At 39.4% G+C, this 72089-nt stretch overlaps 3 protein-coding genes across 6 annotated transcripts in view; 2 read left to right on the forward strand and 1 right to left on the reverse strand.

Moving 5' to 3' along the window:
- Window positions 1-10882, reverse strand: part of BTG4 (BTG anti-proliferation factor 4) — a 16862-nt gene extending 5980 nt beyond the window's left edge. The window contains exons 1-2 of the mRNA XM_036862608.1: window positions 10710-10882; window positions 10112-10249 (exon numbers count right to left, since the gene is read on the reverse strand). Of these exons, the coding sequence (XP_036718503.1) occupies window positions 10112-10249; window positions 10710-10882 (311 nt within the window). The remainder of the gene's footprint in view (window positions 1-10111; window positions 10250-10709) is intronic.
- Window positions 10883-27007: 16125 nt separating this feature from the next.
- Window positions 27008-58437, forward strand: HOATZ (HOATZ cilia and flagella associated protein). Its single transcript, XM_036861807.1, has 6 exons — window positions 27008-27245; window positions 27749-27787; window positions 28277-28347; window positions 55336-55395; window positions 55997-56049; window positions 58238-58437. The coding sequence occupies exons 1-6, from the start codon at window positions 27020-27022 to the stop codon at window positions 58293-58295; spliced, it is 507 nt and encodes a 168-aa protein (XP_036717702.1). The 5' UTR covers window positions 27008-27019; the 3' UTR covers window positions 58296-58437.
- Window positions 58438-63049: 4612 nt separating this feature from the next.
- The window catches only part of LAYN (layilin), a 21911-nt gene continuing 12871 nt past the window's right edge, over window positions 63050-72089 (forward strand). The window contains exons 1-3 of one of the 4 annotated variants that reach the window (XM_036862251.1): window positions 63050-63325; window positions 63966-63989; window positions 66290-66587. In XM_036862251.1, the coding sequence (XP_036718146.1) occupies window positions 63241-63325; window positions 63966-63989; window positions 66290-66587 (407 nt within the window). In that variant the 5' untranslated portion in view covers window positions 63050-63240. Of the gene's footprint in view, window positions 63326-63965; window positions 63990-66289; window positions 66588-68487; window positions 68716-72089 lie in introns of those variants that run through there. The other 3 variants (XM_036862252.1, XM_036862253.1, XM_036862254.1) reach the window with 3 other exon arrangements.

The raw sequence follows: 72089 nt of genomic DNA on the forward strand, positions 1-72089 counted from the left end.
AAAACTGCAAAAAAAACCCCACAAACATGTAAAGGCTAAACAATATAAACTAAACAACCAATGGATCATTGAAGAAATCAAAGAGGAAATCAAAAAATACCTGGAGACAAATGAAAACAAAAACACAATGATCTAAAAATCTATGGGATGCAGCAAAAGTAGTTCTAAGAGGGAAGTTTATAGTGATACAAGCCTACCTTGGGAAACAAAAGTCTCAAACAGACTAACCTTACACCTAAAGAAACTAGAAGAAGACAAATAAAGTCCAAAGTTGGTAGAAGGAAAGAAATTATAAATATCAGAGCAGAAATGAAATAGAGACAAAAAACAAACAAACAAAAAAAGATCAATGAAACTAAGAGGTGGTTCTTGAAAAGATAAACAAAATTGATAAACCTTTAGCCAGACTCATCAAGAGAAAAAGAAGGGCCCAAATCAATAAAATCAGAAATAAAAAAGAAGTTACAAACAAAAAAAAAAATCACAAGATATTACTATGAATAACCATATGCAAATAAAATGGACAACCTAGAAGAAATGGACAAATTCCTAGAACTGTACAATCTCCCAAGACTGAACCAGGCTGAAATAGAAAACATGAACAGACCAATTATCAGTAAAGAAATTGAATTAATAATGGAAAAAAAAAAAAAACTCCCAACAAACAAAATTCCAGGACCAGACAGCTTTACAGGTGAGTTCTAGCAAACATTCAGAGAAGAGTGAACACCTATCCTCCTCAAACTCTTCCAAAAAATTGCAGAGGAAGGAACACTTCCAAACTCATTCTATGAGGCCACAACACCCTGATACCAAAACCAGACAAAGATATCACAGAAAAAAATTACAGGTCAGTATTGTTGATGAACATAGATGCAAAAATCCTCAACAAAATATTAGCGAATCAAATCCAACAATACATTAAAAGGATCATACACCATGTCAAGTGGGATTTATCCCAGGAATGCAAGGATGGTTCAATAACAGCAAATCAATGCAATACATCACATTAACAAGTTGAATAAAAGATCCTATTATCATCTCAATAGATGCACAAAAATCTTTTGACACTATTCAACATTCATTTATAATAAAAACTCTCCACAAAGTGGGTATAGAGAGAACATCTCTCAACATAACAAAGGCCATATATGGTAAGTCCACAGCTAACATCATACTCATGATAAAAAGCTGACAGCATTTCCTCTAAGATCAGAACAAGACAAAGATACCGACTCTCACCTCTTTTATTCAACATAGTATTCAAAACTCTAGACACAGCAATCTGACAAGAAAAGAAAAAGAATCCAAATTGGAAAGGAAGAAGTAAAACTGTCACTGTTTGGAGATGACATGATAGTATACATAGAAAATCCTAAAGACACCACCAGAAAACAATTTGGTAAAATTGCAGAATACAAAATTAGTATACAGAAATTTGTTGCAGAAATCTGTTACATTTCTACACACTAACAATGAACTATCAGAAAGAAATTAAGAAAACAATCTCATTTACCATCACATCAAAAAGAATAAAATACCTAAGAATAAATCTAACTAAGGAGGTAAAAAGACCTGTACTCAGAAATTTATAAAACACTGATGAAAGAAACTGAAGACAAAAAGAGATGGAAAGACATACCATGTTCATGGATTGGAAGAATTAATATTGTTAAAATAACCATACTACCCAAGGCGATCTACAGATTCAGTGCTATCCCTATCAAAATTCTAATGGCGGGCTTCCCTGGTGGTGCAGTGGTTGAGAATCTGCCTGCCAATGCAGGGGACACGGGTTCGAGCCCTGGTCTGGGAAGATCCCACATGCCACGGAGCAACTGGGCCCGTGAGCCACAATTACTGAGCCTGCACGTCTGGAGCCTGTGCTCCGCAACAAGAGAGGCCGCGATGGTGAGAGGCCCGCGCACTGCGATGAAGAGTGGTCCCCACTTGCCGCAACTAGAGAAAGCCCTCGCACAGAAGCGAAGACTCAACACAGTCATAAATAAATAAATAAATAAATGAAAGAACGTGAATTTCTAAAAAAAAAAAAAAAAAAATACTAATGGCATTTTTCACAGAACTATAGCAAATAATTCTAAGATTTGTATGAAAACACAAAAGACCCCAAATAGCCAAAGCAATCTTGAGAAAGAACAGAGCTGGAGGTATCAAGCTCCCACACTTCAGCCTATACTACAAAACTCTGGTAATCAAAACAATATGATACTGGCACAAAAATAGACACATATATCAGTGGAAGAGAATAGAGAGCCCAGAAATAAACCCATGCACCTATGGTTAATTAATCTATAACAGAGAGGCAAGAATATACAATGGGGAAAAGACATTCTCTTCAATAAGTGGTGCTGGGACAACAGGGCAGCTACAAGTAGAGAATGAAATTAGAACAGTTTCTTACACCATATAAAGAATAAACTCAAAATGGATTAAAGACCTATATGTTAGACTGCAAATGATATAAACTCCTAGAGGAAAACATAGGCAGAACCATGATATAAATTGTAGTAATATTTTTTTTTTGGATCTGTCTCCTAAGGCAAAGAAAACAAAAACGAAAATAAACAAATGGGACCTAATGAAACTTCAAAGCTTTTGCACAACAAAGGAAACCATCAAGAAAGCAAAAAGATAACCTACTGAATAGAAGAAAATATTTACAAGTAACATAACTGACAAGGGATTAATATCCACAATATATAGACGGCTCATACAACTCAATATGAAAAAAACAACAACAAACAAACAACCCAGTCAAAAAATGGACAGATCGGATTGGTTCAAGATGGCGGAGTAGAAGGACGTGCTCTCACTCCCTCTTGCGAGAGCACCGGAATCACAACTAACTGCTGAACAATCATCAAAAGGAAGACACTGGAACTCACCAAAAAAGATACCCCACATCCAAAGACAAAGGAGGAGCCACAATGATATGGTAGGAGGGGCGCAATCACAATAAAATTAAATCCCATAACTACTGGGTGGGTGACTCACAAACTGAAGAACACTTATACTACAGAATTCCACCTACTAGAGTGAAGGCTGTGAGCCCAATGTCAGGCTTCCCAACCTGGGCGTCCAGCAACGGGAGGAGGAATTCCTAGAGAATCAGATTTTGAAGGCTAGCGGGATTTCATTGCAGGACTTCGACAGGACTGGGGGAAACAGAGACTTCACTCTTGGAGGGCACACAGAAAGTAGTGTGCGCATCGGGACCCAGGAGAAGGAGCAGTGACCCCATAGGAGACTGAACAAGACCTACCTGCTAGTGTTGGAGGGTCTCCTGCAGAGGCGGGGGGTGGCTGTGTCTCACCGTGAGGACAAGGACATTGGCAGCAGAAGTTCTAGGAATTACTCCTTGTTGTGAGCCCTCCCAGAGTCTTCTATTAGCCTCACCAAAGAGCCCAGGTAGGCTCCAGTGCTGGGTCACCTCAGGCCAAACACCCAACAGGGAGGAAACCCAGCCCCACCCATCAGCAGACAAGCAGATTAAAGTTTTACTGAGCTCTGCCCACCAGAGCAACAGCCAGCTCTACCCACCACCAGTCCCTCCCATCAGGAAACTTGCACAAGCCTCTTAGATAGCCTCATCCACCAGAGGGCAGACAGCAGAAGCAAGAAGAACTACAATCCTGCAGCCTGTGGAACAAAAACCACATTCACAGAAAGATAGACAAGATGAAAAGCCAGAGGGCTATGTACCAGATGAAGGAACAAGATAAAACCCCAGAAAAACAACTCAATGAAGTGGAGATAGGCAACATTCCAGAAAAAGAATTCAGAATAATGATAGTGAAGATGATCCAGGACCTTGGAAAAAGAGTGGAGGCAAAGATTGAGAAGATGCAAGAAATGTTTAACAAAGACCTAGAAGAATTAAAGAACACACACACACAGAGGACCAATACAATAAGTGAAAAGAAAAATACACTAGAAGGAATCAATAGGAGAATAACTGAGGCAGAAGAACAGATAAGTGACCTGGAAGACAGAATGGTGAAATTCACTGCTGCAGAACAAAATAAAGAAAAAAGAATGAAAAGAAATGAAGACAGCCTAAGAGACCTCTGGGACAACATTAAACACAAAACATTTGCATTATAGGGATCCCAGAAGGAGAAGAGAGAGAGAGAAAGGATCCTAGAAAATATCTGAAGAGATTATAGTCGAAAACTTCCCTAACATGGGAAAGGAAATAATCACCCAAGTCCAGGAAGCGCAGAGACTCCCATACAGGATAAACCCAAGGAGAAACACACTGAGATACAACATAACCAAACTGGCAAAAATTAAAGACACAGAAAAATTATTGAAAGCAGCAAGGGAAAAAGGGCAAATAACATACAAGGGAACTCCCATAAAGTTAACAGCTGATTTCTCAGCAGAAACTCTACAAGCCAGAAGGGAGTGGCAAGACATATTTAAAGTGATGAAAGGGAAAAACCTACAACCAAGATTACTCTACCCAGCAAAGATCTCATTCAGATTTGATGGAGAAATCAAAAGCTTTACAGACAAGCAAAAGCTAAGAGAATTCAGCACAACCAAACCAGCTTTACAACAAAAGCTAAAGGAACTTCTCTAAGTGGGAAACACAAGAGAAGAAAAGGAACTACAAAAGCAAACACAAAACAATTAAGAAAATGGTCATAGGAACATACATATCGATAATTACCTTAAATGTGAATGGATTAAATGCTCCAACCAAAAGAAACAGGACCACTGAATGGATACAAAAACAAGACCCATATATATGCTGTCTACAAGAGACCCACTTCAGACCTAGGGACACATACAGACTGAAAGTGAGGGGATGGAAAAAGATATTCCATGCAAATGGAAATCAAAAGAAAGCTGGAGTAGCAATACTCATATCAGATAAAATAGACTTTAAAATAAAGAATGTTACAAGAGACAAGGAAGGACACTACAAATGATCAAGGGATCAATCCAAGAAGAAGATATAACAATTATAAATATATGTTCACCCAACATAGGAGCACCTCAATACATAAGGCAACTGCTAACAGCTCTAAAAGAGGAAATCGACAGTAACACAATAACAGTGGGGGACTTTAACACCTCACTTACACCAACGGACAGATCATCCAAACAGAAAATTAATAAGGAAACACAAGCTTTAAAAGACACAATAGACCAGATAGATTTAATTGATATTTATAGGACATTCCATCCAAACAACAGCAGATTACACTTTCTTCTCAAGTGTACATGGAACATTCTCCAGGATAGATCACATCTTGGGTCACAAATCAAGCCTCAGTATATTTAAGAAAATTGAAATCACATCAAGCATCTTTTCTGATCACAACGCTATGAGATTAGAAATCAATTACAGGGAAAAAACATAAAACACACACACACGGAGGCTAAACACTACGTTACTAAATAGCCAAGAGATCACTGAAGAAATCAAAGATGAAATCAAAAACTACCTAGAGACAAATGACAGTGAAAACACGATGATCCAAAACCTATGGGATGCAGTAAAAGCAATTCTAAGAGGGAAGTTTATAGCAATACAATTCTACCTCAAGAAACAACAAACATCTCAAATACACAATCTAACGATACACCTAAAGGAACAAAGAAAAGGAGAAACTAAGGAAAGAAGAACAAAAAACCTAAAGTTAGTAGAAGGAAAGAAATCATAAATATCAGAGCAGAAAAAAACGAAAAAGAGACAAAGAAAACAATAGCAAAGATCAATAAAACTAAAAGCTGTTTCTTTGAGAAGACATAAAAGATTGATAAACCATTAGCCAGACTCGTCAATAAAAAGAGGGAGAGGACTCAAATCAATAAAATTAGAAATGAAAAAGGAGAAGTTACAACAGACACCGCAGAAATACAAAGCATCCTAAGAGACTACTACAAGCAACTCTATGCCAATAAAATGGACAACCTGGAAGAAATGGACAAATTCTTACAAAGGTATAACCTTCCAAGACTGAACCAGGAAGAAATAGAAAATATGAACAGACAAATCACAAGTAATGAAATTGAAACTGTGATTAAAAATCTCCCAACAAACAAAAGTACACGACCAGATGGCTTTACAGGTGAATTCTATCAAACATTTAGAGAAGAGTTAACACCCATCCTTCTCAAACTCTTCCAAAAATTGCAGAGGAAGGAACACTCCCAAACTCATTCTGTGAGGCCACCATCACCCTGATACCAAGACCAGACAGGGATACTACAAAAAAAAGAAAGTTACAGACCAATATCACTGATGAATACAGATGCACAAATCCTCAACAAAATACTAGCAAACAGAATCCAACAACACATTAAAAGGATCATACACCATGATCAAGTGGGATTTATCCCAGGGATGCAAGGATTCTTCAATATATGCAAATCAATCAATGTGATACACCATATTAAAAAACTGAAGAAGAAAAACCATATGATCATCTCTATAGATGCAGAAAAAGCTTTTGACAAAATTCAACACCCATTTATGATAAAATCTATCCAAAAAGTGGGCATAGAGGGAACCTACCTCAACATAATAAAAGCCATATATGACAAACCCACAGCAAGCATCATTTTCAATGGTGAAAAACTGAAAGCATTTCTTCTAAAATCAGGAACAAGACAAGGAGGTCCACTCTCACCACTATTATTCAACATAAAGTCCTAGCCACGGCAATCAGAGAAGAAAAAGAAATAAAAGGAATACAAATTGGAAAAGAAGTAAAACTGTCACTGTTTGCAGATGACATGATACTATACATAGAGAATCCTAAAAATGTCACCAGAAAACTACTAGAGCTAATCAATGAATTTGGTGAAGTTGAAGGATACAAAATTAATGCACAGAAATCTCTTGCATTCCTATACACTAATGATGAAAAATCTGAAAGAGAAATTAAGGAAGCACTCCTATTTACCATTGCAACAAAAAGAATAAAATACCTAGGAATAAACCTACCTAGGGAGACAAAAGACCTGTATGCAGAAAACTATGACACTGATGAAAGAAATTAAAGATGATACCAAGAGATGGAGAGATATACCATGTTCTTGGATTGGAAGAATCAATATTGTGGAAATGACTCTACTACCCAAAGCAATCTACAGATTCAATGCAATCCCTATCAAATTACCAATGACATTTTTTATAGAACTAGAACAAAAAAATCTTAAAATTTGTATGGAGACACAAAAGACCCCAAATAGCCAAAGCAGTCTTGAGGGAAAAAAACGGAGCTGGAGGAATCAGACTCCCTGACTTCAGACTATACTAGAAGCTACAGTAATCAAGACAATATGGTACTGGCACAAAAACAGAAACATAGATCAATGGAACAAGATAGAAAGCCCAGAGATAAACCCACGCACTTATGGTCAACTAATCTATGACAAAGGAGGCAAGGATATACAATGCAGAAAAGACAGACTCTTCAATAAGTGGTGCTGGGAAAACTGGACAGCTACATGTAAAAGAATGAAATTAGAACAGTCCCTAACACCAAACACAAAAATAAACTCAAGATGGATTAGAGACCTAAATGTAAGATGGGATACTATAAAACTCTTAGAGGAAAACATAGGAAGAACACTCTTTGACATAAATCACAGCAAGATCTTTTTTGATCCACCTCCTAGAGTAATGGAAATAAAAACAAAAATAAACAAATGGGACCTAATGAAACTTCAAAGCTTTTGCACAGCAAAGGAAACCACAAACAAGGCGAAAAGACAACCCTCAGAATGGGAGAAAATATTTGCAAATGAATCAATGGACAAAGGATTAATCTCCAAAATATATAAACAGCTCATGCAGCTCAATATTAAAGAAACAAACAACCCAATCCAAAAATGGACAGAAGACCTAAATAGACATTTCTCCAAAGAAGACATACAGATGGGCAAGAAGCACATGAAAAGCTGCTCAACATCACTAATCATTAGAGAAATGCAAATCAAAACTACAATGAGGTGTCACCTCACACTGGTCAGAATGGCCATCATCAGAAAATCTACAAACTACAAATGCTGGAAAGGGTGTGGAGAAAAGGGAACCCTCTTGCACTGTGGGTGGGAATGTAAATTGATACAGTCACTATGGAGAACAGTATAGAGGTTCCTTAAAACACTAAAAATAGAATTACCAAATGACCCAGCAATCCCACTACTGGGCATATACCCAGAGAAAACCATAATTCAAAATGACACATGCACCCCAATATTCATTGCACCACTATTTACAATAACCAGGACATGGAAGCAACCTATATGTCCATCGACACATGAATGGATAAAGAAGTTGTGGTAAATATATACAGTGAAATATTACTCAGCCATAAAAAGGAACGAAATTGAGTCATTTGCAGAAACGTGGATGGATCTAGAGACTGTCATACAGAGTGAAGTAAGTCAGAAAGAGAAAAACAAATATCGTATATTAACGCATATATGTGGAACCTAGAAAAATGGTACAGATGAACCGGTTTGCAGGGCAGAAAGTGAGACACAGATGTAGAGAACAAACATATGGACACCAAGGGGGGAAAGTGGTGGGGGGTGGTGGTGGTGTGATGAATTGGGAGATTGGGATTGACATATATACACTAATAAGTATAAAATGGGTAACTAATAAGAACCTGCTGTACAAAAAAATAAATAAAATAAAATTCAAAAAAAAAATGTGCAGAAATCCTGAATAGACATTTTTCCAAAGAAATGGACATACAAATGGCTAACAGGCACATAAAGAGATGCTCAACATCTTACATTATTAGTGAAATGCAAATCAAAACAATGAGACATCACCTCACACCTGTCAGAATGGCTATCATCAAAATGTCTACAAATAACAAATGTTGGCAAGAACATGGAGAAAATGGAACCCTTGTACACTATCGGTGGGAATGTAAATTGGTGCAGCCACTATGGAAAACAGTATGGAGGTTCCTCAAACTAAAAGTAGGATTACCATATGATCCAGCAATATATATCCTGGGTATATATCCAGAAAAAAAACACTCCTGGGTACATATCCAGAAAATTCAAAACATTGCATGCACCCCAATATTCAGAGCAGCACTATTTACAATAGCCAAGACATGGTAGCAACCCAAGTGTCCATCAACAGATGAATGGATAAAGAAGATGTGGCATATATATATACAACTGAGTACTACTCAGCCATAAAAAAGAATGAAATTCTGCCATTTGCAGCAACATGAATGGACCTAGAGAATATTATGCTTAGTGAACTAAGTCAGACAGAGAAAGTCAAATACTGTATGATATCATTTATATGTGGGATCTAAAAAATAAAACATATGTATATAGCAAAACAGAAACAGACTCAGCAGACATAGAGAACAAACTAGTGGTTACCAGCAGGGCAAAGGGAAGTGGGGAGGGGAAAGATAGGGGTAGGTACAAACTACTATGTATAAAATAAATAAGCTACAAGGATACAGTACTGCACAGGGAATATAGCCAATGTTTTATAATAAATTTAAATGGGGTATAATCTGTAAAAACTTTGAATTACTATGTTGTATATCTGAAACTAATATAATTTTGTAAATCAACTATACTTCAATTAAAAAAAAAACAAATTGAAATGGTTTGACAGCAAAGCACATTGAGAGACATTATGACCTTCAGCTACTAATACTGTCATAATTGGCAGGGGTCAAGGAGTCTATAAAAGCTTTCTAGGAATTAACTAAGATAAAGTCAGACTACTTTCTTTCGATTCAACTGATGGACTGAATTGCTGATGGTAAATAACTCCTCTTCCCCCTTGATACTGCCTCTAATACTTGGACATTATAATCTACAGTTGGCAATATGATGCAGTGATTAAAGTCAAATTTCAAATACTATGCAAAAATCTTTGTGCTTCCCACTCCATCCACCCTAATTGGGAAGTCTGTTTTGTCTGATATAGTTTGCATCTAGTCTTAGTCACCCTGTGCCCTCCCTGCTAATCCAGGGCTTTGGAGTATCACCTTTCACAAAGGTGCATAGAGCTGACTAAATATCCTAAGGTTTCCAAGGGTCACAGAGCACACAGACTAACTCCAATGAGATTACTCACCTACAGCACACTTCAAAGGGATCTACCCATATGGTCATCTCCTTTGGAAGTCCCAGGTGAGAAAAATCCACATTACTTTCAGCACAAGCCCTTTCTAGAATAGGATCTTTATTCTGATTATTGTTTATCCTGATACACCTTTAAAAACAAGGAAAGGGAAACAAAGACGTGGTGACAGGTACTTTAGCTGGAGAATCATGTTGTAGGCAAGAAACTCCAATACACACAGCTCCCACCTCACTCCCATCTTTCCTCAACTCCTCGGCAACCCTCCAGTTTTACAGCAAGAGTAAAATACCGACTTTTTACACAGCAACTCAGAACATGGATTCCATTACTAAGTCACACCAAAGGTTCACTGTATAGCCTTCAGGGTAAACACAAGTTAGAAATTGTTTAATCCACCTCACATAAAGAGGTTTGCCCTATAGTTTTTGACTTGTACTGTCATCTACCACATCTCCTTTTTTCAAGTCCAAGTTCAAACAAATAAATTTGAGCCCATAAAATTTTAATTACTTAAAGGTTGCCAACAAAATCATTGCAGGTGGTCACTGCGTACTTATTACTTCCCTTTGCCATGCATATCAACTCTCACCTGAAGGCTTGCCCTTTAGAAGGGTGATCAGCGTGCCAGTGACTTTTGTATGTTTCAAACAAGATCATCATCAACTTTTCTGCAAAGTCTTCTATCTGTTGTTTACTCAATTTATCATGTTTTTTTGCTAATCTTGTGACAAAGAAGACTGTTGTTGCTATTTCATCTCTCATGATTCAAGAAGAGTCGACGAGTAGGTCTGCAGCCATTAAAAGGAGGCAAGAAGAAATAAAACAGAAACAAGGGTCTAACTTATTATCAACATGTAATTGCCATTTGGAAACTTTATATACCTTAAATTTAAAACAGAAGTCACTTGTTAGTCCTTAATGAACTAAAAAAAAGCACATCAATACTATCAATCAACAAAACAGCCAAGAACACCAATTCCTCAACTAACCTTTAATGATTTTCAAATCATTTGAATGATTTTCAAAGAAAAAAAATCTTTTAAATACTGTGATACACTTAAACAAATGAATCACTCTGCAAATTAAATGCTTTTAAAAGTCTGGACATGGGACAGTAAATTACACCACGTACCAGTGTTGAAAACCTATTTACAGAGAGCAAAAACATTTCAGGATACAGTAGTTCCTAAAATGCGGCTCTCAGGTTGCACACTTTAAGTAAAAGTTAAGATTAATCAAATATGTATTAAACTTGCCAGCAAAAGCTCTTTAGCCCAACAGAAAGTGGGCCAGAGTTAGAAGACACTCTCACCACACTTGTTTTGTCAGTTTTAGGCTGCAGTTTATATAAACCTGGGCCCCAAAACCTGATAGGTGTTAGCTTTACACAGGTGCTGTCCTTTAGGATAATTGACAGCTTTTTCCAAGTCCCCATCAGATTGCTCCTTGGCATATGCAGAGTGCGTTCCTTACTTAAAGTGTTTAAAGATCTTCAAACTGGATTTCTATCTTCTATTTTGCTCTTAAAGTCTTATCTTTTATGACATTGATTAAGAATCAAGCCTTCTCCTTCCATATCCTAAGAGCCTACATTCCAATATTTTTGTCTCTCATAACCATCAACATATTAAAGAAGTTTGTCTTGGATCTATTCTGAAACTAAAGACAACTCTCTTTGAATAGTCATTATATCGACTACACACATTTTTCACTAAAATGCTTATTTGTAAAATAAATGAACAAGACCTCAAAGTTTATCTAGTCTCACTAGCTCTCACAGCGTAGGTCGCTGATCACCTGATTTGGACCCACTGAGCTGCTTGTTAAAAATGCAGATTCCAGGACCTTATCCCAGATCCACTGAATCAATACTTCTGAAGGCAAACCTGGAAATCAGTATTTAACAAGTTCCCTCTGGTGATTCTTAGGCTTACTAAATTTAAGAACCACTACACCTGGCATATGTCTTTAACACCCATCATAAGTGGTCATTCAGGTTCTCTGTCACTGAAAAAGAATTCATTCTCTTACAAGGAAGCCCATTTCTTTTCTAAAAAGTTCCAAATGCCAGGAGGTCCTTCCTCCCCTTGAGAAACTACATCCAACTCTTTGATTCTCTATATTTGCAGCCTAATTTTTTCCCTCTGGAACCATACAGATTGTATCTAATCCTCCACCACATGAAGACGCTTCAAATACTAGCTATTGAGACTCCTCTTTGGGGGCGGTAGTTAACTATTCTTAGCTTTTCGACAGTTCTTCCCATAAACATGTTACTCAGACATTTCGCCATGCTCAGCGCTCACATCTGGATGAGTTTCAGGTGCATCAGTAATCTTCTTTCAAAGTGTAAAGCCCAGAAGCCCAATGTTCCAGGTGTGCTCTGCCATGACAGAATAGAATGGGACTGTTAACCTCCCTTGCTCTGAATACTGTATTTCTAGAACACAGCCTCAGGTGGCATTCGCCTTGGTGGTAGTGGCATCATACCTCTGCTTCACGCTGAACTAGCACTTAGTCTTTTTCGCTAATGCTATTGTTTTGTCACATCTTTCCTTCCTGCACAACATAATGCTTAAGAATATGGGCTTTGAGAAGACCTGAATAGACATTCTTCCAAAGAGGGAACGCAGATGGCCAACAGGCACATGAGAAGATACTCAGCATCACTAATCATCAGGGAAATGCAAACCAAAACCACAATGAGATATCACCTCACACCTGTCAGAATGGCTATCATCAAAAAGAACACAGGTAACAAATGTTGGTGAGGATATAGAGAAAAGGCAATCCTTGTACACTGTTGGTGGGAATGTAAATTGGTGCAGCCACTGTGGAAAATTGTATGGACGTTCCTCAAAAAACTAAAAATAGAACTACCATATGACCCAGCAATTCCACTCCTTCTGGGTATACACCAAAAAATACCAAAAACATTAATTTGAAAAGAAAACATGCACCCCAGTGTTCATAGCAGCATTATTTACAATTGCCAAGATATGGAAGCAACCTATGTGTCCATCAGCAGATGAATGGATAAAGAAGATGTGGCATACACACACACACACACACACACACACACACACACACACACAATGGAATACTACTCAGCCATAAAAAAGAACAAAATTTTGCCATTTGCAGCAACATGGATAGACTTGGAGGGCATTATGCTAAGTGAAACAAATCAGAGAAAGTCAAATACTGTCTGATATCACTTATATGTGGAATCTAAAAAGATACAAAAACTAGTGAATATAACAAAAAAAGAAGCAGACTCACAGATACAGAGAACAAACTAGTGATTATCAGTGAGGTGGGGGGAAGGGGCAATATAGGGGTTGGGGAGTGGGGGCCACAAACTATTGGGTGTAAAATACAGACAATACTTTGTAACAACTGTAAATGGAAAGTAACCTTTAAAAATATATAAAAATTTTTTAACTTTTTTAAAAATAAATTAAACATTTTTTAAATATATGGGCTTTGGAGTCAGACAGGACTACGTATAAATGGCAACTTTACAACTCACTATCCATGTAACCTTGGGCAACTTGCTTAACTTCTTGAACTTTCATTTGCCTGTCTGTGAAATTGGGAGGGATGACCTCATAGGGTTGTTAGCGAGCTACAATCAATAATGTTTTGTATTAAAGCACCTAGTGGAGGGTATGTAGCAGTTGTTACAGGAAGGCAGTACAGCAGAGTAGTAAACAAATCAGCTATAAGATCAAGCGTCATGGGATTGACTCCCAGTCCTCTAGCTTACTAGAAACTTGGAGAGGCTTCTCAACTGCTCTAATCTTCAAAATACCATCTGTAAAAAGGTGGATAAGACGTGTACTTAAGGTCTTGGAATCAGACTGCCAGATTTGGATCCTAACTGAATTTACTGGATATACTAAGTACTCAAAAGTACCTTTCTTATTAATATATGTTAGTTTATATTTATCATTTTATTATGTCTTTTCTAATGCTTTTGTGGATTAAACGGAGTAAAAGATAAGTACATATTCAGCTGTACCTGTCATATGTCATTGTGTTAAATTTAGACCATTAGGGAATCGAGATTATTTGTCACTCTGATTTTGTCATCCACTAAATTCTCTATCTTTTTGGCTACATGTTATCTATAAATTTGACAAGAATATGTCCTCCTACAAGTAATAAATAAACAAGCTGAATAGTATTAAGATCAAGAAGAGTGATTTGACAGAATCCTAGGAGATCCCGCTTCAAAATGGTGTTCCTTCACTAGTCATTTTCACTTCAACAAATTAATTCTATCGTAAAATGAATTTCACTCAAAACTTCAAAATGAATAGAAAGTAAAATTAATTTTAGGATCTACTATGCTTATATTTTACTAGCAAGACAAAAATTATATCTAGTGACAACTACACAAAGAAAAGAAATATTTCAAGTGATTCTAGAACACATTGGAATATATTCTAGAGAAAACTATGAAGATATGTTTTTAAAATGTCATTCTGTACCATGTTTACAGTAATATTAGTATTACAATTTGAAGCTATATATATATAGATATATACATATATAAAGAGAGAATAGAATAGGGTAATATACATATTTACTTCCATATTGTCATGTACTAAGATTTTCAATGTAAGGAAAAAAGAATAAAAGTACAAACTCAAAGAAATTAAGTAAAAATCCTATAATGTTAAATTTGAAATGGCAATATTAATATGAACTTGTGATTTTTTTAACATACTAAAATATGTATTTTAGTTCTGTCCACTAAAAAGGCCTAGAATCAATAAATAATGCTAACACTCATTTTGTGGCCTCTAATTACAATTTCCCACTTTAAAAAAAAATTCTTGGAGAAATGGTCGATTCCAGTTCTCATTCAGGTAATATATTAGGTGAGCCTACAATGTATTACACCAGAAAGCAAGAAAGCTATAAAAAACCAATGGGTCATGTCAAAAGATACAAAAGCCTACATGAAGAGCTCCCATTGGCCAACGATAAGTCATTCCCCTCTTCAGCGTCAATACAATCATCCCCCAACTACTGGAACTATCAGATGATGATGGCTCAAAGCTCTATCTCTCATTGGGAATTACTCTCAGAAACTACCTCATGGTATAGTTATCCCTTGCCCAAGGGGTGGCCCACAACCATTGACTGTCTAGTGTAGGGGTACAAAAGCCTGGCCCCCAAGTTCAATTTGCAACAACTCTGAAGGGCCATCCCATCTCCAGAGCTCCCCATAAGATAGGCAGAGGCCTCTACTACAACCAAATCACTGGTCCACCTCTCCCTCTGCCCGATCCTATCTTTCTCACTCCCTTATGCGTGTATTTCTCAAGAAAACTCCCCAATAAACTTTCTGCATGCAACTCCCCATCTCAGAGGCTGTTCCTAAGGAGCCTAGTCTAAGACAGTTTGTAACAGGAATGTGTAAGGAAGCAGAGTCTAAAATGGGATTTGGGAAGTGGATTACGCACCTGCTGGCTGAAATAAAAACCTCATGGCTGGTGGTACTAGAATATGGATAGAATATGGATATAGATGGCTCCTGGCATGCCGGAGTGCTGTGATTGTTACAAACTTCATCAGTGATGAACTGAGATGGAACACATATTAGGAGGTGCACTGGCTAGTGTAATATCTTTGATGATTAAGATGTATGAGAAATGGTAATATAAGGACCGTAGAAACAGATGGGTGAGCACCTTCATGTCTAGTAATGGCACGATTTAATAAGGCTAGTTCAATTCAATTCAGTAAGTATTTAAGTGTCTACTATAAGTGCAGAACACATAAGATAATGGTGAGACTAGGACCTTAATGCCCTTTTACTTCAACAGTATCTTACTTATTTCAGCTTCCCATGATATATTTCTCATTCTCCTCACTCAGTGGCAGGAGTTCCCAAACTGCTGTACTTGGAATCACCTTAATATCTTTTTTAAATGCCTGGCTCCTACCCCCTGGACATTCTGATTTAATTGGGATGGAGTGCAACGTGGGCATCAGGATTTTTTAAAGATCTCCAAGTGATTCTAATGAGCAGCAAAGGTGGAATATCGTTAAGATAGATATCTCCTAGCTATCAAGGAGATTTTAATTTTATTTTACACTTTTGATTGCTTAGTAATGCCTTAAGCTTAAGAAAAATTGTTATGACAAATTTGCATCATTTATTCTCATCTTTTCTAGACTTTGCTGAGATAACTTTTCCAAAGAATTTTTTTTTAACTTATGTTAGCGGTGACAAAATTGAAAATCAGGACAACTACTCGTATATTGCTGAAATAAAATCTGCTTCAGAACCAAAGGCAACATATGTTATTAGCACATACTCAAATATTTTTTTTTTTTAATTAATTAATTTATTTATTTATTTATGGCTGTGTTAGGTCTTCGTTTCTGTGCGAGGGCTTTCTCTAGTTGTGGCAAGCGGGGGCCGCTCTTCATCGCGGTGCGCGGGCCTCTCACTATCGCGGCCTCTCTTGTTGCGGAGCACAGGCTCCAGACGCGCAGGCTCAGCAATTGTGGCTCACGGGCCCAGTTGCTCCGTGGCATGTGGGATCTTCCCAGACCAGGGTGCGAACCCGTGTCCCCTGCATTGGCAGGCAGACTCTCAACCACTGCGCCACCAGGGAAGCCCCATACTCAAATATTTCCTTTTCAAATGGTTTGTGTTTGCATTTACAACATTAAAATGGTGTTTAATAATTCTTACACTATTTCACCTTCCCGATGACATGCCATTCTATTGCACTCTGAGTTGGTGAAACACATTAGTTGATGAGGCTTTGAACCCTTTCCTAGCATTATTTTCTGCAGCAGGTCCAGACAGGCCTTGGAAATTGTGAATAGAACAGTAGAATAACAGTGTACTTAGATTTCAGGAAAGAACAATCAAACAGAAACTATACGTCATGCAAGACTTCCTTCAGTTACTTGTTTATGATGATCTTAAACACCTTATTAAAATCATCTCCTAAACATTAATGACAATTATACCTTCTGTTATAATTAACATTTACTCAGTGTATTCGGTGACTATCTACTACATATTAGACACTGCTACGTGCTGTGGGCTTAAAAAAATTTTCAACTTTCCTTTCAAGAGGTTTATGATCTAGAGAAAGAGCTCAGATACGTACACAAGACCATTTGGATACAGAGCTTGAGAAATGGGATACTCCAAAATTACTTCAAGTTTCAAGCATTAGTAACCAAGACAATAATGTTATCATTGAAATAAATGAGCTCAGCAGAAGAACCCGTATAAAAAGAACAATGGTTGGTTCAGATTGAGGTCTACTGGGTTTTTTATGGCAATTTAATACCCATATAGTAATGTCCACTGAAAGGAAACTAGAATTTAGCAGACAGTTCAGCCTGGGCGAGCCTAATCCAACTTCATATTTAAGTAGAACAGAAAATGGGTGTTGAGTTTTGAAGACAAAAAAATCAGCTCTCCCACTGTTTTTAAGTAATGTCCAGAATTCCCACTATCAGACATTTATTCCCTGATTAAGACATTGTCTCTCCAGGATTTCCTTTTGGAAAATGTCAGATGGGTTATCCATAGTAGAACAAAAGAATTGTGTTCTGGCTGGAGAGGTTTGGAAGAGTAGAGAAAGCCTGGGGGAGGCACCACACAAAATGGGGGGTACATGAGACTCCTGGTCACTCAGAATGAGGATGAAGAACAGAAGGAAACAGAGCATCACAGACATACTTTACCTTCTCATTAAGCCTGAAACAGAGATTCAAATGGTTTAAAACATGAAAATAACCAAAATGACCTTGTAGAAGTAGCAGTTTCCAGAATCACATTTCTTCATTTTAACATGAGGGAATTCAACTTGATCACTAAGGTATCTTCAAGCCTCAAGGTTCTCCAATAAAGATTTACCTTGAAAATTTGACACTACATTTGTCTTCTTAATTTTAGCTAACCTTCAGCTATAAAATGAAACTATTTATGATAGAAGTTTTCAAATAGGCAAGATAATTTTAAAATATCTAAATTGAACATTAAACTGACTGGACTTTTGATGTCATAGCCAGCCTTAAAATCAGACCTATTTGATTTCATTAGCTTCCCTTCCTTAAATTGCAAATTACATCCACCCATTTGCAAATGCACATCATTGCTAGTGAGGGGGAAAAGATAGCTGTTTTAGCAAAAATCCCACTTCTGACAGAAAGTATATATTTTTTGATAACAGCAACTAAGCAGCACCATTTTATAAAGCAATGAACTAGTCTAAAACCCACACATGAACTCACTCCCATTATATTCAAAACACATACAAAGGAAGTCACATTAATTGTTGAAACAAAATTGCATATGCCAAAATGTTACCTAATAAAATTCTGTAGTCATGTAATATTAATTTGAACCCAAAAGAAATTAAGTTTAGAATTGCCTAATCTACTAAGTGAAACTCATTTACTGATAAACTAAATGAATCAAACTATAGAATGCTTCTTTTTGATAAGGTTACCTACAAGTGTTTTATTTACCACAAGCCTTTTTCCTACTTTATTTGTATTTTCCATGTGCATTATTGAGCACACACAATGGTTAAGTGGCATTGTCCTAGAGGGCACAAAAATGTATGTATCATGCATCAAGTTGGAAACCAAGTTAGCCCACTAAAAATAATTCAGGGTGTAAGAAAATGTATATACAACATTCTGTGCTAATATAATAAATGTGTGTTATATATACCTAATAGTATATATAGTATAATAGTACACTATAGTATACTATATATAATATATATAATATACTATTATATATATAGTATACTAATATACTAATATATTATATACTAATTTAATATATTAGTATACTAATACTATTAGCATACTAATATACTAATATATACTGATTAATATATAATTATATACTAATTATATACTATAATATACTAATATATACTAATATATATAGTATACTAATATACTATTATATATATAATAGTATACTATAGTATACTATAACAGTTATTCTACTGTTCTATTCACAATTTCCAAGGCCTGCCTGGACCTGTTGCAGTATAGTATTAGAATAATATAGTATTCTAATAGTATAATAAAATGCTGATTTCAAAATGCAATTTGGGTATTAAATAATAATATTATCTTACTAATGGAAGACATAAATTGTAGAGTGAATATATTAAGTACAAAGAGAAAAGGGAAATATCAAAATGAACTAAGGTCACCAAGGAAGATTTTACCCAGGAAGTAGGATTTTAAACAAGCAGTAGATGAGCTAAGAGGGGAAGGACAATATGAACCTTACTAAATGTAAGCATGATGAAATCCTTGAGATATATTCTATGCTTGTAGAGGAAATAAAGGTAACAAATGAGAGTTATGTAATTACTAAAAACTAAAGAATATAAATTCTGCCTAGAAAAAAGACTTAAGTACCAAACGGGGAGATTAGAAACAAAAACAAGAATAAGTAGTCATAGAGTGATGTTTAAGAGAATCACACTTTAAAGTATTTTCGTTCCTGTAAATGAATTAACAAGATAGTCAATTTCCTCCTTTTGGTTTCATAGAGTTCTTAAGGAGAGTAGACTTTCTTCAACTGTGTACTCAGTCTACTTGTTGGCCATACTGAATCCCTAGAGTTGTCGAATTATCTCTATAAACCTTGAAAATCTACCTGAGGTTTTTCAGAGAGGCGACAGAGGTTAATCAGTGGTGAGAAGCAGCCAGGAAAGTTAACCTGTTTAGTAATAGCCCAGAGAAGTTCATTGCCCCTCGACTGTCTCACTGAATCAAGCCCTAAAGCAAACCTTCGGAGGAGCCAGTGCGGTCATCCTCTGCCCTCTGGCTAATTCCACTGACCAAACTTTACGATGTGGTGGTGCGGAGGCAGCAGTTTCCCTTGAATTCATACGTGTCTATGACCCTGTTTAAAACAACTTGGATTCCGTGAGTCCTCTCTTCTGCTTCTCCTTGTGGATTAACCCTTCTCAAGGTTTACTTCCATCTGCCAGCCCCTAAATAGGAAATGGATGCTCTCAAAGTTGGTCCTGAGCATTCCGCTTTCCTTGTTCTATTCTCTATTCAAGAAAAATACATTGCTGATAATCACCTACTTTGTCCTGAGTGAATCACAGCATGTGCTAGAGGCTCAATGAAAAATAAGAAAATGTACCTCTCTTGGAGATCTCATTTATCTTTGTAACTTCAACTATTACAACGATTACAGCTTCAGAAAACTATTAAAACTCTCCTTTCAGTTCTGGTCTCTTTCCAGAGTTCCAGCTCCAAATATCTAACTTCACCACAATGTCCTTCCATTACCTAAACACACCTAAACCTAAATACATCATAATTCTCCTCTCACTATATTTGCCTGCCAACATCTCTACTTGTCACTGAAACCTGGAGGTTAATCTTGTTCTCTTCTTCACTCTAACCAGTCACCAGGTCCTGTGAAGTTCCCTTCACAAAGTCTCTTTCATTCAGACCATACTTTCTGCGTGACTCCATACCTGGGCTATTAAAATAATCTCCTAAATGGACTCTAAGCCTCCTCTGTCTCTCCCTCTTCTAACCTACGCCACTCTATTAATCTCCATAAAACAACATGTCATATGAGTCACAACCCCTCAGACAGAAGAATGAGATTAAAATTCCCTGGCCTAACACCTAAAGTGCTCCAGGATCTATCTCCTACTTACCTGACTCTCAAATCTTATTTCCCCAGTGGGGACACATTCATTGCTCTCCTATTAGCCATGTGTATTACAATCTCCATGAATTTGCTTGTGTTTTTTCTTCATAAGTTGCTCCTGCTACCAAGAGCACCCTCTCTATCTTTTCCCTTTATCTATGTCCTACTTTTCCTTCCAGACCTGGCTCGAGCCCGTAGTTTCCACATAACCTTCTCTGTGTCCCAATCCTTGGTGTTTTCCTTTTTTCCTTTTCCTAAATGTTGGCAATAATGAAGCTCACATTAGTATTCAGGAGTCTTGAAGCACCTATTAATCTAACCATCTCGGTACTTAAAATAATTATATAAGTATATAAATAATATACAACTTATATTGTATATAGTAATAAAATTAATATACTATAACTATCTTAATTATCTATGTATAGAAATTGTCTTCCTCTTTAACTAGACCATAGATCCCTAGACTATGTTCTCTAAAGATGACAAATATGCAATAACTTTGCTCCTGCTGCTAGGTCATAACTAAGTGCTCAAGCAACTCTAATTATAAAGCTTATTTTTCAGATTGTTTCTGATTTACAAAAAGATAAATTAATTTAACATTTTCATATGGAAAGCAACAGTATTGATTAATCAATAAGTAGAAACGAAGCTGATTAAGAATCTGGTGCACTCTTACTAATGAGAGTACAATGAAATGGAATCAGAAGTAAAATTAGAAAAATTGCTGGCAGTTCATTTTAGCTTGAGAGAAAATCTCCTCTCATAATTAAACAGATTCGTTGATTTTTAGTTCTTCAAAGGCACCAAGTTGACCTCAATCTAGTCTTGCTTCAACACATAAATTAGTTCCTATTTATAGTATCATGAATGTTAATAAGGTAATCTGACATTTATTGATCTACATAAAAATCAAAACATGGTTTTATATTTCCTAAGAAAAAATATACACTTAAAAAATAGGTTTAAAAAGAAGCTTCTAAACTCCAATAATTTCTCCTCAGTCTGATTCTTCACTTCTTCCTCCCTGACAAAAGCTGTGGAAGTTACAAAATGTTCAGGGGGTATGTTTGTGTGTGTTGTAAGCAGAGAATAAGTTGTCTCCATCTTTTGTAATTCCCAACTCACATCACTCTAGTTCTTTTTAGGAGTGATAAATTTAGCCAATATAAATTTGCCAAAGCTAAAGCAGAACGTATTTGTTTTCTACATTCTTCTTGGTTTCCTCCTAACAACCAATCTCACCTCCTTCCCTTAGTGCAGCTTCCCCACCTTCCTAATCACCAAATGCCCAGAAATTAAATACAACAGTAAACAAGTCCCCTGAAAGGTACCTTCCTGGTGTTGTCTAAAACAAATGCACTCTTCTGTTTGGGCATTTAAAACACCACAAGCATTCTTACTTAGATTAAATCATGGGTCTCCCTGGTCTCCAGGCATGTCTAGACATGAACCATAAAGGGAATGAGATCCTTGGAGTTTCTCTAGTAACTGCAGGCCAAATCAACAGCAACCCTAAGAACAAGCATTCTTTTTTTTTTTAAACAGAATTAGGCCACACACATTTCATCTCGTTATTTTAATTTTTTAGTTGTGCTACCTACAAAATAAACTGCATTTTAAAAATCTTATTTCAGTAGGCATCGCATATTGATGACTTTTATATAAGTTTTCTTTATTTTTTATCACCTTTGAAGATAAGTTTTAAAAATCTAAATTTCAAGGCATCTACTGCAACCATTGCCTTGGATGGCAGCAATTCAGCTCAGGTAAGACATGTAAGACGCAACTAATAATCATAAAACATCAATCAAAAAAGAGGTATTAAATACTGTATTGGGTAAAAATGACTAACAATTTGAAAGAACAGAATTGCTTTTGTAACTATGTCCTAACCAAGGCTTGTAAGTCTGCATATTATTAATGGAATGGAGGCTATTTTGCTCCTGATTTTATTTATATATGTATATTTAACTAGAAAATACAAAATTGGTTCTCAGTTATCTCTAGAGACCTCAGAGGTTAATTAGCTCTGATTACAGCATGTTGCCTGATATGGCTTCGTATATTATACATGTTAAAGGCATGTGAGGGGTTTACATAATGTATTCAACAACATTGTGCCTCTCCCAAAGATACAATGAATACAAATTACAGTTAGCTGTAAATGACCTGCCTTTTGCAATTTAACTTTACAAGTTAATTTTTACAATTAACGTTTTCTGTACTGTACATTTTATACTTCACTTTGGTTTCTTACTCTTCTCTTTGGTGTACACAGAAGAAATGATTCATTTAACAAACAATGGGCTGTCTTTCATATTCAAATATAATGCTAAAACTCACTCAAATTCATCCTTGAGAAGTTCTTCTGGTGTTTTAACAGTGTGAGCTTAGAATGTGTGTTGAATGATCTAGATCACCTGGGCCTATCCACATTGAGTGGCATCTATGAGACCACTTGCTGGGTTTAGGGAACCAATCTATAACTGGGGAGTTTTACTTTGTGGGCAATAATTTAGAACTAAGGTTTTGGGGTCAACAACAAGTAATCCATCCTGGGTGCATGAAGACCAAAGGGCAGTCAGGGGGCTACTTCCAATTGACTTCTACAAATTGGGTAATCAGAGAATATTCTTTATTCTCTCCTGATTCATGCACTGAAGGAAACAAGGGGAAAGAGTAACTAAAGGAAAGAATTATTAGTAGACGTCTCCCAGAAATCCTAATTATCCTCTTTGCCCAATCTACTCCAAATGCACACATAAACACATCTACATCATCCAATGTGGAATTGTGAGAATAAGAAAATGTAACCGGTCACAAGACATTGTTTCTCTCTCCTCCACAGCCCTCACCCTGAATGTCCAAATTTAGTCTTGCTTCAAGGACCTACTCTAGTGCCACCTCCTCCATGAAACTTCCCTGACCAATTACAGTTCTCCTACATGCCCCACCCTGCCCCCTTTATTTCTACCCACCTTAGTAATTTACTATATACTGTCTTGAATGGCAAATAATGTACGTTCACCTTGTGTTACCATCCAGATTGTACATAGGGAGGGTGGAATGAATGACCTTAGGTCCTGAACATATAGCAGGTATTTAAATAATTATGTGCTGGAAGTAGGGCTCATTTTTGCCTAAAGCTGACCTACAGAGTACAAAACTGTGGCCTTGATCTCAAGTGGACCAAACTCTGATCTAACTAATGAGCTGGCTGTCTCACTCTTTTACTAGAAGATCCAGAACCCACCCTATTGCATGGCCCTCCGAGAGTGTAAGAGAGAACCCACGGGGAACACAAGGGTACAGATGGGACCTCAAAGGCTGTCCTCCTGCACATTACAGGCTACCCAGGCCAACCGCCCATTAGAAAATTCTAGGCTACAATTTGGTACTCGGCAAGGTGTTTTCCCTGACGCGGATGGGTTTGAAAACTGGGAGGGCCTGTGGGACTTCTTGGAGAGGGGGGGAAGGGAGGAGCTCAGGGAACTTCTCAAGACCAGTGTCTGTCTCCGGGGCCGCTTCCCCACAGGGGCCCGCCCTCCGCCCCTTCTCGCGGCTTCCTCCCCTCCCCCATGCAGCCCCTCCCCCATCCCACCCCGTCTCGCGCCCGCCCCGCCCCTTCCACCCGCGGGGTTCCAAGGGCGGTTAGCCCGCCACGGCCACGGTTACTCGGCCACTCGGAGCGGCGGGGCGCACGGGGTTGAGAGAGCCGGCTCTAGAGTTGGGCCCAGAACTGAAGAGAAGTTTTCTGGGGCTGGCCGGACCCGGGTGAGGGAGGTGGGAGCCGGCCTGAGAAAACGAAGGGGAGGGGAAGGGAAGGGAACCTGAGCGGGAGGGCCCTGGGAGGTGCGGGAGACGGCGGCAGGGAAGGCGGGGCGCAGGGATTCGGTGGCCCCGGTGAAGCCAGCTGGCTGGGCGCTCCCGGGAGTCACCTGGGCCTGGGGGGCCCGAACCTGGGGGTGCAGGTCCCCGCTGGAGCGCCGCCCGCTGGCAGTGCCAAGGGTGCGCAGCGAGTCCGGCGGGGGCCAGCGCAGCCAGCGGGCCGGGCGAGAGTGCCCGGGAGGCTTCGGAGGCGTCCTCCGAGGACCCGCGTCCTGGGCCTCGCGCCTAGGCACTGTCGGGCGTCGCCCCCGGTGAAATGCGGGGTCGCGGCGGGCCCGATCCCGCGGCCCGCCCGCTCGGGGATACCGCGTCGGCGCTGCGAACCGTCCGGGAGCTGCAGCCCGCGGGCGCCCGGTGCTCGGTTTGTAGGCAGTGTTAATTAGCTGATTGTACTCTGATGCTTACAATCACTAATTCCACTGCCATCAAAACAAGACACAGCATCACCCGCCGCCCCGCCAGGAGGAAGACGCCACCCTCGGCGGCAAACCGCCGACCCCAAGCGTTTGAGAAGAGCCCGCTGAGCTTCGAGATTTGATGCGTCAGCGTTTAGCGCTGCTGACGGAGCACGTTGTCAACATGCTAGTAACCCCTGCAGACTCCTGCGAGCTGCTGCTTCTAAATATGGTTAAACTGTTAGCAACCTCTAGGAGTTAAAGTAAGATTGTACAATACCATGTAAGCAAAGCGAAATCCGTGGTGTTGAATGGCTTTAAGACATTTAAACTGCTGGGTGGGGCCCCCTATGTAACGCTTAATGCTGTTTGTTGTGATTCATTGTGCCTAGTTTTCATTATTTAGTAGGGTATTCACCAACCCACCAGGTAAAGTGAGCTACAGCTGAAACAATGATTTGCCTGTCACAACGTATGGGGCACCAACCTGAGATGCAGTTTATGATGAAAGCCTTTTTTTTTTTCTGTGAGTCTAGTTACTAGGCAGTGTAGTTAGCTGATTGCTAATAGTACCAATCACTAACCACACGGCCAGGTAAAAAGATTTGGGAATTCATCTAAATGAGCTGCCTGTGCATATCACTGTTCTGGGGGTGGGGGGGATTTGGGGGATTGGAATTTGCTAACATTACCCATTGCCTATTTTTCAATAGGTCAGCCAAGAGAGATATCAACATTTTGGCTGCTAAATATACAACATATGTAATATATGTATATCTTTATATACAATTTTTCAATATTGCTTCAGGCTCTGAACCAAAAAATTTTCGGATATGTTGGGGAATAGGATTTTTCTCCTTAGCTGACTGTCATTGTATAGATTTGTAATTATCAATTTTTGAGCTATCTTTCTGTGGGACTGTATTAATATCTTGAAAGCATAAAGTGCCATAAGGTCACTATGGAAACCATAAGGCCATAAGGAAACTAAATTGTGGTTATTACCAATGTGTCCATTTCCTTTCCTAAATTGGTTTTATGATGTCCATTTCAATTCCTGCCACAGTAATTACAACTTTCCTATCGCTGAAATGGTTAAATTGTTCCTAGATTAACCAGATCTCCCGGGAAAGCTATGCACATACACTTATTAATATTTTTATAAGAATTCATTAACCAAAATTTTTATAGTGTTTTTCATGAAGGGACTGGGTCCACTCATCCGATATATTTACAACTGTTGCAGTCTAAGCAGCTTTTAGTGGGACTGATGTTACAATCTAAATCGACCTTCTTTTCGTAAGATTGGTCTTAAAGGATGCAGGGGAGAAAGTGTATAAAACATTATATACAGAGGTGCCTATCAGCCCAGTTCACACCTCTAGCTTCCATAGGCTAGGTTGTTAGCTGCCTTACTGAATTCACCAACCACTGCAGGCCCAGAACTTCCCCATAGAGGGTGCTGAGCTACAGCAATCTGGTGTGGAAAGGGGATTGGGACGGTGGAGCTAAGGGAAGCTTTATTTAGATATAGTTGGGGGGAAAGGAAGCTGGTCGCGGGGGGGCGGGGGGGGGCGGGGGGTGGAGGTGGTGGGGTGGAGGCTAACTCAGAATAAAAGAGAGCTGAAGTGCTCCCCCACTGACTCCAACAGGACAAGACGCCCCAAAGTTGATGTTTTGACTCTCCTATCTCGACACGAAGGCTTGGACTGGTCCCGAAGTCTGCGATCACTGCAGAAGTGGGATTCAGGTGGCGCACAAGCGCGCGCGCTAGACCCCAGCTTCTATCGAGGAAACTAAGGGCTTCCGGCCGTGGTTGTGGCCAACTTAGCGGGTTTCCGGTGGAGGGGGGGCAGGCGGGGCGGGGTGGCTGGGAGAAGGGCAAGGGAGCTTGGAGAAGCGTCCTGAGTTGCCATGGAAACGAGGCCCAGCAACGGTCTTAGCAGCCGAAGGGAGTCGTGTGAAACTCACCCGCAGGGATTACTGGTGTTCACCGGCTCTTCGGATCACGATGCCAACTTGGCCAAGCAGTTCTGGATCGGGGCGTCAATGTATCCCCCTAACGAATCTCAGTTGGTGCTGTCCAGAGGTAGCAGTCAGCGTCTGCCGGTGGCGCGGCCCTCGAGGAGCAGTGCGCTTGGTGAGTAGCTGCCTCCTGTCAGCGATTTCTGCCTCCTCCGTAACCACGGGGCAGACACCAGAGCCCCTCCCAGGAGAAACTGCCGAACCTAATTCTAAAATAAGAATCTTTCATTCAGATGTCTAAAACCCTGAAAAAACAGTTCTAAAATCTTCCCAGCAATCCTTCCACCCCAAAATGATCAGTGGTATCTTTGTTACATCTAAAAGTCCATCTGAAAATATCCCTTGGTTATGACATCTATTTGCCTAAACGGTGTAGAATAATCTCGGCAAATGTTATATGTTGGCTGAAAGGATATGAAGGATGGTTTTTCACATAATAGAGTTCAAAAGTGAAAGCCCTAGAGAAGGTTGAAGGCAGAGTCAACATTAGGAACCAAGTTCCCTGACCTGTAAGGCCTAAGATGGGAAACTATTATGCAATTTTTACAGGTATAGAAAAATTAAATACCTTTAATGCTGTGGTTTTTCCAATGACTACTTCCCTTTTGTATTTTTTAGAGAAAAGTTACTTCCAGCCTTTTTTCCTTGAGAAAAGCAGTAAGTACCAAGTTTTATGCCTTTCAATATCCTGATTCCTAGACTCTTAAAAAATATATATATATAGGTAATAAGTGTAAAGATACAACTTCTTCCTTTGGCATAACTTTCTGAATTGCATACCAAGACCCTGCCTCAGGGACCACCCCATTTATCCAGAGGAAAATGCCTAAATTCCTATAACACATTGAATAGGAATGTAGAAATTGTAATCTATGATACTGCAAGTAAGTTCTGTTTAGAGACCTTTTCTTGTCTCTGGACTTGGGCTACTCCTCTTCTAAAGAGATTAGAGGTTCCCTGCAGCCAGAGCTAATTAATTCAGTCTCCAGTTATTTATGAATCTGGTTCATAAAGTTTCAAGACAGTACATATTTGTGTTTACCTTCCTACTTTATGTATTACCTTTTAAACTTTAATTTTTTATCAACATGATTGTAAAATCATGATAAAATTATTTCAGATTGTATTTGATTCTATTTTCTTTAGAGAGAAGAGATGTCATTGCTGAAACCCTAAAGATTCAGGAATCTGAGGAGAAAAAAAAGTATCTCCAAAAGGTAGGCCAATATTTCAGAAAGTCATCTGATTTGCATTAAAATTTCATTATTATTTTCTAAATCATCCCAATTATTCTTTTTCTAACATATGCATATAAAAATTTTCTGCTTCTAGTATATCAGCTTGAGCAATAGGAAGACCTTTATTAGAATTTTAATTTAAGATTAAGAAATTCTATTAAACTTTGGCTATTCTCAGTCTCTGCAAAAGCCCAAGGATGTGTAAGAACAATGAAATCAGAGGGAAGTGGGGAAAGATGGATTCACACACTTTCCACCCAATAAGGCCCCAAACCATATACAGTGTTGTAAGAACAGAAATATTGTAAGAACAGGAAAAACTGAATAGAATTGCCTATCTTAATAGGTCAAAATTAAGTGATCAGAGGAATGAGTCCGTCATCTAGAACCATTTTGCCTAAAGGCTGCAATTAAACACATTGGTGTTGTCAAATCAACTGAACATGTCTCTTCTTGGCAACATCCCTTGTTTGCTTTTCTTTTGCAGACACAGCCTCTAACTCAACAATTAGTACAGTGATTTATAGAAACATTTTATGTGGTTAATGGATAAATTCCATTCCTCTAACTGTTCCTGTACTTTAAAAGCAGATAGAGGATTCGTCTGGCCTAATGTCTTTAATCAACAGATGTATTGGCAAAGTCCAAAAGACTTAGCGGGAATTCTACATAAATTACAGAACAATGCATGTGAGTTTGCTGATCACATTAGTTTCCTTTGTGGACTCTTGGTGATTCCTCCAAACAAATTAAGTGATTAGAAATAGTCAGCATTTTATTCTCTCTTGAGGATATTAGATAATGTATATTTATATCAGGACTTAATAGTGGGAAGGGAACCTAATTTTCAGTGAAGCAAAGATCATTAAAAGTTGACTTCTTCAGCGTGTTTTAATTTCATTTTTGGAAGGGATTAGTAATAAAAGATTAAAGACAAACTATTATCAACTTCTTTCATCTTTTGTCAAACAATTAAGACAATATGATGAGTTACAAGTAGATGTTCTGCTAATGGTAGTCTTAGAACTGATTTCCTTGCCTCAGGTTCTTCTATTATTAATTACTTAATTAATTCCCAGATATCTTTTGAGATCCTGCCATGTGCCAAGTACTGTACTAGATGCTGGGAATACAAAGACAAGATGTGTTCCCTGATCTCAAGGAGTTTATAATCTGGTGGGGGAGAATGCCAATTAAAGGCAGGAATTATGATACATTTTCATGATAGATGTATGCACTTAATACTATGGGAACACATTGAAGGACATCAAAGTCAAGCTTAAGGAATCAAGAAATCTTCCCAAAGGAACTGAGCTTCAAAGAATCTATAGAGTTGACCAAACAAAGAATATCCTCCATGCTGCACTAGTTATCTTCCTAAAACCCAAATCCTATTATGCTGCTTTCTTACTGTATTAGTCTGCTAGGGCTGCCATAACAAAATACCACAGACCACGTGGCTTAAATAACAGAATTTTATTCTCTCACAGTTCTGGAGGCTGGAAATCTGAGATCAAGGTGCCTCCAGAGTTGGTTTCTGATGAAGCCTCCTTTCCGGGCTTCTAGATGGCCATCTTCTCACTGTGTCCTCACATGGCAGAGGGAGAAAGCTCTAGTGTCTCTTCCCCATCTTGTAAGGACACCAGTCTTATTGTATTAGGGCCCCTAATGACCTCATTTAACTTTACCTCCCTAAAGGATCTGTTTCCAAATAGAGTTACACGGAGGGTTAGGGCTTCAACATAGGAATTGCAGGAGTGGGGGTGGAAATGACACAATTCAGTCCATACACCTACTTTTGTTTTTTTTCCCCTGGCTCTCCATTTCTGCAGGATGGAGACCAGACTCTCCAGCATGATATTCAAGTTCTTTTCCAGTCTGACTATAACCTGACTGGCTTCTACCACTCTCCTTCCTCCTTCCCCTATACCCCACCCTACCCCCAATGCAGCCTACTCTGTACAGTTGGTTCTCACCACTAGGCTTGGGGACACTGTGTACCCCTCCCCATACGTGCTACCGAAATGGTAAATGGGTAAAACATATTTTTTCTAAACCTAAGCATGCACATTATACTGTGATATCTGCCACATTGTACATTAAGTCAAGTGGGTCCTGCAATGCAGTATAAAGAAGATTCTATGATGTTGAGAGTACAAGACAAGAGGCCCAACCAAGCAGCAAGCCAGCAGGATAGAAAGAGAATATTACTGAAACTGTGCCTTGCGAGTATATAGGAGAGCTGAATCAGTTTGGTACGATACAGTTCTAGTCAAACAATGCCATGGTGAAAAAAGCAAGAGAATTGTGTAATAACTGAAGGCTCTTACAGATATCCTCAGATACTGTTGTGATGTGGTACTCATAACACCCAATTTAGTGAGTGTCTACCATGTGCTATATATATTAAACTAAGCACTGTACATGCATCAACTCATATTCTCCTTAAAATAGCCTCATGAGGATTATTCCCATTTAATCAAACAAGGCTTAAATGATTTTCCAAAGTTCCCACAACTGGTAAGTGGCCGAGCCTAGATTCAAAGCCTGTCTCCTAACTCCAAAGCCTGTGAGACTCATTGTGTTGTAATGATTGCTGGCCAGGGCATTGTTCAGCTATGCTGCCAAATATTCTAAAATTCAAAACTGTGGTATGAATACAAGTGTGAGAAACAGTGACTATACGCTGTTTCTTCAACCTACAATGCACTTTCGTGTCTCTACCTGAAATGCTCTCCCCCATTTACCTTCAAGGCCCAGCTCAAATGCAACTTCTCTGTGAAGCTTTCCCAGAGGTGACTTAGAGACAACAGAATGAATAGCTCCCTTCTCTGTGCTGTCAGAGCAAGTCACGATCTGTGTTATAGGTAATTGTGTTATAGGTATGTTTCTGTCCTTCCTGCTAAATTCCAGGCACCATAGGGTTTGGAAGTCTGACTCGGCCACTTACTATATGAGTGACCTTGAGCAGCCTATTTAACCCCTGTGAGGCTCAGCTTCCTCAGGTAGAGAAGGAGGAATGATAAAAATATTCCCCTCATCGAGTTGGTATAAGATATGTAAAGCGCCGGGCCATTGTTTTCTCTCAACAAATGTTAACTCTCTTTTCCTCCCTGAGGGCAGAGGTCATTTCTTATTTACTTAACTCTTGTGCTTTTCCGGCTATTGAAACTCAGTAAATATCGATATTTGTTGACTGAATAAATAAATTCATAAGTGAATTAATCAGTGAACATATGCTGTATACAGTGATAACACCATTTTGGTTAGCCTTTTGTACATATACACATCTGGCAAATTTTTTTAGGCTGACAATTTTTGCAAGGATATGCCCCAAAGCTAGTCTGTTTGCAAGTCTGCTTTAGGAGCAATTTAGCATATCCCCTCGCATCTCGGTTTTGCTTTTACCTCGTGGGTCTATATATGATGGGAGGAAATGTGACTCCCTGTAATCACTAAAACATAGAATCTATTTTTGGATACTGCTGTTTTTCTAAGTCTGTAGTACTCTCTCTGCATTGCTGCCACCACCATTCTAGAATTCTTACCTTAATGGCACAACATAAATGGGGAGGTGGGAGGTTCTAGGTAACTAATAAAACATTTACAATGATCTATTCAATTTGAGAATCTTCTACATATTTTGAATATATACATTTGTATAAGTAAATGCCTGGTATAATTTTCATTATAAAAAGGAAAAAAATATTTCCCATCAAGTCTCTTAAATGTTTTTTCTTCCACTTTCTCCTTAAAATTAATGAAAATCTAAAAATTTATCTCTGTCTCTCCTAAAACTACTTTTATAGCTTTTTCTCCCCAACTGATATTGATTTTTCAGTTGCTAAACTTTTAAAACTTTAATGTTATCCTCCATTTTGGAATATTTTCCAGGTATACCTTATAAATGCTTTTGGTTAGTGGACAAAATGCTATTAATCACAAGTACTATTTCTGCAATGGATATCCACGGCAGAAAATCAAGAACAATTTGAGTCTGTCAAGATTAAATGGCTTACTCTGTCCATAAAGGAAACCGTATAGCACTCAACTGGACCATTATTCTTCCTTTGAGAGTTCTAAAGTAGTTTGAAAACATTATAAGAAATGAATAGTCAGCTAATTCTTTGAAATCATAAAATTAATTTGCTTTTTAGTTTTGCCACCTTTAAGAAAGCTCTTTAGCTGATTATCTCTTTATGAAAAGAATTATAAATAATTCATTTGCTGGGAGGAGGAAGAAAAGATCAGAGCAGTACTTTAAGGCATGTATATAGATGACGTATTTAGAAATGTCCATCTGGAATCAGAGTTTTAACGTGAGTGAATATAAACTAAAGGTTTTCACAAGGAAAATATGCAATCTGCAGAACAACAATAAATATATACTCTGTATTGGGAATGGGGTTTTAAATCTGTTCAGTCACACAACCTTTACAACCAATACTGACCATAGTGTAAGCCTTCCTCAAAAGTCAATTTGCTATATGGTGCTTCAGTGAACCAGAAGCAAATCATGCTATGATGAGAACATTCTTAGAAAAAGAGTCTAAGAAGTTTCACAAAGGTGTATTTTTAGACACCGAATCATGAAAGTGGAAAACTTTAACATTATCCTCCATTATCTTACACTTTCAAAGGGATACTCAGAATCATTATAAGTCAATTTTGTAGAGCCAAACCAAAGACACAATAAACTTCCTCAGTGTCATTGCCCAGGATGCTCAGATAAAAGAAAATCCTCTCTGTTGTCAAATTGCCCAGGAATGGCTTCCCAGACAAACCAAATTTTTCTCAGTCACAGTGTTATCTGGCTTTGTTTTAATTTTGCTTTCCTGCCCTCATGTAATAATAACAAAGTTCCTTTTCCTCCATAAAATAAATACCATTAGGAAGTGGTGGATTTCTCCTTCACCAACAAAAGATACTTATTTAAATTCTTGTTGTTCCTAATTTGTCAAAGAATTCAAGAGGCAGAATCATAAAAACAGACTGTGCATTCACAGTAACAAGCAAATATTTTGGTAGTAAATGATAATTAAAAGATTGCATAAATATGAATCACTCTTTTAAATCCTCTATTGTACCACTTTGTTTTCAAACGTTATTCAATCTGGGGAAACATTTTCAGTTGACAGATGAGGTTCCCCTCTTAATCTTCTTTAGCAACATCTGAGAAAAGATACTCAGGGTAAGAAATGAGATTTGAGATCAAATAGCTGAATTCATTGCCCCAGGCAGACCCAGCCCCAGAGTTGGATAGGGTCATGCCCCAAATGCATCGCATCCTCTTTTTTCCAAAGATCTGTATACTTTCTCTTCTGTATACATTCACTCTAAGAACAAAATAAAAGCATTTTAAGCCCCGCGGTACAATTAGGCAAGGACCCATACTATCTATCTCCTGGTAAAACATGATTAAATGAAACTACTGAACACAGAATGAAGCAAAAAAGGATGGTGTATTTTTTTAAATAAAGGCAGAACTATCAATTTGATTCCAGCTACATGAAGCCTTATTGTTCAAATTTTTAAACACCTTATAAGCAGTAGGGTGAATCAAATAGAATTTATTGAAGAACTGGGTAATTCTGTGGATCAGGTAACTCAGAAAATACAACATACCTGAAATCAAATCCATAATCTGCCTTTTCCCTTTGCCTCTATCAACGGCAAGATGAAAAGATATGCAGGTAAGTTATATTGGAGCCAGATAAGAAAATTTAAAATTTTCTGTGTCTATATTTACTTCACCATTTAATCACTTTCTATGCTAAGGTATTTTAGTCACAATAGGTGTGGTCAAGCATACCCTCAGAGCCTGAGGTGATACAGCCGTTTGTCTATTTGGCTCCTGAGATTTTGCAGTTCCCCAAGCCACTGTGTTGGAAATATAGTCAATCCTCATTATTCACAATTCTGTATATGCAAATTAACTTACTAGCAACAGTTTATTTGTAACCCCAAAATCAATACCTGTAGCACTTTCATGGTCATTGGAGGACATTCACAGAGCAGAGAAAAATTTGATTTGCCCAACACACATGTTCCTAGCTGAGGCTGAACAAGGCAATGTTCTGCCTTCTTGTTTCAGCTCATACCGTGAACAGGTTTCCTTTTTGCAGTTTATTAAGTGCCACGTTCTTTGCTTTTTTTTTTTTTTTTTTTTTTTTTGATGATTTCGCTGTTTTAAATAGCCTCCAAGTGCTGAAGTACTGTCTAGTGTTCTTAAGTGCAAGAAGGTTGTGATATGCCTTATGGAGAAAATACATGCATTAGATAAGCTTTATTCAGACATGAGTTATAAGTGCTGTTGGCTATGAGTTCAATGTTGATGAATCAGCAAGGTATTTTAAATAAGGTGTCTATAAAGAGAAATATACATAAAACCAGGCTATATATTGATCCATTGGTGAAATGTTGTGATCAAAGACAGGCAGGAACCTAGGAGACATGATCACCTCGGTGACATTGAGTCTACAGTTTCTTCCGCTTGGAAATGCTTTTCTCCCGTTTCTCCCTTTAGCTAATGCCTACTTGTATTTAAAAACAATTCAAAAATAGTCACATTCAAGTCTTTCCTCACCCTTATATATTCCCCAGGCTGATAACAAATGCCCCTTGTTTTGTGCTTCCCTAGTACCCTGTGCATTCCCCAGTCGTAATCACTGACATATCGTACTGTAGTGTAGTTGAGGTATGTACTGTGGTGTAGTTGAGGTATTTCTCCTACAGGCTCTAAGTTTCTTAAGGAAAAGGATCATGACTTCTTCGACTTTATAATCACAAGACCTGACAAATATCAGATGATCTCCTAACCTACCAAATAAATGCTTATGAGTGAATAAATAGATGATGTAACTTGTCTGGACCAGAATCCTGCATGATAGTCCAGTTCCTTGAGCTGGATGGCATATGAGGTACTCATTAATAGGACGGTCCAAAATAGGATTCACCAAGACTCAGAGGCCTCACAGACTCAGAGGGAACGAACAGACATGTAGTCAGTTGTGAAAAGGATGTGCAAGCAACAGACAAGAGTGGAAATACAGTCTGTAGGCCACAGAAGAAAGCCACAGTCAATGAGCATTATCAGTTCTCTGAAGGAAGCGATACCAGAAAAAAGCAATAAATGGAAATTTAAGATCATGGTGCCAAGGTTCAACAGCATATAAAAGAAATCTTGACGTGGGAATTAGAATTCAGCATCAGGAGTAGAAAATAAGTCAAGGCCACTGTCCCAGAGTGTCGGGGATGCTAGACAAAGAAACAAGACATGGACTTGAACACATGGGACAAGACAATATTCTATACAGTAGAACTTTGGTACAGAGATAGGCTTGGTTTTAAAATTAAAAAAAAAAAAAAAAAAAAAAACAAATTCCTAGAAGCATGTACCTTTCCCCCAAACTCCAATCACCTTCCTAAACATTTATGTCATTCTCTACTGCCATACCCAGAAAACTACTTCAGAGCCATCAATATATGAGACAATTCACCTAACCATAGTAATTTTTTCTTGGCCAAGCCAAAAGATACTGTTCAAAAATCAATTTACTAATAATTGATTCTATTGTTGAGATAAACTCTGTTAAATGACTATTTAAGGAAGAAAAAGGCATATTTTCATTGTAACACTAATTCAGTAATTTATTTGAAAAAACTTAGAAGTTATTTAAGATATTTTATCTGAACTTTGAAACTTTTATTTTAAAGGATAAATTTTTAGAGCACTGAATAAGTAAAAACAGAAAGAAAAAAGATAGTTCTTAATTGTGGTTATAAAGTTTTATATATTACGTTTGCATTCTCTGGGGTTTATGGCCATAAATGTTCCCAATAGATATAATGTAGATGTTGGAGTAGGTATAGACATTAGTCTCTATGTGTGAAGTTGAATTGGACATTGTATGGGTCTCAATGCATACAGGTGAGGGCCCTGCACTGAAGTGTAGGGTCACAAGTCCAAACTGAACTTTACAGAATGTTTGCCCAAAGCAGTTGAAAAGTTTGTAGCCTTAAAAAAAGAAGAGATGTAGGCAAGGAAAGGGCCAAAGCTGAAGAGGCAATGTCAAGCTCAGGCAAGAAGAGCCAAGCAAAGACATCAACAATAGGATAAGACCCCAAGCCAAAAGTTAGGAGAATCTGATTTGGGAAAATTGTGCAAGATTCACTCAACAAATATTTATTGAGTGAACATTAAAATTCAAATCTCACTTATTGCTTTTTTAAAGAATAAGTGCCTTTTAAAGCAACATTAAAGCAGTTTTTCACTTTGCTGTACACCTGGCATTGTGCTGGGCACTGGAGAACAATGATGAACAACAACAAAAAACAAGATACAAACTCTGTCCTTATCTGAAACTTGCAATTTAATTAAGGAGAGAGATATTTATGAAGAATTTTACATGATATTAGAGGCACATTTAATAGGGCAGTATTGATCCAATCAAAAGAGTCAGGGAGAATTTCTGCAAAGATTAAGCTGAGATTCGAAGGAAGAGTGGGCATTAATTAGGCCAGAAGGAGGAGTGGAGGGAGCATTACGAGAGCATTCCGGACAGTAGAAACAGCATAGCGCGTGTCCGAAGCTGAATGGCCAGTGTGGTGATGGGAAGGTTAGGCCATAGTACATAAACAATAAGAAACCATTGAAGGGTTTTAAGCTGGGGGATGATAATATCAGATTTGTTTGAAAAAATTCAAGAGAATGAATTAAAAGTAGCTAGAGCAGAAGTAGGGAAACCAGAGTGAAGGCCATTGCAATCATCCAGTTGGGAGGTGATGGTAGTTTGGATTAGGAAAAAGTAGATAGATTTAAGAGATATTTAGGAAGTAAAATAAGTAGGACTTCAGTTGTGTATTGGATATGGATGGTGAGGCATAGCAAGGTATCAAAGATAACTCATAGTTTTCTGGCTTGCACAACAGGATGGATGGTGCCATTCTCTGAAACAAGGAACGTTAAATAAAGGTCAGGTGTTGGGGGTTTTGGGGGAAGTGGGAAGGGGTTAGAAGTTCAGTTTTAGACTCATGGAGTGTGAGGTGCCTTTGAGATAAGCAATGATAAGCCTATTCGAGCTGTCAAATAGGCCTGTGGGCTAAATATATGGGCTAGAGAAGTATGGGCCAGAGATGAGATAGAGTCATCTGGATGGAGAATCCCCCACCCTCTCCTTCTTACAACCTAATGGGCAGGACAGGAGAGACATACCTAAAAGATGAGGTCAGTCCCATTCACCCATTCATCATATGTGTGTAACCATCAACATGATGAAAACATTAAAGACTCAGCAGTTACTTGTTTGCTAAGGACAAGTCTTGGTAATTATCGTAGAGCAAATCATCAATAGTATATAATTCAATCATATATAGAAGTATCTTTAATATATCTATACTTTATTGAATTTAAAGGTGTAATAATTCATTTTATGCTCATATTGTTCTCAACATTAAAATTCAAATCTCACTTATTGCTTTTTTAAAAAATAAGTGCCTTTTAAAGCAACATTAAAGTAGTTTTTCACTTTGCTGTACACCTGAAACTAACACAACATTGTAAATCAACTATACTCCAATAAAAATTTTAAAAAATTAAAAACAAGCTGGGAAATTTAAAAAATAAATAAAGCAGTTTTAAAAAATCATTTATGCTTATACTTTCATGCATTTGTTTTGTGTGACTTTTAAAATAAGAGCTATGCGGGACTTCCCTGGTGGTCCGGTGGTTAAGAATCCACCTTCCAATGCAGGGAACGCAGGTTCCATCCCTGGTCAGGGAACTAAGATCCCACATGCCACGGGGCAACTAAGCCTGTGTGCCACAACTACAGAGCCCACGCGCTGTGGAGCCCACACGCCACAACTACAGAGTTCATGCACCGCAACTACTGAGACTGCACGCTTTGGAGCCCGTGCACCACGACTGGAGACAAGCCAGCGTGCCGTAATGAAGACCCGACGCAGCCAAACAAATAAATAAATAAATAAATAAATAAATATTTTAAAAAAAGAAGACTATTAAAAAAAATAAAATAAGAGCTATGCTCTTCAGGTAATTACTATTGGCTTTCCATTAAAATATATGTAACAGAATTAAGAAAAAATATGTAACAGAACCAAGAAAATACACATTTTTTTCTTCTTCAAAACAGATAAATTCATGTTTTATCAAAACCTACATTTAAGAAAAATTGTTGACTCCCTTTTATGTAATGACTGATATGTTTCTCTCATTTTAGTAAGCCACTATTTTTCAAATGAAAATTATATATGCCCAAGCTGGGAATTGAGCCAGGATCAGGCAGTTTTCAGGAGGTATGAAAATGTGCTTAGACATGCATTTTTTTCTGCAAGTCAGCATTCTCCCTCCTCCCGATTAATAATCTTCTAACGTCTACCATCCACTCCCATAGATGAGTGCCTTTAGATCTACCTTCTAAATATCAGATTAGAGCTGGAGAAAGCCTTTTCGCTGATTAGTCAGGCTATCTTTTTTTTTTTTTTTTGGCTTTTAATTTATTTATTTATTTATTTATTTATTTATTTATAGGTGTGTTGGGTCTTCATTTCTGTGCGAGGGCTTTCTCTAGTTGTGGCGAGCGGGGGCCACTCTTCATCGGGGTGCGCGGGCCTCTCACTGTCGCTTGTTGCGGAGCACAGGCTCCAGACGCGCAGGCTCAGTAGTTGTGGCTCACGGGCCCAGTTGCTCCGCGGCATGTGGGATCTTCCCAGACCAGGGCTCGAACCCGTGTCCCCTGCATTGGCAGGCAGATTCTCAACCACTGCACCACCAGGGAAGCCCAGTAAGGCTATCTTTTAAAGTACATGGTAGGTCATTTGCGGGCCAACAGTTCTGTATCTTATTATTATAGTAGATATAAATTTACTATATGGAAGTTGTAGAATCTACATAGCAGATTTCAATTAATAGACACAGGGAATGGTAGTAAATTCATAGAGTAAATTCACAGTTGAAGCATTCTGCTATCAAAATCAACAGGCCAAGAGGCACATACTGCCTTTTGGAATCAAGCCCAAATGTGAGACATAGTTTCACCTTAAGCCAATAGTAATGCTAACCTTCCTCAACTGCATTTTGTAACAGAACAGGAATAGAAGCTACTGAAGATTAAGACTGTGTAGAATAAGAACTAAGACTCCCTTGTGACTCCATCGGGCGTTTAACTTGCAATTATTGGCATAGAGATAAAAATTAAATTCTGGAGCCTCAAGAAAAACATCAGATAATGTTCTCTAATCTCTGTAAAACCACAGAACCTTGGTTCTGCTTAGGTAATATTCTAAAATTGGAACGTACTGTAATTCTCATTTTATACTTAACTTATAATCAAAAGTCATCATAAATATTTAGCATACATTAAATAAGATCTTAGAAAGTTCATCAGTTTATAGGTACCACTATAGTTTAACTATTCTTTACCCTTTAACCACTTTTTGCAAAGTGCTACATGATCCCATAAAATAAGTAAATTAACTTTGATCAAGCAGACTTCATTCTGGATTAGCTCCCCCTGCTGTGTATTCCCATAGCACACATTTTCCACTAGAATATAAATTTTTCTGTGAGAGCAGAGACTGTCTTCTTCACCATGGTTAATCCTAATTAATTCTTCATTTCCAGAATCAAGATTGAATAAAGAAACCATTCTGTTACTGTGTGTGTATGTGTGTGTAAGTGTGCCACAATCTCTAGTATGTGTTTTAAGTAGTGTAGCAAAAGAAGCATGGAGTCAAACAGAACTGAGAATGAGTTTGAATCCTTGGCTCTGCCAGTTACTAGTTACCTAATTAATGTTAAGTGACCCTGAGAAAAGTTGTTAATTTTTATGTTGGTTGAGTTCCTTCTATTTGTAAAGAGACAATAATATCATCTACCTCAGGATTAAAGGAATTACACAAAGCCTGACATCCAGCAGGTACCCAATGAAAGTTTGTTTTTAACTTCTCTGCTTTCCCTCTTTTTTTAACCCATAATTGAAAAATAAAATTTTAGGAAGTACAAAATAAGCTTTAGTATTAAATGAAATGGTTTGACCAAAGTGGTAAATCTCAAAGGATGATGAGTAGATTATGAAAGACATGGTCACCCAGGTATCGACATCCTGATTAAAAGACACAATCAAGATTGGCTTGCTCATACTGTAAAGAGACTCTCACATATTTTTCTTAATCCTATCTTCATCATCTGCAAAAAGAAAAATTACCACTGAAGATATATTTTGAAATTTCAACTATGGAGCAAAATGTGTAGGCAAAGTTTATTTAACCATTGCAGGTAAATAAAATATAATTAAATTTTCTCATAATGCCTCTCTCTACAAGTATAGATTAAGAGGTAAATGTCATGATAATTCTGCAGGTCTGGATCAGTGGTTCTCAATTAGAACCCTGTCAAAAATCAAGGGAGAAAAGAATATTACTATATTCCACTATATACACACCCTTTGCAACAGTTCTTGGAAACCTAGAAAAAGACGCTGGTATAGAAGCTAACTTAGAAGCCAAGGTTATTAGAAGTGGTGGATAGTACAGCAAATAGACCCAACTCAATCCAAGGCAAGCCCAACCCATGAGCTAAATATTGACTAAAATTAGTTGAAATGAAAAATATGGCGCTAATCTGCATAAGTACTATAGGTTTGGTTTGTTTATTTTGTTTTCGTGTTTGAGTAAATAGGGTTTTTTTTCCCTTGCAATAGTTGGTAAGTTACTAGGAAATCATCCATTTCATCTACATTTTCAAATTTATTCGTGTAAAGGATTCATAGTTTTTTTTTTTTTAAACCAAATGTCTTCGATGTATTTTTTTTTTTTTATTCACACACACACACACACTGTATTTTATTTTTACAAGACATAAATAGACTGACACCAAGCATTGTACATGGATGACCACAGCAAAAGCAACAATGGTTGCAATTACCAAACATGAAACACACTCATACTATGTCATAATATTGACATTCAGTCCAGTAATCCTCCACTGTAACAGCTCCTTTACTTTGCAGTGAAAATTGATTTGTATATTCTTTGCCTCTGAGTCCTTGTGGGATTTTTTTTTTTTTTTTTAAATTCAGACAGAAAGTCACAAAAATTATACTCATCCTCATCAGTTCACTCAGTCCCATGTAATTAATTTTTTTTTCATCTTGATCTTTTGTTAGCACTTTTATGAGTTCATCAGTTTTTCATTAGAGTTCTGAAAATGCTTATTCATTCAGTTCAGCAGTACAGTCAGTTACCAGAAACCTGTACTTGTCAGAGTCTTTTCCATGAATTTCTTGAAGATGAAACCCTTTTATAGGAACATATTTGCAAAATCATCAGAGTACACCCAGAACTGTCTGTAAATGACAAAAGACTTAAAAATGACCACGGTTAAAGATTTGATGAAAGTTCATAATAATGCAGTTGACAAGAAAATTAGTTATTTCTGAGATATACATTTTAAAGTAATAACTAGGATTATTACTTATAACATTATACCAGAACATATAAGATTTTTAGAAATTTCATGTAATGTCTGAAACATTTATATTAACATATTTCCATACATATTTCCATACAAATACAAATATAAGATTTTTAGAAATTTCATGTAATGTCTGAAACATTTATATTAACATATTTCCATACATATTTCCATACAAATACAAATATAAGATTTTTAGAAATTTCATGTAATGTCTGAAACATTTATATTAACATATTTCCATACAAATAACCCAATGAAAGTTTAGTATTAGTTGTTTTGTTTGTTTTTTTATACTGCAGGTTCTTATTAGGCATCAGTTTTATACACATCAGTGTATACATGTCAATCCCAATTGCCCAATTCAGCACACCACCATCCCCACCTCACCGCAGTTTTCCCCCCTTGGTGTCCATATGACCATTCTCTACATTTGTGTCTCAACTTCTGCCCTGCAAACTGGCTCATCTGTACCATTTTTCTAGGTTCCGCATACATGCATTAATATACGATATTTGTTTTTCTCTTTCTGACTTACTTCACTCTGTATGACATTCTCTAGATCCATCCATGTCTCAACAAATGACTCAATTTCGTTCCTTTTTATGGCTGAGTAATATTCCATTGTATATATGTACCACATCTTCTTTATCCATTCGTCTGTTGATGGGCATGTAGGTTGCTTCCATGACCTGGCTATTGTAAATAGTGCTGCAATGAACATTCGGGTGCATGTGTCTTTTTGAATTACGGTTTTCTCTGGGTATATGCCCAGTAGTGGGATTGCTGGGTCATATGGTAATTCTATTTTTAGTTTTTTAAGGAGCCTCCATATTGTTCTCCATAGTGGCTGTATCAATTTACATTCCCACCAACAGTGCAAGAGGGTTCCCTTTTCTCCACACCCTCTCCAGCATTTGTTGTTTGTAGATTTTCTGATGATGCCCATTCTAACAGGAGTGAGGTGATACCTCATTGTAGTTTTGATTTGCATTTCTCTAATAATTAGTGATGTTGAGCATCTTTTCATGTGCTTCGTGGCCGTCTGTATGTCTTCTTTGGAGAAATGTCTATTTAGGTCTTCTGCCCATTTTTGGATTGGGGTGTTTGTTTCTTTGATATTGAGCTGAATGAGCTGTTTATATATTTTGGAGATTAATCCTTTGTCCGTTGATTCATTTGCAAATATTTTCTCCCATTCTGAGGGTTGTCTTTTCGTCTTGTTTATGGTTTCCTTTGCTGTGCAAAAGCTTTGAAGTTTCATTAGGTCCCATTTGTTTATTTTTGTTTTTATTTCCATTACTCTAGGAGGTGGATCAAAAAAGATCTTGCTGTGAATTATGTCAAAGAGTGTTCTTCCTATGTTTTCCTCTAAGAGTTTTATAGTGTCCAGTCTTATATTTAGGTCTGTAATCCATTTTGAGTTTATTTTTGTGTATGGTGTTAGGGAGTATTCTAATTTCATTCTTTTACATGTAGCTGTCCAGTTTTCCCAGCACCACTTATTGAAGAGACTGTCTTTTCTCCATTGTATATCTTTGCCTCCTTTGTCATAGATTAGTTGACCATAGGTGCGTGGGTTAATCTCTGGGCTTTCTATCTTGTTCCATTGATCTATGTTTCTGTTTTTGTGCCAGTACCATACTGTCTTGATTACTGTAGCTTTGTAGTATAGTCCGAAGTCAGGGAGTCTGATTCCTCCAGCTCCATTTTTTTCCCTCAAGACTGCTTTGGCTATTCGGGGTCTTTTGTGTCTCCATACAAATTTTAAGATGATTTGTTCTAGCTCCGTAAAAAATGCCATTGGTAATTTGATAGGGATTGCATTGAATCTGTAGATTGCTTTGGGTAGTATACTCATTTTCACAATGTTGATTCTTCCAATCCAAGAACATGGTATATCTCTCCATCTGTTGGTATCATCTTTAATTTCTTTCATCAGTGTCTTATAGTTTTCTGCATACAGGTCTTTCGTCTCCCTAGGTAGGTTTATTCCTAGGTATTTTATTCTTTTTGTTGCAATGGTAAATGGGAGTGTTTCCATAATTTCTCTTTCAGATTTTTCATCATTAGTGTATAGGAATGCAAGAGATTTCTGTGCATTAATTTTGTATCCTGCAACTTTACCATATTCATTAATTAGCTCTAGCAGTTTTCTGGTGGCAGTTTTAGGATTCTCTATGTATAGTATCATGTCATCTGCAAACAGTGACAGTTTTACTTCTTCTTTTCAAATTTGTATTCCTTTTATTTCTTTTTCTTCTCTGATTGCCGTGGCTAGGACTTCCAGAACTATGTTGAATAATAGTGGTGAGAGTGGACATCCTTGTCTCGTTCCTGATCTTAGAGGAAATGCTTTCAGTTTTTCACCATTGAGAATGATGTTTGCTGTGGGTTTGTCATATATGGCCTTTATTATGTTGAGGTAGGTTCCCTCTATGCCCACTTTCTGGAGAGTTTTTATCAGAAATGGGTGTTGAATTTTGTCAAAAGCTTTTTCTGCATCTATTGAGATGATCATATGGTTTTTATTCTTCAATTTGTTAATATGGTGTATCACATTGATTGATTTGCGTATATTGAAGAATCCTTGCATCCCTGGGATAAATCCCACTTGATCGTGGTGTATGATCCTTTTAATGTGTTGCTGGATTCTGTTTGCTAGTATTTTGTTGAGGATTTTTGCATCTATATTCATCAGTGATATTGGTCTGTAATTTTCTTTTTTTGTAGTGTCTTTGTCTGGTTTTGGTATCAGGGTGATGGTGGCCTCATAGAATGAGTTTGGGAGTGTTCCTTCCTCTGCAATTTTTTGGAAGAGTTTGAGAAGGATGGGTGTTAGCTCTTCTCTAAATGTTTGATAGAATTCACCTGTGAAGCCATCTGGTCCTGGACTTTTGTTTGTTGGAAGATTTTTAATCACAGTTTCAATTTCATTACTTGTGATTGGTCTGTTCATATTTTCTGTTTCTTCCTGATTCAGTCTTGGAAGGTTATACCTTTCTAAGAATTTGTCCATTTCTTCCAGGTTGTCCATTTTATTGGCATAAAGTTGCTTGTAGTAGTCTCTTAGGATGCTTTGTATTTCTGCGGTGTCTGTTGTAACTTCTCCTTTTTCATTTCTGATTTTATTGATTTGAGTCCTCTCCCTCTTTTTCTTGATGAGTCTGGCTAATGGCTTATCAATTTTGTTTATCTTCTCAAAGAACCAACTTTTAGTTTTATTGATCTTTGCTATTGTTTTCTTTGTTTCTATTTCATTTATTTCTGCTCTGATCTTTATGATTTCTTTCCTTCTGCTAACTTTGGGTTTTGTTTGTTCTTCTTTCTCTAGTTTCTTTAGGTGTAAGGTTAGATTGTTTACTTGAGATTTTTCTTGTTTCTTTAGGTAGGCTTGTATAGCTATAAACTTCCCTCTTAGAACCGCTTTTGCTGCATCCCATAGGTTTTGGGTCGTCGTGTTTTCATTGTCATTTGTCTCTAGGTATTTTTTGATTTCCTCTTTGATTTCTTCAGTGATCTCTTGGTTATTTAGTAACGTATTGTTTAGCCTCCATGTGTTTGTCCTTTTTACGTTTTTTTCCCTGTAATTCATTTCTAATCTCATAGCGTTGTGGTCAGAAAAGATGCTTGATATGATTTCAATTTTCTTAAATTTACTGAGGCTTGATTTGTGACCCAAGATGTGATCTATCCTGGAGAATGTTCCGTGCGCACTTGAGAAGAACGTGTAATCTGCTGTTTTTGGATGGAATGTCCTATATATATCAATTAAATCTATCTGGTCTATTGTGTCATTTAAAGCTTCTGTTTCCTTATTTATTTTCATTTTGGATGATCTGTCCATTGGTGTAAGTGAGGTGTTAAAGTCCCCCACTATTATTGTGTTACTGTCGATTTCCTCTTTTATAGCTGTTAGCAGTTGCGTTATGTATTGAGGTGCTCCTATGTTGGGTGCATATATATTTATAATTGTTATATCTTCTTCTTGGATTGATCCCTGGATCATTATGTAGTGTCCTTCCTTGTCTCTTGTAACATTCTTTATTTTAAAGTCTATTTTATCTGATATGAGTATAGCTACTCCAGCTTTCTTTTGATTTCCATTTGCATGGAATATCTTTTTCCATCCCCTCACTTTCAGTCTGTATGTGTCTCTAGGTCTGAAGTGAGTCTCTTGTAGACAGCATATATATGGGTCTTGTTTTTGTATCCATTCAGCCAGTCTATGTCTTTTGGTTGGGGCATTTAATCCATTCACGTTTAAGGTAATTATCGATATGTATGTTCCTATGACCATTTTCTTAATTGTTTTGGGTTTGTTTTTGTAGGTCCCTTTCTTCTCTTGTGTTTCCCACTTAGAGAAGTTCCTTTAGCATTTGTTGTAGAGCTGGTTTGGTGGTGCTGAATTCTCTTAGCTTTCGCTTGTCTGCAAAGCTTTTGATTTCTCCATCAAATCTAAATGAGATCCTTGCCGGGTAGAGTAATCTTGGTTGTAGGTTCTTCCCTTTCATCACTTTAAGTATATCATGCCACTCCCTTCTGGCTTGCAGAGTTTCTGCTGAGAAATCAGCTGTTAACCTTATGGGAGTTCCCTTGTATGTTATTTGTCGTTTTTCCCTTGCTGCTTTCAATAATTTTTCTTTGTCTTTAATTTTTGCCACTTTGATTACTATGTGTCTCGGCGTGTTTCTCCTTGGGTTTATTCTGTATGGGACTCTCTGCGCTTCCTGGACTTGGGTGGCTATTTCCTTTCCCATGTTAGGGAAGTTTTCGACTATAATCTCTTCAAATATTTTCTCTGGTCCTTTCTCTCTCTCTTCTCCTTCTGGGACCCCTATAATGCGAATGTTGTTGCGTTTAATGTTGTCCCAGAGGTCTCTTAGGCTGTCTTCATTTCTTTTCATTCTTTTTTCTTTAGTCTGTTCTGCAGCAGTGAATTCCACCATTCTGTCTTCCAGGTCACTTATCCGTTCTTCTGCCTCAGTTATTCTGCTATTGATTCCTTCTAGTGTAGTTTTCATTTCAGTTATTGTATTGGTGATCTCTGTTTGTTTGTTCTTTAATTCTTCTAGGTCTTTGTTAATCATTTCTTGCATCTTCTCAATCTTTGCCTCCATTCTTATTCCGAGGTCCTGGATCATCTTCACTATCATTATTCTGAATTCTTTTTCTGGAAGGTTGCCTATCTCCACTTCATTTAGTTGTTTTTCTGGGGTTTTTTCTTGTTCCTTCATCTGGTACATAGCCCTCTGCCTTTTCATCTTCTCTATCTTTCTGTAACTGTGGTTTTTGGTCCACAGGCTGCAGGATCGTAGTTTTTCTTGCTTCTGTTGTCTGCCCTCTGGTGGTTGAGGCTATCTAAGAGGCTTGATGGGAGGCTCTGGTGGTGGGTAGAGCTGACTGTTGCTGTGGCGGTCAGAGCTCAGTAAAACCTTAATCCACTTGACTGTTGATGGGTGGGGCTGGGTTCCCTCCCTGTTGCTGTGGCGGTCAGAGCTCAGTAAAACCTTAATCCACTTGACTGTTGATGGGTGGGGCTGGGTTCCCTCCCTGTTGGTTGTTTTGCCTGAGGCAACCCCACACTGGAGCCTACCGGTGCTCTTTGGTGGGGTTAATGGCAGACTCTGGGAGGGCTCACGCCAAGGAGAACTTCCCAGAACCTCTGCTGCCAGTGTCCTTATCCCCACGGTGAAACAGAGCCACTACTCGCCTCTGCAGGAGACCCCCCAACACCAGCAGGTAGGTCTGGTTCAGTCTCCCCCAGGGTCACTGCTCCTTCCCCTGGGTCCCGATGCACACATTACTTTGTGTGTGCCCTCCAAGAGTGGGGTCTCTGTTTCCCCCAGTCCTGTCAAAGTCCTGCAATCAATTCCCACCAGGCTTCAAAGTCTGATTCTCTAGGAATTCCTCCTCCCGTTGCCAGACCCCCAGGTTGGGAAGCCTGACGTGGGGCTCAGAACCTTCACTCCAGTGGGTGGAATTCTGTGGTATAAGTGTTTGCCAGTCTGTGAGTCACCCACCCAGCAGTTATGGGATTTGATTTTACTCTGATTGCGCCCCTCCTACCGTCTCACTGTGGCTTCTCCTCTGTCCTTGGACGTGGGGTATCCTCCTTGGTGAAGTCCAGGGTCTTCCTGTCAATGATTGTCCAGCAGCCAGTGGTGATTCTGGTGCTCTCGCAAGAGGGAGTGAGAGCACGTCCTTCTACTCCGCCATCTTGGTTAATCTCCCTTCGATGTATTTTTTTTTAATTAATTAATTTATTTTTGGCTGTGTTGGGTCTTAGCCTCTGTGCGAGGGCTTCCTCCAGTTGCTGCGAGCAGGGGCCACTCTTCATCGCGGTGCACGGGCCTCTCACCATCGTGGCGCGCAGGCCTCTCACCATCGTGGCCTCTCATTGCGGAGCACAGGCTCCAGACGCGCAGGCTCAGCAGTTGTGGCTCACGGGCCCAGTCGCTCCGCGGCGTGTGGGATCTTCCCAGACCAGGGCCCGAACCCGCGTCCCCTGCATTGGCAGGCAGACTCTCAACCACTGCACCACCAGGGAAGCCCCTCATAGTGTTTTTAATCATCTTTGTACTCTCTGCTGAGCTCTAGTTATTACCCCTTTTCATGTCTAATCATTTGCATCCTTTTTTCTTAAGTAATTATATCAAAGGATTATCTATTTTAACAGTCTTTTCAAAAAACCAACATTTGTTTTTATTATCCTCTGTCATTATTTTTGTTTCCTATGTTATCAGTTCTTGATTTTTATTACTTCTCCCTTCAATTCTGGGTTAGTTCTTATTTTCATTCTAACTTCCTTCCCTTCTCACTTTGTTTCTTAATTCTCCACTTTATCTCTCTTCTAATATAAGTATTTATAGTTATAACTAGCCCTCAAAGTACTATTTTAGCTGCAACTCACAAGCTATATAATGTTTTCATTATTATTCCACTTTAAGTATTTTTAAATTTCTATTTTGATTTATAATTTTTCCCATGAATTATTTAGAAGTATGCTTTTTAATTACCAAATCTATGAAGTCTTCTTATCTCTTTTTTATTTCTAACTTATTAATATTGAGGTCAGAAATATAGTTCCTATCTTCTACTAAATCAAGTATAAACAGAGCTATCTTTATGTCAAGGTCCTCAGCATGATGCCATTCAGCTATCCTACCCTATATACCTCTATTCCCCAAAACAAACATCTTGTCCCAGTCAAGCCAGGCTTATCACCATCTTTCAGCAACTTTAAGTTTGTTCCTGCCTCTACATCTCCATTTATTTTTAATTGGATGAACTGCTATCTTCTTTTCATCACTGAGCATGCTTTTTGTGTCATGATCATTAAGCTGCTCCCCTAGCTGCCTTTGTCCCTTTGATGTATTATCTTTAAATCCTTAGATTATTTATTTTGGAGGTCCTTTAGGGTTCTTCTAAAATTTTTACATGTTTTAAAATCTTAAACTTAAATTAAGATTTTAGATTCAGCAATGAATTTGTGTAAATATTATTTTTCTTTATGTGCTTTTTTTCACATGTTTTAATGTTTGTGTCATGAGCATGTATTGCATTGATAGTCAAAGGAAAGAATAAATATTTTTTTAAATTTCTATTTGAGTTAATATATTTCCCCCAGTGCTTCCTAGTCTATTTTCTTCAAGTTTTTTTCCTTTTCCAACCATCTGCTCCTCTCACTAGAGAATAGTAATATTTTTGAGAACTAACTACACAGCATATATACTCTAAGTCCTTTGCTCATATTCTTATTTAATCATCAGAACAGCTTCGTCTGAGAAGCTGTATAATTACCCCTATTACCGATGAGGAAGCTGAAGCAGAAACATGTAAGTGACTTTTTCAAGGTCACACAGCTAAAATATAGTAAAGACAGTTTGAACCTGGGTCCATCTGACAATGGAGCCAATGTGCTTAACTACTATACCACACTGGTTTCAAGAGTTTCTACATTCTCTAGGTATCGGGATGGTTGCCAGGTAACTAAGCAAAGAGGTTATTGAATTGGAACCAGTTCAATACTCTTCTAAGATATTCTTAAGATTAAATTCAGTAATTAGTGTCCTATACTGTGGTGGTCAAGAGAAAATTTCTTTTGGTAATGTAGATAGGTAATCAGATAAATAAACACTACCATATGCTATCTTTGATGAATGTTTCAGTCAAAAATTTTTAATCAGGGGCTTCCCTGGTGGCGCAGTGGTTGAGAATCTGCCTGCCGGTGCAGGGGACACGGGTTCGAGCCCTGGTCTGGGGGGATCCCACATGCCACGGAGCGGCTGGGCCCGTGAGCCACAACTACTGAGCCTGCGCGTCTGGAGCCTGTGCTCCGCAACAAGAGAGGCTGCGACAGTGAGGGGCCCGCGCACCGCGATGAAGAGTGGCCCCCGCTCGCCACAACTAGAGAAAGCCCTCGCACAGAAACGAAGACCCAACACAGCCAAAATTAATAAATAAATAAATAAATAAATAAAAATTTTTAATCATAATACAAGGAAGAAATGCATTTTTCATATGAGAACCAGGTCTTGAGAAGAAAGGACCTTTCTTTTAGAGTCTAGTGCTTATTAAGATCTTTTTTATAACTGAAATTTAACTGAGGAAAAAGTTTATAATACACTGGAGAATTTGTAGAGGAATTTCTACTGCATAAAGGGCAAGTAACATCTTAGCTATCCCTCCTTGTTTCTCCTTTCTTCCTTCCAACTCTATTCACTAACTCACCTGTAGGTAAGAGGTTGAATCATCGAAAATCCTCCATGCCTGTACACAGAAGGTGGGTAATCCATCCTTTCCTCCTTTTTCCCACTCTTTCACATTGAAAAAAATTTTTTCTATAATAATAATAGCTACCATTTATTGAATATCCACCATATGCCATGCATTGTTAAGCAATGTTTGTATTATCTCCAATTTTCACAACCTTCCTTATAGATGAGAAATCAATACTCAGAGAAGTGGTTCTTTGATTTACCCAAGGTCACAAACCTCTAGCCAATGGGATAGTGATTACATTGGAAGGAGGAAAGGAGGAACCAGGAGGAATAGTTAAGATATTACTTGCCATTAATCACACAGCAGAACTGGGGTTCAGACCCAAATGTATTTGACTCCACTAATCTATGTTGCCACCCAAGTTGTTTGGCTCTGTAAAGCCAAAAACAGAGAACTCAGCAGCTTAATCCTTGAAGTGGCACTAAAATTCCATTAACCTTCTATGAGATATTAAATGTATAAATGATCATATCCTAACTTACTAAAATCACTTTTTATTCTGTAATTTATTTTTTCGGAAGTAGGATATAACTATAAGTAATATAACTAAAATGTATAATATAAGAAAATATCCAGCATTAAAATATTATAAATATATTATTATACATAAGTCTTGGGGATATAATATACAACATTATGACTATAATAAAAAATACTGTACTGGTATATTTGAAAGTTGCTAAGAGAGTAGATCCTAAAAGTTTTCATCAAAAGCAAAAAAAAAATTTGTAATTATATAAGATGATGGATGGTAACTAAACTCAAGTACTAGTCATTTCACAATATATATGTATGTCAAGTCATTATGCTGTACCCCTTGAACTTACACAGTGTTGTATGTCAGTTATATCACAACAAAAACTGAAAAAAAAAATTATAAGTATAAATTCTGACCCCCTTATGCTATTATTTTAAGAACTAATAAATGATTTAAATGTCTTATAAATTCCATTAATGAACATAACCGAAACACCATGGTTAGAAATGAGAATTCTTTTGTCATTATGAAATTAACAAGTAAATTATTTATCCCTACTAATAAGGTAAATTGTAAGAATTTTCTCTTACCACTGAATGTATTTAGTTATCCTGGCAGAGATTTCTTAGAACAGTTGGCACTGTTTTTGTTCTGATGACACAGTTGCCTACAGTAGTTTTGTTATGCAGTCCCAGGAAACATGTCCAGGAAGCAGAAATCAAATCATATTTGAAAACTTTGTTTCTGGTGCATTATATTATATTACAAAACTGATTAAGTTTTGTAATATAATATAATCCATTATAATAAAAATCACCTGAAATCAAAATTTAAATGAATGATTGTTTTACCCTACTATTATTTAGAGTCTTATAACTAAATATTTGTTCATTTATATTAGAAGCATTATGACAATATAACTTGCCTGTGACTACCCAATAGTTACACAGAAAATAATCATATAGTTTTGTTCATAGGGGATTTTAAGAACTAAACTTACTTACTGTTTAATTTCACTTTCTAAAACTTTTTTTTTTTTGCTTAGACTAATGATTGTGCGTTAGACAGTGTAATGGGTTCATTCATATATCATGACAAATCAATTCAACAAAAATTCATTGAGTATCATTTACAAGGCACTGTTAAGCTCTAAGGAAGGATAAAAGGATGAGTAGCACTCTGAAAGAGACATGGTAGCAACTATGAGATAAAGCAGGGAAAGTAAGATCAATACTGTAATAAGGGTATAAAGTGCTGTGTAATCACAGTATGGGAGCATTTAATTCCCACTGAGTACATGTGTAATGGGAAAGTTGGAAAAGAAACTAACATTGATTATCTACACTGAAAATATCCCAGGTCTTTTTCTATAGACATTATTTTATTCAATCCATAGCAAATTGACAGGTATTTTTAAATTAGCTTGGTTTTTCAGAAACAGACTCACAGAAAACAAACTTAAGGTTACCAAAGGGGAAAGGTGCGGGGGAGGGATAAGTTGGGAGTTTGGGAATGACATATACACACTACTATACTTTAAAAATAGATAACCAACAAGGACCTATTTTATAGCACAGGGAACTCTGCTCAATATTCTGTAATAACCTAAATGGGAAAAAAATTTGAAAAAGAATAGATACATGTATATGTATAACCGGAAAAAAAATAAGCTTAGTTTTTAAAAGACCCTGAATTTTTTTTTCTTTCAATATCTGTGATACATGATGCCTTAAATTCAAGTAAAAAGAAGAAATCTTGTCCCAAAATAAATAAAATTAAAACTCTGTAGGCTCTTAAAAGGCAAGATTGATTGATTAATTAATATAATTAATTAATCATTAATATGATTGATTAATTAATCATTATATGATTGATTAACTTGAACGGAATGAAGCAAAGCCAAAGCAGCGGTGTACTCTGCTGATTGCTCGTGCACAGCACGGCCCCTCCTCCCACGTCTTGGTGGAGCGTGCCTGAGCTTTGCAGCTTCTCTTGCAGCCATCAGGACTAAAGACTCATCCTCCCTCCAACCCTCCCTATCCCACCCCTCTAGGTGGTCACAAAGCACCGAGCTGATCTTCCTGTGCTATGCGATTGCTTCCCACTAGCTATCTATTTTACGTTTGGTAGTGTATAGGGAGGGAGATGCAAGAGGGAAGAGATATGGGAACATATGTATATGTATAACTGATTCACTTTGTTATAAAGCAGAAACTAACACACCATTGTAAAGCAATTATACTCCAATAAAGATGTTAAAAAAAAAAAAGAAGCCTAATGGAGAAACTTTCTATTAGAATTAAGAAGAGATGGTATGAAACAGACAAAAGAAATAAACATTTAGTGATCTCTAAAAAAAAAAAAAAAAGACTCATCCTGAGGAATTACTTAGTAATATGCAGCCTCCAGGGCTTTGCACACCCTGTTTCCTCTGCCTCGAAAGCTTTCTTCCCCATCCCATCTGTACTGTTATCTGGTGACTACGCTTTCAGGCCTAATCTTAGACATCACCTCCACTGGGATATCTTCCCTGAATTTCCCCCACAGACACATACACACCTTCATCTGAATGGAGAGTCCCTCCTCAGTTCTCTAATTTCATCCTCTTCTAACCCCATTGTAGTATATGTGAGGTGAGACTCTTGTCTTTTTCTCCACAAGTCTGCCATCACCTGGCAGGCAAGAATGGTATTTTGTTCAGCCCCTAGCACAGTAATGTTACATCATAGGCGCTCATTACAGGTTGAAATGTGTCCCACCAAAAAAAGAGATATGTTGGAAGTCCTAACCCCCAGTACCATGAAAAGTGACCTCATTTGGAAATAGAATCATTGTGGATAAAATTAGTTAAGAAGTTAATACTAGAGTAGGGTGGGCCCCTAATTCAATATGACTGGTGTCCTCATAGGACAGCCATGTGAAGACAGGGAGAAAGCAACATGCCACCGAAAGCAGAGATTAGAGCTACCCAGCTGCAAGCCAGAGAAAGCCCCAGATTGCCAGCAAATGACCAGAAGCTAGGAAGAGGCAAGGAAGGATGCCCCTACAGGTTTCAGAGGGCGCATGGCCCTGCCGACACCTTGTTCTGGACTTCTAGCCTCCAGAACCGTGTGACAATAAATGTCTGTTGTTTTAAGCGTCTAGATTTTGATACTTTGTTACTGCAGCCCTAGGAAAATAATGCAGTGCTCAATAAATTTGAATGGATGGACGGATGACAGAATTTTTACCTAGATATGACAGATCTATGTCCGTTCTCAGTTATATCTTCCTGCTAGCCTTGATCTAAGCAGAGCTTCTTTCATTTTATTTGGCCATTTGAACCTACAAGTTTGATTTGTCAGGTTCTCAGATTTCTTTCTCCTCTTGTTCTCAAACAGTCCAGATGCAATTTTCTGCCTGTCTATCTCCAATACTGAACATAACTGTATTCTATGAAAAAAAATTTGTACCCATATTTGCCTCTTTGTATACAGTCTATATCTTGATAAATCTTTGTGCCTGCACTAAATTGGTGGGGGGGTTTTGTTTTGTTTATTTTATACTCTTAAGAAAACTAACCTGAGGATGTGCATGTCGCAATATCTAAGACAGAGGAGCAATGGAGTGTGAGATTCTGTTCTGTATGTAAGCTACTTAGAAGAGCCCTCTTGCCATGGATGTACGTGGTGGCATGCTGTTTGAGCTGGCTGATTTTGTGTCTTGCTACCATTTAGTGGCAATTTAGTGAGGTGGCCAATAGCTTGGGCTTTGTTTTCAAGTAGAGCTGGTATCAAATCCAGTTCTGCCACTTTAAACCTTGAGTAAGATATTTAACCTTAGTATTCTGCACATTCCTCATATGTAAAATGGGATGATAGTGATGTCAAAATTCTGAGTTATTATAAGAAAATAATGATATAACGTATCAAGTTCTTAGTATGGTTCATGTAGTAGAGTCAATAAAAGTTATTATTATATGGGCAAGAAAAATTCTCTCCATTTAGAATCAAAATCAAATTATTTTGTAAAGCAGCATCCTCTGGAATAAAAACTGAATTGTGTTATAAATGAAAAGTATAAATCTATCATGGAAAAAAATTTTAATTCTGCCCCAAAATACAAGAAGGAAAATGGAAAAAATCCTACGCCCCCCCCATAGACACATAGCTTTATTATTGAGTCAAAAGACTCATCCGCTCTTTTTTTTTTTTTTTTTCCCTTTAAACAGGCTAAAAAGAGAGATGAGATTATCCAACTCTTAAGAAAACAAAGAGAAGAAAGGATCTCGGTGAGACTGATAGTGAGGCATTCAGATAAGCCTCGGGGCGGGGCAGGGTGGGTGTGAACTATGGCAAATGCTGAGAGGTTTTATAGCTTTACTCCTTAAATCTAGGTGCCCATGGTCCAGAGCCTTTTATATGCTGGAGGGGGCAAGGCATAGACATCAGATAATCTGACAATCCTTGATAAACCAAAGATATCTCCACAATGTGCAACTCTGCTGGCACAGAAATGGTGCTCTTGTTTCTGGGCTTATTGTCACATGTTGTAAAGCCGTAGGATATTAACATGGGCTACTTCATTGCTAGTATTTGTTTTACAATGATTGATCTTGCTTAGATCCTACAAAAACAAATGCTAAATGAAGAGGAAAAAACAATAAAAGCAATAGCACCCCATACACTTCTGGATGTACAAACGCACTCTCCTGAATGAACCCCAAATGCCCTAATCTGGACCATTTCTAACCCCACAGTCTCCAAATTTAAGAAGCTAGTCATTATAAACTCTGTGATAATTTTACCTCAGATTTTTTTCAAGTAAGTAAATTTCAGTCAATGCAAGAACTAAAAATTTTCCTTTTTTATTTTTATTTTGTTTTGTTTTAGAAAGAACTGGTTTCCCTTCCTTATAAACCAAAAGCCAAAGTACACAAAGCAAAGTAAGTTTACTTCTGTCAAAGAAGTGCTTCTTTTTTTTTTTTAATCAGTTTGCTCCCTACCTTCAAATCTTCTAAAAACCCACCGTTTTAGAGATTTCTTGCCTTGAGAAAACTTTCTTCTGCTCATCTACATTAAAGCCTGTGCCCACTTACATGTCTGTGCAACATGCAATTATAAACTGGTGCAAACAGGAGAGTAGATCAACCTCGAGTCTGTACACATTCTCTTCCCCTCCTTTCTCATCCTGGGTGATTGTATTCACCTGCCATCACTCCCCTTCAGCACCCTTATCCCCTACCCACACCTAGCCCTGCCATCTTTGGCAGATCAGCAGGTCTTCTAGATTATCGACTCTGATACCACCAAAGGCATACCTAAGCTTGCTAAATCTTAGTTCATGTAGCAAGGGCTGTAGCTTCACAGTGATGGGTTAATAGCCTTATCCGAAGAATAATGTTAGAGCAGCACCAGGCACATGGTCCCGAAGAGTTTAAAGGAAACCGGCTATCACTGGTTAATCACGAAAGAATCCCTAATAAAAAATGTAAATGTCTTCATTTTTGTATTCTGATTGAAACCCAATGTGGCTAACTCGACATTAATTTGACAGATATTTATTTGCATACTACATTCAGGGAAAAACAAAAAGTAATAGAATTTTTATTCTTATCTCATTGGTATTGAGGCCAACTTCCTTGAATGTTATCAGATGTTATTAACGAAAAATTAATGTCTATGCTGATTTTTAAAACTTCTAAAAAAATGGAAAGATCACTTAATCACCTGGCTATATTGTCTACACAATGTTCAACAACTTAATTTCTTGCTTTTCAGCTAGATGATTTGACTTAGCTTCTAAAGGTGAAGCAGAACTAGTCCAGTCAAAAGTTCACTTATCTGATTCAAATAATGAAGATTGCTACTTGAATTGTATCAACAGATCTGTCTGGGTACCTTAGATTTCTGTGCATATTTTTATAGGAATGATAAGAACAGTCCTGTTACTACCCACGTAGATTCACCTAAGAGTAAAACATTATTTCACAACTTGAACAGATCATTCCCTTAATGATTTAAGCGCTTACCTAATTCCTTTTGTATACCAGGTTGGCCTCCCTCCTCTGTCCTGAAGCCTTGAATTCCATTCCATTTCACTGTGACATCTTCTTCCCCTGAGCTTCTTACACAGTTACTGTCTGCACCATTCTTTTGGCAGTTAGTCATGCACTACTTTGTGCCCATATTTTATAATTATTCAACTCTTATTATCTCTTAAGTTGTTATTTAACTTTTCACATATTTTTTACTCGTCTATGACTATATTGTAAGTTCTGTGAGAAACCGGGTCACCCAAAGTGCCTAGCACACTGCCTCCATGTAGGAATTCAGAAAATATTTGTAACCCCCCCCCCCAAATTTTTTTTTTGGCCATGCCAAGTGGCTTCCAGGATCTTAGTTCCCCAACAGGGATTGAACCTGGGCCCGACGGCGAAAGCGCCAAGTCCTAACCACTGGACAACCAGGGAATTCCCTGTAACAAAAAATTTTAGCTAAAACATGTCATGTAGTTCAGCAGTAGCTAATTTAGAAAGTGGTGTTTCTATACTGTACATTAATTTGTAAACATTTTTAAATTTGTGAAATATCTTAAACACAATTTTATTTTAATTTTGCCTTCTTTTTCCTCCCTCCATCCTTTTCTGTCTACCCAAACCTTCCCCACATATACAGATACGCCCTTACCATCACCCCTTCATCAGATCTTAGGATACTCCAGGTCCCCTTCTGTCAGAAAGAAAGAACTAGAAAGTGTGTACATAGTAAAGTTTCAGTGGCACTATGTTTTTTTATCCAATATTTGCATTGTAAAAGAGGGCTGACAAGAAGGAACAATGGGTCATCCAAAGAAATCATCACCAATGATGAAATTCAGAAGTTTGACTCAGGTGAGCACAATATATTTAAGTTTAGGAAGTCTGCTCCCGTGTCCTTCAAGTCACACTTCACAGTGGAATGACCACTCCTCCCACACAGAAGTTTACACTTGATTGCAAAATCTAAGGCATAGTTAGAATGCAAGACAGTAAATCTTTATTGGAGAAACTTTCAAAAGTTTTTTTCATGCCATGTTGCGTTGACAACTACAGAGTTCTGTGTATTGGAACTGATTCATGTTACTGCCAACAGGAAAGTGATTTCAGAGTCAGATAAAGAAGACCAAGAAGAAGTCAAAGCCTTGGACTAATTTGATTGACACATGGGAGAGGATGGCTCACTTAGATCTTCACTTTTGAAACAACCTGCTCTTACATCAGGATCATTGGAATCAGTTAAATTAGACAAAGAAATAAAAGTTAAATATGCAACACTCCTAGGAATTTTACCAGTTATTGAATACTTGTGTCTATTTTACTTAGTGAATATCACTGTATTTGGTACCACACAGTAATCGTCTCTCTCATCTTATACATTCACAAACTCCTATTTATCTTGTTTTCATTTGAAGCGTATTTCCAAAATTGCTATGTTTGATCTATGTTATGAATATCAGATAAACAAGAAACGGGCTTTATGTGCTTCAACTTGTAGACCACCAGTAAAAATTAATAAGGAAATAGAGATGAAAGGTCAGTCCTGAAAACTTTAAAGTCTTCTGGCAGTAAAAAAAAAAAAAATCCATTTCCCAAAATTTGGTTTATTCAGTTTCTGGAACATGTCTGAAGTCAGAAGTGAATTGCTTCTAGTTCTATGAATAGCTGACTCAACATTCCTTTGTCTTTTTTTTTTTTTTTTAAACAGCAGGTTCTTATTAGTCATCACTTTTATGCACATCAGTGTATACATGTCAATCCCAATCGCCCAATTCATCACACCACCACCACCACCTCCCACCGCTTTCCCCTCTTGGTGTCCATACGTTTGTTCTCTACATCTGTGTCTCAGTTTCTGCCCTGCAAACCGTTTCATCTGTACCATTTTTCTAGGTTCCACATATATGCATTAATATACGATATTTGTTTTTCTCTTTCTGACTTACTTCACTCTGTATGACAGTCTCTAGATCCATCCACGTCTCTACAAATGACCCAATTTCGTTCCATTTTATGGCTCAGTAATATTCCATTGTATATATGTACCACATTATCCATTCATCTGTCGATGGGCATTTAGGTTGCTTCCATGACCTGGCTATTGTAAATAGTGCTGCAATGAACATTGGGGTGCATGTGTCTTTTTGAATTATGGTTTTCTCTGGGTATATGCCCAGTAGTGGGATTGCTGGGTCATATGGTAGTTCTATTTTTAGTTTTTTAAGGAACCTCCATACTGTTCTCCATAGTGGTTGTATCAATTTACATTCCCACCCACAGTGCAAGAGGGTTCCCTTTTCTCCACACCCTCTCCAGCATTTGTTGTTTGTAGATTTTCTGATGATGCCCATTCTAACTGGTGTGAGGTGATAGCTCATTGTAGGTTTCTTTGTTTGTTTGTTTGTTTTTAATATTTATTTATTTATTTTTGGCTGTGTTGGGTCTTCGTTTCTGTGCGAGGGCTTTCTCTAGTTGTGGCAAGCGGGGGCCACTCTTCATCACGGTGCGCGGGCCTCTCATTATCGCGGCCTCTCTTGTTGCGGAGCACAGGCTCCAGACGCGCAGGCTCAGTAGTTGTGGCTCACGGGCCTAGTTGCTCCGCGGCATGTGGGATCCTCCCACACCAGGGCTCGAACCCGTGTCCCCTGCATTGGCGGGCAGATTCTCAACCACTGCGCCACCAGGGAAGCCCCTCATTGTAGTTTTGATTTGCATTTCTCTAATAATTAGTGATGTTGAGCAGCTTTTCATGTGCTTCTTGGCCATCTGTATGTTTTCTTTGGAGAAATGTCAATTTAGGTCTTCTGCCCATTTTTGGATTGGGTTGTTTGTTTTTTTAATATTGAGCTGCATGAGCTGTTTATATATTTTGGAGATTAATCCTTTGTCCGTTGATTCGTTTGCAAATATTTTCTCCCATTCTGAGGGCTGTCTTTTCGTCTTGTTTATGGTTTCCTTTGCTGTGCAAAAGCTTTGAAGTTTCATTAGGTCCCATTTGTTTATTTTTGCTTTTATTTCCATTGCTCTAGGAGGAAGATCAAAAAAAATCTTGCGGTTCAACATTCCTTTGTCTTATACACATGGATGTAATCCAGTGCCAATCTCGCTCACTTTCAAAGATCATTCCCTTTGGTATATATTGGAAAAAAAAAGGTTAAGACTTTGTCCCTTCTGCATTGTCCAACTGGCAGACCTACTCAGGGTTGTACACGCACTCCAGGGCTCCAGCTCTATTTAGGACCACCGTGCACTTCACTCCTGGCCTCCACCTGCAAGTCCTGGACGTAACCTCCGTACAATGCAGCTCCCATTCACAGTGCCAGCAGCGGAGCCAGTGACCCACTGGTCAGAACTTAATCATTAGGGACACACCAAACTGCAAGGGAGGCTGGGAAATAGTCTTTAATGGGGGTGGATGCGGGGACATCTGCCTAGTTAGAATTCAAGGACTCTATCACTAAAAGAAATGTTTCTGCCACAATACTATTTGGAGAAAAAATGTTTTGAATAGAAGGAAGGTAATCAGGCTTAGAGAAGGGAAATTTAGAAAGTTACAAAATTAGTAATCTCATCTCAGCATCACCAAGAATAAAAGTTACCCTGTCAGGGTGATGTTTTTCACTGCCAGACAGATAGCTCTCTCTTGTGAAGACGGACATAGCAGGCTATCAAAGCCTAAACTTTCAAACCATATAGTTAATTCCCTTTGTTCTGATTGCATGCTCACCGAGAAATCTTCTTTCGCCCAGAGGGAGAGTATGTGCTCAACAGGCCAAGGCAAACATCGGTTTACCTGATGATTCTATTTCTCAACAGGTAAATATATTAGTCTCTTAGACTGGGTTTGAGCTTGTCAAACTAAGGATTGGACCCTGGACCAAGACAATTTTACCAAGAAAAATTCTACGTTATGAGCCTTCTCAGCAACCAGTGTTCCCCCAATGACACCTCTCTGCATTACCAAGTGTAATGGTCAGGTATTGCTGCAACAGTACTGAATAACAAAGTGATCTAAAACATTTATTATTGCTCACATATCTTAGGTCAATGGAGGATTTGACTGATCTAAGTATGGCCAGATAGCTCCGCTTCAGGCTGCAGGGCAGGGCTGCTTCTCGCTACATGTCTGTTGATTGACAGAGGCAGCTCTTCCCCACGTATCTTCTTCGGGATGTACCTGGACCAGTGGGATATCTGAGCTATGTTCCTCTCAGCGAGTGGCAGAGAAGCAAGAGAACAACAAAAACACGTGAGGCCATTACCAGTCTAGGCTCAGAAACTTCTGGCTCATTCTGTTGGCCAAAACAAGTCACACGGTCAAACACAAGGACAAAGGATGGGGAAATATACTCTGCCCCTTTAGTAAGAAGAACTTCAAAGTCACACAGTAAAGGGTGTGGTTACAGGGTGGGGTGAAGAATTGGGGTCACTGTTGTAATCTGCATTAGGTTAACTGCATACCTTAACCAAGTCTACCTGGACCAAGGGCCACGGTGTCAGAGGGAGAACTCAGGGCACAATTTAATTATTTGGGCCAAGGTAACAGCTTCTCTAAGTTATAGCAGATGTTATAATTTTGGAAATAAATCCTTTGCAATTGACATTAAGTGCTCAGCTATCTGCACACTTACATATCTAGTTGCCTTATCAAACCTGCACAAGTTAAGGTAACTTTTATTGTTGCCAAGAGTTAATTGATTTAGGCAAAGAAACTTGCATCTGATGCCAACTCAGGTGCTTCTGTTCACCATATCGGCTCTCTCTTTGGTTGTTTTGATAATCAGGAATTTCTAAAAAGAATGTATTTTGGGTGTGAAATGTTCTAATTGAGACACAAAGACGGGCTGTAAATGAACCTGCCATAAACGTCAGCCCCCTTCCTGCCAGTGCTGCTGCTTTCTGCAGTAGCAGAGCTTCCCAGTATTACCAGCTGATCCTGAAACACATCCCCGGCCTGTGATCAATCAGGCCTGTTTGTCTAAAATTGCAGTGGCTCAATCTGAGACCAAAACTCAGAAGTCAGTGGCCCAGATGGGGCTTCTGCCATGCTTCACACGAGCATGGTACAGGGGAAAAGGCAAATCAGACCCACCTTCCAGCACTTAGTACTTTAGTTTTTGGACAGGAGGCTCACTTTATTATTTGAATATATTTGAAAACATTTTGTTTACAACAAGAAGTAAATGTAAAACACGACTATTGTGGGAGTTTAGAAAAAGGGGCACACATTGAGGGCTGGGTTGGTGAGGAAAGCTTTTCCAAAGGAAATGAGGTCACTCTTTCCTGGGGGAAAAGTGAGGGGGTCATCTCCTTTCTACCACAAGGCTGAACAATCACCTACACCCATGTGCCCTGCAAAAAGTACTATTATTTCCTTGCTGGGCTCAAGGACACCCTTTGGCTTCTGGGAAGTCCACTCTCCTCTCGCCCAGAACTCCAACTTAGCCTCCTCTGGACGCTATCCACGCTGTCCCAAAATTTGCCTGGCCAGTGCTCACCCTGCCTACTTGAGCATCTGTTCTCTTCATCCGCCATTCCTTTCTCAGGTGTAGCTCTGAGTGCCTGGACGGCGGCCTACCGAGCCCTGGAAGGTCTCAGAGTTTGCCTCTCCCAACTGCGGAGCCTAGGACGCTGGGAAATTGGCTGTGCTCCTGAGGAGTGGGGGCAAGATGCGGTCCTGTTTTTAGCCACAGTGCGGTCTTCATCGGATTTCGGAGAAGCCAGTCTTGGATTTCCTCGTCCCCGCGCCCTGGGCAAACGCAGGATTTCCGTGGGAAGCGCCAGTTGGGGTGGGGAGCTGGCTCCCCCCCGTGCTCGCTCCCCTCGGGCGGGCGGGGCGTCTGGCGCCGAGCGCGCTGGAGGAGGCCCTGGCGGGGGCGGGCCAGCCGGCGGGGCTGCCCTCCCCGCAGTGACGTCCCAGAGGGCGGAGGGGCGACGGACTGGCTCCGCGCCCTCCCCGCCTCCTCCGGGCGCCGGGTCCGTCGGTCCTCTGGAGATGCTGCTGCCGCCCGCCGTTGAAGTTGCGGAGCACGCCGCTGCCGTTCTTCCCGCTCCACCGCCGTAGCGCCCCGGCGTCCGAAGGCGCACCCGAGCCGGGCCATGCAGCCGGGAGCGGCGCCGCAGGCCGTGCTGGTGGCCGTGCTGCTGGCGGGGCTCCGGGGCGCGACGGGTCGCCTGCTAAGCGGTGAGTGCGCGCGCGCTGGGGCGGGGGCTGGTTCCCGGGCGCTGGGCTGCAGCACCCACTGCACCCCACCTAAGGCTGACCGTCCTCAGGGCCACGGTGCCTCTTCTCTGGCCCTCCGGGGAGTGGGTGGAGGGGTGGCGCCCCTGCCCCACCAGTGGACTTAGCCCTGCGGCGCCCCCTACTTGTAGAGGAGCAATCGCCCGGCTGCTGAGCCTAGCGCCGGTTCCCTGCGTGTCCTGGACCGCTCGAAGTCCGTTCCCCGCCCAGGGCTGCCAGAATACCGAGAGACGAAGGCTAGATGGGACAGTGAGCAAACTGCCCCAGTAGGCGCCCCCTCGGCCCTCTCCACTGAGAGCGGCGCCGTGGTCCCCGGGACCCCCACGCAGGGCTTGTCCTTCCCACCAAGGAGGTCTCCTGTCCCGGGAGACGGTGCGTACAGTAGGGATTCTGGATCGGCTGTGCCGTGGGAACCGCAGCCCGTTACTCCTGGACTCTTCTGGGGGGAGAGGATGGCAGGATCCAGCGCCTGGAATAAGAGCGCTTAGAGATCGGGAAAGAAGCCTAGTTAGCGCGGGGCAAGCCCCGCCTGACTCAGGGGAATGACTCTCTCTGCTTCCTTCCTCCTGTCGTGTCACTGCAGCCTCGGACTTGGACCTCAGAGGAGGTACAGTGCTCTGGCTCCTTGCCTCTTCCATTTGTTCTGCATGTCGAGGCGGAGGCGGTGCGGGGGGGGGGGGGCGGCGGCGGAGGGGATGTCCGTTCCCCTTTCTCAGGTTTCCTTGGCAGGCAACAGATTGGCCAAGAGGGATGGAGGAGAATGAAAACCTCCGCTCCGTTATCGGTGCTTCCGAAGCTGATTGAAGGGATCTAAAGTTGGTTTCAGGATGGGGTGGGGTGCAGGGTGGCAAAATGGGAGGGTAACCGAATTCAGCTGTTTGGGTGACGGCTGCACGGGCTCTGTCCTCCGTGGCCGCCCTTCCCCTTCCTGCAAATGAGAGGAGAGAAACACTTCCTGAAGGCAGGGGGACCAGCTGCACCCTGGGCCTTCTTCCAGCTCTGGCTCCCTCTGGCACTCACTGGCTGACTTGGGATGTGTGGCCAGGCTGGGCCATACAGGAAACTCATTTAAGGTGTTATGTTTTCCCTTGATAATCCAACGATGGAAAAGTGGGGACTGCCAGTAAATTCAACTCCACCTTGGGGGTGCCTGGGGCTCATTTGTTTTTCTTCTGCTGCCTCATTTGGAGCCACCTTTAAGGACTCGTAAAGCTGAGCTGGCCCAGCCTTCTCCCCAGGGAGCGTCCCAGCCCCGGCCTCTCTGGCCAGTGGTCCCTAGTCTCTCTGGAACACCTCCTTAGTGAGAATGTCCCACTTTTGAGGCCTCCTAATTTGCTGATGGAGCAGTCCTGTTAGAGTTTCCCTATTCAGCAATAGGAGAAAAGTGACAGAGAAAGGGAGAAGATGCAAAACTTTTACAATTTGTTTATTGAAAATTTCTTTACAAAAGCGATGAAAGAAGAAACTGAAAATAAGAATTCACAGGAGCTTTCCAGATTATCTGTATGTGCTCTGTTCCCATTTAAGCACTGAAAATGCAGTTAACTGCCTGTGGCCTTTTGCTCTGTATTCTGGACAATTTGGAGAATAACTAATGCTATCTGGCTCCGTGCACAGTTGCAAAACAAATTAGGAAAATGAGAACTGTGAGAGCTGGGAAGAGGTTCCCAAACCAAAATCCTTTATTCCTCGCTCTGTGGCAGTAATTCATACCCACAGCCCACAGACTGGCTCTCCACTGCAAGGGATTCCCCTTGTTGAAATCTGGTTTTCACTGTACATCTGGATCCAGAAACATGCTGTGTGTTCCTGTGGGTTAGGAAGCGGCAAGTGTTTCTGTATTCCCGGCACCTAGCACAGCGCCAGGCACGAGCGTACGTGCGATACATACTGACTTAACGAAGGAGCAATGAGGCTAATGTTTTGGGTGCAGCACGGCTTTAGGCACCCAGACACAAGCCAGGGTGGTGTGTACTGGTGAACGATTTTTTATCCGTCCTCAGTAGAATCCCATCCATTTGTCCTTGATCGTCTTCAGCCCTTCAGCTGTCAGTCAGATGAGACATATTACATGGGCTCCCAGTGCAACCTGAGCCTGGGGTGGCGTGGGGAGCAGAGTTCAGTGGTTATGGCTGTGACTTTGTAATTAGATCTGGGTTCTGACTCAAGTCATGCTACTGATAGCTTATGTGGCCTTAGCCGGACTAATTTCTCTGAGCCTCAGTTTTCTCATCTGTAAAATGGGGCATAAACAATATCTACAACAGTGGATTACTATGAGTATTCAATGAGATAAGGTATGTATGTAAATGCAAAAGCCCTTAGCATAGTACATGACACATCGTAAGAGTTCACTGAATCTTAGCTGTTGACTTTAGGCAAGACCAGTATCAGAAAACCCCATGGATCTGATGCTTTTATCTTCTGCTTATACCATAGACTGGGTGAATGTTCAGTCCTGCTACTGACACATACACAGAGGGTTCCAGGGTAGAGGAGCCCACGCCTGACTTCAGAACGCCTCTCTTACCTGAAGGAACCCCCAAACAGAGATAACTCACTTTAAGCCACACCGTCTCCTGAGACTCCCTAATGGCATGAAAGTGTTATTTGTTTGCCTTTAAGTGAAACAATAAATCTTCATCTGCCTCTCTTTTAAAGATTAATTTTAAATGTCTGCTTTTCAATAATCTGTAATGGAACAAACAAAACATGGAGTCTAAGTCACTGTATCTCCATGCTGGAAGGGGTATTAATTTGCTCTGAGAGCTTAATGACACTACAACAAACCACTGATGAGTAATCAGAACTCCTGCTGAGGGACAGCTTCATTCAGATGCCTCCAGGCATCCCTGCTCTGGTATATGTCGGGGGCACTAACATAGGGAGGCTTCTTTTTTTCTCTAGGTCAGCCAGTCTGCCGGGGAGGAACACAGAAACCTTGCTATGAAGTCATTTACTTCCATGATGCTTCTCGAAGACTGAACTTTGAGGAAGCCAGAGCAGCCTGCAGGAGAGCTGGGGGCCAGCTAGTCAGCATCGAGTCTGAAGATGAACAGAGACTGATACAAAAGTTCATTGAAAACCTCCTGGCTTCTGATGGTGATTTCTGGATTGGGCTTAGGAGGCGTGAAGAGAAACAAAGCAATGGCACAGCCTGCCAGGACCTTTATGCCTGGATCGATGGCAGCCCAGCAACATTTAGGTAAGTGTGTGGAACTCACAGCAGCAAACTCGCTTGATGTAACTCCAGAAAGAGGCAGGCTGGATCCACGGTGCCAGTCAGTGGGGAAGAGAAGGCCCAGCCAGGCAGAGCCCTGAGGGGATAGCAATACTGGCAGAGCCACTGACCAAAGCAGTGGGGCGAAGGTGGTAAATCAGCCTTAACCTAGGCCCAGAGAGCTCTGTCCAGGAGGGTGACCCAGAAGCATTGCTTCAGTGGCACACAATGCTTGAAGTCAGTGGTTCTGGCTACCTGGCCTTTTGGACTAGAACCCCAGTGAGAGATTTTTTGTAAATTTTTATTGGAGTGTAGTTGATTTACGATGTTGTGTTAGTTTCAGGTGTACAGCAAAGTAAATCAGTTATACATACACATATATCCACTCTTTTTTAGATTCTTTTCCCATATAGGCCATTACAGAGTATTGAGTAGAGTTCCCTGTGCTATACAGTAGGTCTTTATCAGTTATTTATTTTATATATACTAGTGTGTATATGTCAATCCCAATCTCCCAGTTTATCCCTCCCCCCGCCCCCTTACACCCTGGTAACCATAAGTTTGTTTTCTACATCTGTGACTCTATTTCTGTTTTGTAAATAAGTTCATTTGTACCCTTTTTTTAGATTCCACATATAAGCAATATCATGTGATATTTGTCTTTCTCTGTCTGACTTACTTCACTCAGTATGACAATCTCTAGATCCATCCATGTTGCTGCAAATGGCATTATTTTGTTCTTTTTAATGGCTGAGTAATATTCCAGTGTATATATGCACCACATCTTTTATCCCTTCCTCTGTTGATGGACATTTAGGTTTCTGCCATGTCTTGGCTATTGTAAATAGTACTGCAGTGAACATTGGGGTGCATGTGTCTTTTTGAATTATGGTTTTCTCTGGGTATATGCCCAGGAGTGGGATTGCTGACCCAGTGAGAGATTGAAGGCCTGTGGGGCTGAAGGGCTCCAGACTGCAGGAAATTATGATGACAGGCAAGAAATTAGAGCCAAGATATAATTCTCTGGATTGACCAAGAGGGGACTTAAGGAAGCCTGCAGTTTGTAGGGCCCTTCTAAACCCACAGCACTGGACTCACTTCACACACCTGCCCCCCAGCACCATGGCATTGCCATCGTCCCTCCTTAAGAAAAGCAGTGACGTGGAAGAACGTCAAAAAATATCAAAATTAAAAGGCAGACATAAGACTGGAAAAATGTTGTAAGAAATTTAACAGTTATGATCTTTTTACAATAAAGAGTTTGTACAAGTCAAAAAGCACTAAAAGTTTATATAAGTCAGTAAAACCCCAAAAGATAAAGGGGCAAAAGACCTGAGCAAACAGTTCACAAAATAGAAAATCTAACTGGTAAACAGTAATATGGGGAAAACATTTAAACTCATTTTCAATCAAAAGAATGAAGATTAGAATATATCTTTATTACCTATTCCATTCAAGACAGCGTGAAGTTCACCCATTATGCTGTTCAGATCCACACCTTCATCTAAGTTCCGGGAGTCGTTCCTCCAAGATTCTCGTGGGCCTCTCTCCTGGGAGAAACTTTAGAAAGGAAGCTTAGGAGGAACTACACTCCCCACCACTGCAGCTGGTCCCAGCGCCACGACTGATATTTATTGACCCCCCCTCCTCCTCTGTCCAGTCTAGATTCCCCTCACCCTCTGTTCGGGGAGCCTCAATGGCTCTCTTACCTTGTGGCAGGACCCAGACCCTCATCCCTGAAGAGTGTGAGGCCTAGTCAACTTTCACTGCTTAGGCTGGAGTGATTTCACTTTTCTATTTACCATCAAAATTGGGCACATGAGTACCAACAGGTACCCAAGTAGATAACCTGGGTGTCAAACATATCTCTCCCCGCCTGTAACAGCCGAGATACCTTCGCCTCATGATTAGGGTCCTGCAAAGAGAATGACTCCTCTTCTTGCCTGCTGGTCCCTGGACACAAGAATCCCCAGATGTCCAAGTGGCAGCCATTGTTCATAGTTCAATAACACTCTTGCTGTATCTTCTGGTGGAAGGATTCCCCCAGAAGATACCAGGACCTCTAAACCCACAGAGCTCACCATTGCAGAGACAAGAAACACAAATTCCCCAAGTAAGTACTACCAGCGAAGGTAAGCAGGGCTACTCCTCCTTTCATAAGCTATGGCTTTACGAAATGTATTTCCTAAAGAATAAGACCTGAAAGTCAAAATTACTTCTTTATCCATGGGCTGCAGAATGGATGTTGTGGTACCAGGCATGAAAACGACACTAATCTCCTTGTACATCTCCATCAGAGCTCTTGGGTGACCAGATGCATTGTCAAGGAGCAGTAATATTTGGAAAGGAAGCTTTTCTCTGACAGTAAGTCTCAACAGTGGCTTAAAATGTTCAGTAAATCATATTGTAAACAGTTGTGCAGTCATCCAGGCTTTGGTTTTCCATTTATAGAGCAAAGGCAGAGTAGATTTAGCATAATTCTTAAGGGTCCTAGGATTTTTGGAATGATCAATGAGAACTGGCTTAAACTTAAAGTCACCAGCTGCATTAGTTTCTAACACGAGTCATCCCGCTCTTTGAAGCTTTGAAGCCAAGCATTGACTTCTCCTCTCTAGCTACGAAAGTCCTAGATGGTATCTTCCATTATAAGGCTGTTTCGTCTACATTGAAAATCTGTTGTTTAGTTTAGCCACCTTCATGAATTATCTTAGCTAGATCTTCTGGATAACTTGCTTCAGCTTCTACATCAGCATTTACTGCTTCACCTTGCATTTTTCTGTTACAGAGAGGCCTTTTTTCCTTAACCTCATGAACCAACCTCTGTTAGCTTCAAACTTTTCTTCTACATCCCTTGGCTCCCAGACCCCAGAATACTCTTGGATGACAAAGGATGATACAAAGGTCAATGATTCAAAATGTGCACTGCATCTTGGAGGGTGATGCCTTATCCTCACAGAGTATTGCCTCTAAGCTAGTGCTTCAGCTGTGTTTTCAACAAGTTCATCCATCAGTCTGTCAAACTGGCAGCTTCAGGATGGGTGAATATGTGATGTGACTAGTAAATCCCCTGCCTACTCCCACATCTCCTTTGCTATAAACTAGGTTTTTTGGTCTGATGAGATCTTATTTGGAATTCTGTGCTGGTAGATCAAAGACTGTGTAAGCATTTGGATAGTGGCGCTAAGGCCTTGAGGCAAGAAAGGCAAACCCATACCCAGATTGTATGTCTATTCCTATCAACATGAATCATTGCCCCTTTCAGGATGGAAGGAGTCCAGTGTAGTCAACTTGCTACCAAATTCTAGGCTGGTCTCTGTTCCCAGCAGATTGGATGTTGGGCAGTAGCTAGATCAGCCTTGGTGAGTGGGAACGGCTACTGTTGAGCCCACGCATGGCCTCCATCCCTGCCACCATGGCTACCCTCGTATGTATCTCTTATACCAGCACTGGGGCAGCTGATAACAGGCTGGCTGACATCAACTGGCTAAGTCATTTTGTCTCCCTGGTTGTTTAGTGCCTCTTCCATGCTAGAGGCTTTTCGGTGGGCTTTAACATATGATAGATTTTCATACTTTACACCTACTCCCATATGTCTATTCACATCACTCTATCCAAGAGCTCCTTGTCCCCAGTCTTCCACCCTTTATCCTTTTAGACTCCTAATCAACTGGCCAAGCTCTTTGCCTTTACCCCTGAGTTTTTATATAGTCTAATCTCTAATAACTTCTCTTTCTATACTAAGTGGTTAACTAGGTATACCAACTAAGCTCTGGCCATTGGGAGGATGTTTCCTTATCACTTGATCCTTCAGAACCACCTCTGAGTGGGACTGTAGTACAGCTGCTGCCCATTTGGAGTTGTACCCCCGTGTTTGGCTGACCTATCCATGAACCAAGCTTAGGCTGCCTTTATCAGCTAGTCGTAAGGGATTCCTTTATGCAACTATAGGTGTAAGCTGAGGGACAGGCTCTGGTACAACAGTGGTAGATGTCATGGCAGTCTGCTCTACCTGTTCATACAGTGCCATCTGGTCCTAAATATACCTCTTCCATCTTGTAATGAGTTGATTCCAGGCCTGCCTAATCTTTTGACTAGGTATGTCTGACAGTGTCTCTCTTACATTAAGCAAGTTGGATTGCATGTTCTCTTGGTGCTCCTTGCCTAGTAGCAAGCCAGGAGTTGCTTTGCAAAAGGTGACTTTTTTCTCATCTATAGATGATATGTCCTTGCTGTAGAATCTTAAGGGTTTGCACTGTGATTCTCTCATTGGAGCTTGTACAGATTCTATATGGCATTATTTTTCTCACCACTGATACCTCTAATAATAGGGTCTGATGGATCATATGGCCCAAGTGGGAAGTCTGCTTACATCACAGCCTAGAACTGCTTCAGTCCTTTTCTACTCTGGACCCCACTCAGAGACACCTATCTTTCATGTCAACTGGTATATAGGCCAGAGCAGTATTCCCAGGTGTGAAATATGCCACCTCTAGAACCCAAAGAGACCTACCACACGCTATGCTTCCTTCTTAAAATTATTGCAAGACGCTTCAAATTATTGAGAGATGAAATAATTTGACCTTTAATTTGAAAGGGGTGTTCTGGCATTCTCTAGATCACTAGACACCTACACAGTTTCATGAAGTAGCAGGCCCCTGAATCTTCATAGCGTTTACCTCCAACCCTTGGAGGACTTGAGTCTTACTAAGGCCTCCAGTCCTTGCTCATCTGGTTCAATTAGCATGATGTCAGCAATATGGTGGACCAGTGTGATTTTTTGCAAGACATCCAGGCAGTCTCTTTTCACATCATATTATGACAGAGGGTAGGAAAATTAGTATAGTCCTGAGGAAAGACCATAAATGTATACTGATGTCCATTCCAAATAAATGCAGACTGTTTTCTGATTCTCTTTCTGATACAGGTGAAAAAGAATGTAGTCACCAAATCTGCATATTAGGTACCCAAGGACATGTTAAGCAGCTCTAGCAAAGATACCACAAATGGCATAGTAGGTGCAATTGAGACTTCTACTTGGTTAAATTTGTGCTACTCCAGTGTCATCCTTCAGGATCTGCCTGGTTTTTGCAGGAGCCAGACTAGTGAATTATATAGAGATATGACAGGGAATCCCATCCTTGCATTCTCTAGGTCTTTAGGAGTGGCACTACTTTCTGTCATCTTCGCCTGGATAAGATATTGTTTTCTATTTACTATCTTGGAGAGGATAGGGAAGAATGCAGTTTCAGAGGCTTCCACTTGACCTTCTCCACTATTATAGCTCTTACTCCATAAGTTTTCAATTCATATATTTTAGGACTGGGGAATGACCACTGGATGGGTCCACTGTGAGCTGGTCCTGATGTCAGAGAGAAAGCAGTGAGTGGTCCTGAAGAGAGATCTTAGTCATCTGCCCAGGAATTGAAACTGGGTAGCCTGGATGAAAACCAGGAATCCTAGCCGCTAGTCCACCAGGGGCTAGAGGCT

Source organism: Balaenoptera musculus, chromosome 8 (genome assembly GCF_009873245.2).
Source record: "Balaenoptera musculus isolate JJ_BM4_2016_0621 chromosome 8, mBalMus1.pri.v3, whole genome shotgun sequence".
Lineage (NCBI taxonomy): Eukaryota > Metazoa > Chordata > Mammalia > Artiodactyla > Balaenopteridae > Balaenoptera > Balaenoptera musculus.

Excerpts from the sequence above, each read along its gene's own strand:
- HOATZ (XM_036861807.1), top strand. The coding sequence starts at position 27,020 with ATGGAAACGAGGCCCAGCAACGGTCTTAGCAGCCGAAGGGAGTCGTGT. Across the intron at positions 27,246-27,748 it reads CTCGAGGAGCAGTGCGCTTG|AGAAAAGTTACTTCCAGCCT; the intron begins GTGAGTAGCTGC and ends TGTATTTTTTAG. Across the intron at positions 55,396-55,996 it reads AAAGAGAAGAAAGGATCTCG|AAAGAACTGGTTTCCCTTCC; the intron begins GTGAGACTGATA and ends GTTTTGTTTTAG.